Source organism: Nicotiana attenuata, unplaced genomic scaffold, assembly GCF_001879085.1.
Source record: "Nicotiana attenuata strain UT unplaced genomic scaffold, NIATTr2, whole genome shotgun sequence".
NCBI lineage: Eukaryota > Viridiplantae > Streptophyta > Magnoliopsida > Solanales > Solanaceae > Nicotiana > Nicotiana attenuata.
In genome coordinates, this window is record NW_017670802.1 from 365707 (window position 1) to 437795 (window position 72089).

The 72089-nt window shown below is 37.1% G+C and overlaps 3 protein-coding genes across 5 annotated transcripts; 2 read left to right on the forward strand and 1 right to left on the reverse strand.

The window, feature by feature from the left end:
• The first annotated feature begins 4853 nt into the window (after positions 1–4853).
• On the forward strand, positions 4854–26783 carry LOC109243454 (transportin MOS14). 3 transcript variants are annotated; one of them, XM_019410388.1, is made up of 27 exons: positions 4854–5231; positions 7160–7237; positions 7417–7479; positions 9270–9317; positions 9393–9539; positions 9755–9886; positions 12279–12319; positions 15618–15709; positions 16271–16398; positions 18137–18212; positions 18355–18475; positions 18549–18648; positions 18936–19017; positions 21125–21207; positions 22103–22222; positions 22318–22369; positions 23052–23207; positions 23713–23836; positions 23949–24030; positions 24104–24192; positions 24274–24348; positions 24440–24494; positions 24891–25010; positions 25093–25185; positions 25256–25401; positions 25819–25996; positions 26118–26783. In XM_019410388.1, the coding sequence occupies exons 1-27, from the start codon at positions 5109–5111 to the stop codon at positions 26394–26396; spliced, it is 2883 nt and encodes a 960-aa protein (XP_019265933.1). In that variant the 5' UTR covers positions 4854–5108; the 3' UTR covers positions 26397–26783. The 3 variants fall into 3 exon arrangements, with proteins under 3 accessions (XP_019265933.1, XP_019265934.1, XP_019265935.1); XM_019410389.1 differs by lacking the exons at positions 4854–5231; positions 7160–7237 and adding an exon at positions 7602–7863; XM_019410390.1 differs by lacking the exons at positions 4854–5231; positions 7160–7237 and adding an exon at positions 7605–7863.
• Positions 26784–28228: 1445 nt separating this feature from the next.
• LOC109243445 lies at positions 28229–28780 on the reverse strand. Its single transcript, XM_019410376.1, has one exon. The coding sequence runs from the start codon at positions 28778–28780 to the stop codon at positions 28229–28231; it is 552 nt and encodes a 183-aa protein (XP_019265921.1).
• A 26626-nt stretch (positions 28781–55406) lies between these two features.
• LOC109243455 (serine/threonine-protein kinase AtPK2/AtPK19-like) lies at positions 55407–58987 on the forward strand. The gene is made up of 6 exons (XM_019410392.1): positions 55407–56350; positions 57483–57565; positions 57653–57773; positions 57914–58087; positions 58279–58386; positions 58481–58987. Exons 1-6 carry the CDS (start codon positions 55760–55762, stop codon positions 58763–58765), a joined length of 1362 nt encoding a protein of 453 aa, XP_019265937.1. The 5' UTR covers positions 55407–55759; the 3' UTR covers positions 58766–58987.
• Positions 58988–72089: the final 13102 nt, after the last annotated feature.

The following is a 72089-nucleotide window of genomic DNA, read 5'->3' on the forward strand; positions in this document are numbered from 1 at the left end:
ATAACATGTACTTTTGGGGTGAGACTAGGGTGCTTAACATTATAAGAAGATTATTTATGAGTTATTTTAGTCGTATGATAGTCGTGTGTTATGTTTTGAAGTCAAGCGAGTTGTGGAACAAAAGTTGGAAAAGGTCATCACAGTTCCATTCATAAATGTGTTGAAACTTAGGTCAAATGTAGCTAAGCTTTTCTCCCAATATACTTAGAATTTTGGGATGATCTACCTACCAAATGAAGATCTACGAGTCTAGTTTCTAAAGCATTTAACCATTCATCAATACGACATCGGAGTAGAGAGATATTCCCATTTTTGCAAGACTGCACAATCAGCTCCCATGGGACCCACAAAGTCGGTGTAAAACTTCAGCTTGTATTTAAGTCAATTATATGTCGTTTTAACTCATTTTTCTCGTCCAAAATAGTTCCTCAACCCTCCTAAATGCTCTCCAAGGGTTCTTCCATGATTCTAGGGTGAAAACCTAAGATAAAAATATGAATCCAACGCTAGAAGTCCCCTGGTGCTTGCTAGATCGTAGTTCTTCATCTTGTGGCTATTTTAGAGGGTTCTTCAAAGGTAATTTACCTCATATTTCGTGTTGTTCCTTATTATTAAGCTAATAATAAGTCCCTCCTTCATATATATTAGAGTTTCAAGGCGAAATACAAGTGTTTACACACCAACTTGAACACAAAAGTTAATTCAAGAAGAGAATACAACTCCTATAGTGTTGTGGTATGATTGAGGGTTATTGTGAGCTACACCAGCTGGGGATTTCAAGTTTTATCTACTGCCTAAGGTAAGTAAATCATGTTCTGGTTGTGCTTAAGGTTAATCATGTGTTGGTGGAGTTGTTTGAGTGAAAATCTACAAGATAGTAATTGACATGGCATAAAAAATCGTTATCTTTTTCTGTGGGCTGTGTTGAGGCTATATATATGGTTTGTTGTGGCTTGAATTTTTTACCAACATTAAAGACTAAATTTTTTCTTTTGATTCTTATTGGAGGCTTGATGATTGTTTGGATGACGTATTATCGGTTGGGTCAATAGTCATATGTGCATATTGGGATCATCTCTTGTACACATGCATACACCTATACACGGTTATTTCTCTGTCCATGTGCATACATATGCTTATCTCTCCTTCATATGTATACATCCCTGCATATGACTCTCCTATATGGATATAGGTTATGGAACGAGGTTTCTGCCGTGCTGATTATGGTATTGATACTGATAAGGCACGAGGTCTTTGTTGAGCAGAGATGGTGATATAGTTATTGATTTGGCACGAGGTTTTTGTCGTGCACTAATTTTAATATTATTATGACACGAGGTATTTTTCATGCAGCGTGTGGATATGGATCTATTCCTCCTAGGGTCACCCTCTCATGTTTCTCTCTTAATGGCGTACATGCAGGTCGTGATAAACTGACGGGTTTCTGGTTGATTGTGATGTGGGATATAATGTGATGAGTTATTGGGCATAAAGGTGGAAGCTTGGCCACACAAGTAACCTTTTGTGCATATTTATGCATTTTACATGCTTTATACGTGCATATCATCTATATATGCCAGTTGAGGAATCTAATGTGACGTGTTATTGGGCATAAATGTGGAAGATTTGCTATTCAAGTGATTCTTTGTGCATATCCCTATATTTATATTTTTTATTCACGCATATCATTTACATATGCTAGTTGATGCATTTTACATATGTATGAGTCTTGTTAATGAGTTGTTGGATACTTGAAGAGTATCAGATTGATATAAAAAGAGACTTATTATCTTATATTAATATGTTGGATTCACGTAAAGTTTCATAAATACGGTACTAAGAAATGGATATGGAAGTGGATCATTATTATGTACAGACATTCTACATTCAAGTATGAGTGTTTAAGCACACATACTTGGTGCATGTCTCTTTTATATGTGGAGTTGGCGCAAGTCGTATTTGCTTGATCTGTTAAATGGCAAAGTTTTTTTTACAACCTTTACCCCATTTGCGTACCTTTACTATTGATATTCGTTATTCTGTATGCTTCTTTGTATTATATATGTTATTGAGCTGCACATGTTATATTATGTGAGTATCTTTTGACTTAAAAACCTCCTGAGTACATATGGTCGGTTGTACTTATACTACACTTTTGCATATTGCATGCAGATCTTGGAGCTGAGCTGCTGTAGATGACGAAGGATAGCATTTGAGTGTAACAGAAATCCGACTCAAGCTACCACTTTTTCATGGTAGTTTTATAATTCTTTTTATATAAATTTCAAACAGATATTGTATTTATTCTTCGTATCAGCTTTGTAGATCTAAATCTTAGTGGCTCATGACTTGTACTATTAGTCCTTGGGATAAATGTATGGATCTTCTGTCATTTTATTTGTTGATTATTAATAATTTCATTCGAGTTATGTTATTTTTTGTTTGACTTACCTAACATGTAGGGGTCAGATGCAATCACGACTAGATGGGATTTTGGATCGTGATAACTGCGTCTGACTAGGAAGAGAGCATTAGTTTATTGCCATTACAACTATGCTACAAGGAAGCTTGAGGGCTTGTTAATGCAGGCGACAAGAACCGATGAAGAGTGGAAAGCAATGCATTTTCTGGTAAGTGGAGATAGAGTGCCGACTATGGGGTCGGCTGAACCCAATAGCTTTTGACTCAAACTGTATTTGCCTTTAAAAACTAATTGAATACGTACAATTTATTAATGTAGAACCTAGTAACTTAAAAGCATTAGATCCTGAACACATAAACTTAAAATTTTAGTTATGTTTTTGGTCCCAAGCCCAAGGTAATTGTGTGTGTGTGTGGGGGGGGATGTGCCACGGTGAAACAAGGGAATGCAAGGCCAAATAAATCACTTTAAAAATAAAAAATAAACATGAACAATCATTAGGTTTAATTAGGTACCAATAGAAAGATAAGAACAATAATAGAACAATTGTAACTTATGAATTTGGATAAAAGAGTTAAAGCTTCTAATTTCCATTCTAAATTTAGACATTAGTTTCTTTTACAACAACAACAACCCATTAGAATCCCACAAGTGAGGTTTGGGGAGGGTAGTGTGTACGCAGACCTTACCCCTATCCCGAAGGGGTAGAGAGACACATTAGTTTCTTTTAATTTTTTTAAAAATAAAATATGTATAATTAGAGACTACACAAAAATGCTTATTAATTAAGCTTCTTATAATTAAAAATATTATGGCTAAAGAAACAATTATTTAACTCTTGAACTAGTAAAATTATGAAACAATTACGTCTCTTGTCACTTGGCCTAACAGCCCAACCGAAAAAGGCCCAGATTTGAAGCTCTTACCCGATTTGGCCCATGTTGTACATAACTTGAAAGAAACTTTTCAGCCTTTAGCCCATTATTAAAGACACACTTTTAGGGTTTTTATTATTTTCTTCTTTCTTCATTTCCAGCACACCAAATTCTCTCTCGCCGCCTCTCGCTTTTTTCTTTCTAACCCACATGGATCCCTATCCTCTCTTAACCTAGCCCCCGCTATTCCCCCTCCCCTACCCCCTACGCAGTTCTGCCATCAATGGCTCGAAGAAGGCTCGGGCTCCTACTCCGTCGTCCATGGTGGCAAGCAGAAGAATATTGAAGATTTATGAAAGAAAAATAAAAATACACACCATCTGAAAATAAATAGCTCTCAAACTTGATTTGCACAAAAAAATAACCACTAATTTTGGAAGATTTTTAAGTTTGAAATTCTGGTCATTATTATTATGACCTTGAAATCTCGAATCTGAAATTGGGTGTATCTTATCTGGATGTTGAATTCCAAATCGTTGGTGCAAAATTATTAACCTATTGACGAGTTGAATCATCCAATACCTTCTACTACAACTCGAGGCTTGAATAAAAAATCATAACTATGTAGCAGTTTGTATCAACACTGTATAATAGTGTATAATTGTGTATATGGATATACAAACACCTCTTATACACTATTATACATGTTAATACATTGTTTACAGTAAGTGTAGTGTTGGACATTCTATGTTTTCTAGTGGAAATATTGTATAAGTGGTTTTTATATACACTTATACAGTATTGTATAATTATGTATAAATATGTATATTTGTGTATAATGTTGTATAATTATATATTTTTTCAGTTTATAAGGATGTATATACATTGTCAGTGTATAAGAGGCCTCTACGGAAGTTTGATACTTCCTTCTCTTCTTCTTTTTCGTGTATGTGTTGTATGAAAAAGATCTTGTACGCGTGGAGGGATTCTACAATTCATTTATCAAGTTTTTATTTTTCTTTTATCCCGTTGGATTGCTTAAGCAATTGCACATAAAAGTGTGAACTTTTGCCTTCAGATAATATGTATTATTCAGGATTTTTGAGTTGCGTTGTGGCTGATTTGCATTTTTTAATCAAATGCTTAATAATCAAAGAAAATCAAGAGAATGAAAACAACTGGTTGTATAAAGAGGGAGCAATAACCGTAGTTGATTGTGTGAAATAAGTTATCTTTTGGGAATTAGCCTATTAGTTTTGGGCTGTACATTTGCAAAGTAGTATCCAGACTATTATGTTGCAATTCAGGTGTGTGAGTTGTACTTATGTAAAATTATTCCTAAAATTATCCTACAAATGGAATGGATAGAGTGCGGAAAAAAAACAAAAAAGAAGGTTCATATTATCGAAAAAAAAGGAAAAACAAAAAAAAAGAAAAAAGAAAAGGGCTAAACAAGTTTGTGTAACATTCTTAGCAATTAGCATTGGTAAAACACCACGACAACGACAAAAATAACATTTGACATATAAAAAAAATTCCTACATTTTTCCCTTGAATATTCAAAATCCAAAGTCATGTGAGGACCAGTACAAAACTATACCAGGATTTACTCTCTTTCAAAAAGTTGTTCCCCCTTTCGACCATCGAGCAGTCATTGTGAAATTTCATCGAACGGCTGGGCTACACATCTCTTCGGAGCTCTCTCCTTCACTGATACCATTCATAACCCCTCAACTGAAGCGCCAAATAAACCCTCCAAAACTCTATAAATAGTATTTTGGGGCAATTCTGTGGAGCTGAAGTGAAGAGCTATGGAGCTACAGAACACAGTAAAAGAAGCCCTAAATGCACTGTACCATCACCCAGACGATGCCGTCCGAATGCAAGCCGATCGATGGCTACAGGATTTTCAACGCACTATTGATGCTTGGCAGGTTTTGACACAACTTTCCCTAATAATTGTTGTTTCGATCTTTCTAAATTCAATCATATGGGCACTCATATTAAGCAAAGTGGGATTTGGGTTTTCCAGTTTTGAGTATGAGATGGCTGAGCTGATAAAAAAAATTCGATTTTTATTTAAGGGATAAGAACAAACCAAATTTTACTATCATTTCTGATCGACCTTAATAGAGGATTCATATAGCCGAATCCAACTAATCTGGGTTTGATGCATAGTTGATTGATTAGTTGATTTCTCGTTAGCTTGAGTTTTATTTGTATGGTTTTCAATTTGAATTATCAATAATTAGGTTTCTTTGGGTTGCTGCAAATGCTGTATATATTCAATAAGATACAGGAATTTAGAGTTCAATAAATTCTGGCTGGCACAGGAAATGTGAGGTGCATTTCCCAGCGGAGGCAAAAACCACTAGGTGATTCCTATCTTCCTAAGCCTTGGTGGACACATTTACCCGGTACCTATGCTGGCGGGAGATAACATGGTACCCGTTAGGATAGTCAAGGTGCCCGTAGGCTGACTCGGATGCCACCATCATCAGGAACAAAAGACGGAAATGGGAGGTGCAGTTCCAATGGTGATTGATGGTTTTTTAGGTGGGGTTATTGGTCTATAAGTAGTCCTTTTGAGCTCAACAGCATCTAAGCAAGCGCATATTCTTGTATATCAATGAGTTTCTGTGCGGCAATACTTTCATCTCTTATTAGGGTATTCAAATTGCAGTTTTTGGGCATACAAGGAGAATTGCATGTTCAATAGAAGGAGAACCTAGATACAGATTTAATCAGGGGAATTCATGCTTGCTTAAGAACTTATTTAAGAGTGTTTCAAGAGTACTTCAATGGTACTGAATTACTGTCATAATGATTGCAAATTTAATGGAATAATAAAGAAAGTGCAGGGCCATCATTGATATGCATGTGACACTCATCAATATGTCTGTATCACATGAGATGGCGTATTACAGGACAGTAAAAGTTGTCAGCAAATTATGTCCGAGTACTGCCACTTTCTTTCTTAGACAAATGGAGACCATCTGAGTCCAGTCCAATTCGCTTTATATTTGATTTAAGGAGCATAAATGCAACAACTTATAAGTATCTATCTCTGACTGCTGACTTAAATGTGACTTACTCTTTTGACCATGTAGAAAAAGCAAATAACTAGCCTATTGTTGCGATTAGCCTGCTTACTAGGAGAAAAGGTATGTCGAGCACATTAAGTGACAAAGGGATGTCGTTCTGTAAATCCCTTTTCATATGTATTAAAGTTTGACCATATCATCTAAAAGCTTAAGCTGTTAGAGAGAACACACTTTTATTTACTTAATTATCTCTTCAACACGGCCCCTCACGTGCAGGCTTCATTCATTTTTTTCATTGTCCAAGCACGAAAATTCATTTAATGGTGGCGGTGAGACTCAGACCTAGGACCTTTGCCTGCTCTGATACCATATTAAAGTGTGTGACCATCTCATCTAAAAGCTTAAGCTGTTAGAGAGAGCCAACTTTTGTTTACTTAATTATCTCTTCAACAAGATGCCTTCCTTTATGTTCATAAGATTTATATGTCCATACAGATGGATGTTTCTTTTACGCTGGCTTGCATAAGAGCGAAAAGGATATAGCTGAGTCATATAGCCGACCCAACTAGTTTTGGATTGGATGTAGTTGATTGATTGATTAATTTGATGTTCATGAAATTGAGGTACATGGTTGTTAGCATCTGTTTGTTTTAGCTCTCTCTCTCTCTCTCTCTCTCTCTCTCTCTGTCTCCCCTTTAACTTAATCCTTGTAACACTTGTAATTATCCGGCTAAAAATATGTCTTTTCTTTTGCACTTCCTTTTCTGTTACCATAGCATGGCGCTTGTCAGTCTACTGAGTTTCTTGTCTTTGATTAGGTGGCTGATAATCTGCTTCATGATGCATCTAGCAATCAAGAAACTTTAATATTCTGTTCTCAAACTCTCAGAAGCAAGGTAACCTTCATATTGAGCGTGTGTGGAAGTCTGTTCACTTTTTTTCAGTTTCTCTATGAAGTATTTAGTTATTTACAATTAAAAGCTACTGAAATGTTCTAATAAATGATATCAGTATCCATCACTGTCAGTATTTTCTAGCAGCAATTTAATAGGGGAATTTCCTATCTGATTGTTAGGTTCAAAGGGATTTTGAGGAACTACCTTCTGAAGCTTTTCGTCCACTGCGGGATTCTCTGAACGTGAGCGAGTTTTTATCATCTCTACATTATTAAAATTTACAACTTGACTTGTACAATATTTTTTTTACAACTTGGATGTTTGACTCATCTTTAGAATTTATCAGTTTTTTTCATATTGCCAGCAGATTGCTTACTTAGATTAACAACCACAAAATTGGAATCAAATATGTAGAGAACTGTTGCCTGCATGATGCTAGTAGGTGGGATTAAATTGATTCCTCGCCGACCTTCCTGGAGTATGAAACTGTCTGTTGGCTACTTTTGATGTAAGGCACACGTTAAGTAGTAGCAATATAAGGAAACAAGTCCTAGGGATGAATGCTTGTTATCTGTCTGATCGAAACTGGAAGTGTTTTATTCCTAGGCAGTGGTCTCTCAGACCAGGTATTGTCACACCCCTTTCATGTTCCTGCACAGAAAAGAAAGTGATTGGGAAATAATATATTGGATTTGCTCCATTATTATAAAAACTATTTGATGGCTGGCCTTCCAACCATTATAGGGAGGCATGGACCAATATCACCTAATATTAATGTAATTCTGTTTTTTTGGAAGCGAGTGAAGTATAATTTGCTGCATAATCTCAAATGTAGTTTTCTTGGTGTTGGTATCGTTTGATTATATCATTCATATGCTTTTCTTTGATAACTGATAAGTAAACTACATTTCTTTTCGGATCCCCTTTACAGAAGAGGTATACAAAAAAGCTCTCCTTTTTTAGAGTTTTTTTGTTTTGTTCAAATCTCTCTTTCAACTGTGTTGATAACTGAAGATGTCATGTATACTCCGCTTCAAAACTGGAAAAGTCATCTGCAAGTACAATATATTTTTCTCCCCCCCCCCCCCCCCCAGGTTTTCCACCTAATGACGTGCTGTGTAAAGCTCCAATCCTTTTGTTTGATGAAGTAATTAAAGTCTCGTTGATGAGAGCATCCAAAGGATGCAAAGCAGTACTTGTAAAGCTCCAATCTTCAAGGAATCACAATCAAAACAATACCATTATCTGAATCAGGAGACTTCATCTAAATGTACTTGAGAAATACTTCGAATGTTCAATATAGGGAATACTTGTAAACATTATTGGTATCCTAAATTGGGTTGACTTATATTTAAGAAGAGGACTATATTACACTCCATTCCAATTTATGTGACATAGTTTGACTCGATACGGAGGTTAAGAAAGAAATGAAGATTTTCGAAATTTGTGGTCTTAAACATGCCATAACATTTGTATGGCTAGAAGATTTTTGAAACTTGTGGTCTTAAACATTGCCATAATATTTGTACGCTATACAAGCTTCTCATTAAGGGTATGGGAATGTCAAGTTAAATTATTTCGAAATATAGAAATGTATCATTCTTTTCGACACATACTAATAAGGAAATAATGTCACTTAAATTGTAACAGAGGGAGCAACAAAATATGAATCAAAAGGGAAATAACTTTGGATCCTAAATTTTTACATTCCAGTTAATTGGTGGGTGTTTTGGTTAACAGCTCAAATGTGATCTTTTACATGTAACTATGGCTGAGTCCAAGGTTGAGTGAAAACTTTGCTCCAATGCTGTGGTGGCTCAGTTGCCCAGCTTGATAAAAGCAAACTGTTGGTAAATAATTTTATCTATCAAACTGTTGTAACTTGTATAAATAGTTACATAAGCTGCCGTCAGGTTTTGCTCTAATGTGCATAAACATACGTATTCTTTTTAAGTAGAAATTTGTATGTAGATTTGTCAAAAATGTTATATTTTCCTACTGACTATGAGTTTTGGTAATCCTCAAAATGCAGACCTTGTTGAAAACATTTCATAAGGGTACCCCAAAAGTTAGAACGCAGGTAACCTAAGAATTTTTGACAAACATAATATGTGATGTTTAATGAAAAGATTCTGTACTAAATGCTTTACTATAGATTAGTCTTGCAGTGGCTGCTTTGGCTGTTCATGTGCCTGCAGATGATTGGGGAGATGGTGGTATTATAAATTGGCTGAGGGACGAAATGAATTCTCATCCCGAGTTTATACCGAGTTTTCTGGAGCTGCTTAGAGTTTTGCCGGAGGTGCTAGTCTCACTGTTTTAATTTAAAGAAACAGTAAATACTTGGTGCTTACTATGCTTTTTATTTGTTGAAAAGGACTGGGACATTTTATTTGAATGTAAGATAATAAATGTTAGAGGTTGCAGATTTATGTCCTTGTTGTTGCATTTTGTGAGGAAAGTTTGCCTCTTTTATTTAAATGCTGAATAATATTGGTCAATCGTGTCTTCACACAGGAGGTATTTAACTACAAGATAGCTGCTCGTCCTGATAGGCGACGCCAGTTTGAAAAAGAACTTGCTTCTGCAATTGAGACTGCACTTAACATTTTGACTGCTTGTTTGAATATCAATGAACTTAAGGAGCAGGTGAGCTTTACTTTTGCCTTTTGTGCCTCTTGAATGGACGTTGGATATTTTGACTAATTCAAGTTGCTGATTGATAAAATCTCATGATATGAATTTCCAGCTTGATGAATATATGAATAGTTAAGATTGTTTGGCTTAGAGATTAGTTATGCAGGGATTAGTAATGCGAGTATTGTAAGGTATCGTAGTGCAAGGATTAGTAATACATGGATTATTTCTTGTTTGATGTATTAAAATTTAGTGTACAGCGTAAAATTTAAAATTTATGTTTATTTCTTAAACAAAATTAAAGTTTCTGTACTACCATGAGCATTATTTAATTGTTTAATCCACATGTTACCAATACTTGCACTCCTATTTACATTCTACCCCGCATATATAATACATAGATTCCCGCATAACTTAAGTGGGTATTATTTATGAGAAAAGGGAAAGTAGCAATCAATACATTGCTTTAATTTATGCTATTTTATGTGGAGATCAAATATCCTTATCAAACCAACTGAACAACCCCTTAATGATTCTCTCTCACCAAATGGTAGTTTTGCCGAGCCTAGAGCATGGATTCCATTTTGACTAGAATTTCTGTCATCTCCTTTTAATTTATGTGTCTAAATAACTAACTGAGCCTCAAGATGGCTTTACATGAAGTTGCAGCTAATTTTGGTCTGTGGATTTTGTGAATGAACTAAAACTATGGGGCTCTTTAGGTGTACCAACAATAGCCTTCATCACTTTCTGTGTAACTTTCTTTCTGCTCTTTCCCTAACTTACCTTTACATTCATGGTCATGCCAAACTAACATTGAGAAATCTTCTAATCAGTTTGTTGCACTTTATTTTTTTCTTGAGCTCACTAAGGTTGTTTGTTGGGGGTGTATAGTGAATATAGAAACATCATAATGGTGCTGAGGATCATTGAGACAACGCTCTGATTTGAGTTGAAAATGGTTAGGCAAAAAGAAAGAGGTAATAGAAGAGAGGGTTGAAGCAGGCTACTTGTTAGTTTATAATAACTATCCTCAAAATTGAGAGTACATGGGTATTTATAAACTGAGACATTTACGTTTGTGTCCTGTAACTGTCCTATCGTGAGTTATCTCATTTGAATATATGTTACTTGTGTAAATGGAGTTCTGCATCAATTATGCATTTTTATGTAGGATTAGTGGCTAGGTGTACAATTTCTGCATAAGTAACATCAAAATTTTTGAGGGTAAGTTGGAAAATTTATTAGTCTCAAGCATAGGTGTATTGTTTTGCTCACTTTCTACTGCAACAATGGCAGATGTAGATGATGTAGGTAGCATGCTTGACTTAGTTATTAACACAACTTTTTAATGTAAATATCCCAGTTGCCCTTATTTTAAAAAAATGAGGTAAATAGCCCAACATTCTCGTGTTGCTAGACATATTGAGTAATATTTTGAACCATTACTAAGCGAAAAAGAGAGCTCCTATTTATTCATTCTCATGTCACACCAAATGTTCATATGTAATTGCCCTACCCACGGTGATATTGTCCGCTTTGGGCCCTGGCCTGTACGGCTTTAAAACGCGTTACTAGGGTATGAGATTTGCTTCCTCATATACCTAGCATCTCTCTGTGTTTTGCCAATGCGGGATTTCTCTAGGTTGTTGCATACACCCCCCTCTTAGGGACGGAACATCATTCCTGAGGTTTGCTCCACCATCATCTCAAAGATGTGGGATTTTCCTAATTTCAATTTTCAAAAATTGAACGTTGAGGTTTGACCCATCATCGCTCAAGGTGGCACGCCAAGTGGCTTTCATACTATATGCAATAGCCCAACCCACTAGTTATATTGTCCCACTTTGGTCTAGGCTTGCACGGCTTTAGAACACGTCACTAGGGTATGAGCTTTGCTTCATTACTGTGTTACATGGACCCTTCATTGCTTGATATACTCGTGTTACAAGTGTAATATGAGTATGGATACTTCGTGCAGACTCTTCACAATAAAGTAAAATTCGCTAAACGACCTAGATCATTCTGTATGCATAGCACATCCCTCTTGGATACCTACCCGAGAAAGAGTCCTTGTAACATAGGTTCTCTACACAAGATATGGGTTCAGAACCTAGGTTGCTGCACATTACCTTGGAACTGACAGCACAGCTGCTAGTTTATATGGATATTTGTCCGATCACCAGATTCTCTTAGCTCTTTCTGTACACACTCTGACCAACTAATTAGTGGGTCAATGCTTTAGGAAATGAAAAATATTTTAAAGGGAAGCTGCATTGCCTACTATTTACTTTTCGTTTTTATTCATAGTTCTTCAAGGTGAAAAATTGACTCGCAGATAGACTTGTGATTGATTTGGTATCTTTTCCTTTGATTACTAATTGGTTTTCCAATTACATGACAGGTCCTTGAGGCGTTTGCTTCTTGGCTACGGTTAAGGCATAGGTACTATTAGGCTTCTCTGTGTCTCTTGGTATTCAAATGCTGAATCTAGATTTTGCTTTAGCACAAAACTGTAATCCTTGTTTGATGGTTCCTGTGAATTTGTTTTGCTCCCAATCTAAAGTTGCAGGTTTGGGAAATTGGATCCTGGATTTCATGGAAAGCTAGCACATGATGTGCTCTTAACACTTTATTTCTGAAACTTTATGATGTATCTTCTGGATGCAGAAGATATGACATTTTTATTGGAATTGTTATGCTGTAATTCATAAATATTTAACATTGTTCGTCTTCTTAATGATTGAAGCATCTTTAAGAGTTAGCATGCAGAGTGAGTGGGGTATGTATAATTATCAGTTAGAGAGACAAAAAAAGTGTCTACTATATTCAAACAAGTCAATTGCTGAATTATATAAAATCCCGCATCGGATTTACAAGGGCATCCAAGGGCGTTTATTAAAGTTTTGGGTTGGATGTTTTGCTCAAGTGGTATCAAAGCAAGTAGCTCGAGTAGGTAGAGGTTCTAAGAAAGTAGGTTGAGTAGGTAGAGGCCTAAGTCTGAGTCTCTTTGCTACTGATCTGCACAAAATACTTTCACGTGCTTGGTCTAAGGAAAGGAATATAGTTTGCACACGAGGTGGCAGTTGCAGACCTAAATAAATCATTTAAAATGGGTGTTTAAATACCAAAGAAAATAAATAAAAGTGTTCTCCCTCTAATAGTTTAAGCTTTTAGATGAGGTGGTTTACGTAGCCTTCATCAATAAAAGTGTTCTCCCTCTAATAGTTTAAGCTTTTAGATGAGGTGGTTTACGCAGCCTTCATAAAAAATTAGGTGGTTTACATAGTTCGAAATTAGTATAAGTGAATCAGCTAGTTTTTATTAAAAAAATGAATCAGCAAGTTTGACTATCATTCGTAGGATTACTTGATCATAAGTATGTTAGTCAAACTTGCTGATTCAATCAGGCGTAGTTGCAATATCTGAAGATTGGATGGAGAGTAGTGAATAGATTATGAAGGAATTGCCACTTTTGTGGTATATTTTTGTGAAGTCATGGTACGTTGTTGTGCTGGACTTTCTGTCAGCATGTTTAGAAGAGGAAGAAGTGGGCTAGTGGATTTAAAATTATGTCCAGCAAGTAAAAGTTTTGACTGGATTTATCGGTGAAGTTGGATTTTTAAGAGATTGTTCCTTCCCACTTTGAAGGCATGTAGGTGAAATCATGGGGATAGGAGTCAACCTTGCTCAGGCTATTGACCTAATCATTGACTAATGGAAGTTTTGGAGACCATTTAACACAAAGATTGGTTGAGACTTGAGTGTACTTTATTGTGAAAAATGTGATATGGATTACATGATTGTCTAACACCCATATTACCTATTGATAGTGCTGATCACTCTAGTTTCTGTATATAATCTGTGCAGTAACTGGTACATTTTCTTTTTTTGGGAAAATACATAAATTTCGCCTTAAACTTGTCTCAAAAACTTACTTACACACTTAAACTTTGCGGATAATTCTTTACCCCTATGCTTGTCTGAAGTGAGTCCAACACCCCCTTGAAAAGACGTAACCAATCTTGTGACAGGTTGTGTCTTACACGCGCCCCCCATGTCAGATGCCATGTAATTTTATCTTCTTTTCACTTACTTTTCGTTTTTTCACTCTTTTTTTACTTCATCTCTCACCCTTCTTCCCTCTCAAGTACCAACACCACCATCACTGTTTTCACGCTACCAGTCTACCACCAGTTCATTGTCATTTCTTATGAAGGGAATTTGACCAAATTTTGGCAAACAGTCAAAAGGTTTCAACCACAAAGGATGAAGCCTAATTTGGACCGTCCAATCAAAAACTTGTAATTCTGAGTCACAACCAAACCATGGCAGCCGCAGTGTAACCGATGCGATTTTTGAAGAGCTCCCCAATAATAAGCAGCATATCCATCTCACTCTCATCCTTTCCTACTTTTCAGGACCTATAACATTTATCTCATCATTTTTTATTAAAAACCAGCTCACCGAATAAATCAGTGCTGGCAAAAATCAGGCTTCTCGGGTTAGTTGCTAGCTATTTATGGGTCATGAGATCATTTTTGTGGATAAAAAATGGAGATTTGATGGTGATTCTGGGTGTGCTGAAAGCTGGATGGATCTGCATGGGTTGTTTAGATCGGTCAGATTTTGAGTTTTAGGTGGAGGGTTAATGGAGGTGGTGTTAATGTTGGTTATTTGTGGAGAGGAAGGAGGCATCGTTGCTTCTTTTCCAAATTACAGATTAAGAAAAACAATAATCAATTAAGGGACAGCGACCAATTGAAAAATGACACCTGTATAACTTAGTTATTTTTGAAGTTCCTTTTCTTCTCACGTGTGAGCAGGAAGGGTGAGGACACCTTCCCTGCCATGTCACCTCTTAGGGGGCTACTAGTTCCACTTTGAACGAGAATAAGGGGGTAAAGGAATGATCGCAAAGTTTAAGTGTGTAAGTGAGTTTTCGAGACAAGTTTAAGAGGTAATTTATGTATTTTCCCTTCTTTTTCTTTACTGGATAGTGTTGCGTTGAGCATTCTTGGATATCATATTGCAGGTTGCATGGGCTATGTTTAAAAGACATTCATACTATCATGATAATATCTGTTGTAGAGTTTGTGTAAACTCGAAGCTCCGAAGCACATGAAATCGACTACTATGCAGTTTAGTAGTACCAGTGTTATGCACTTATATGGCACACAATTTACACACAGAAATCACAGGACAAGGGCCCCCAGGGCCCAGCTCAAGTGGCAAAGGGTGGTGGATTTGTGTCTTAGGTCATAGGTTTAAGCCCCCACACCATGCAAAGCAAAGCTTGGTATTTAAGTGGAGAAGGGTAGAGGGGCGGCCCATTATCCACCGAGTTTCGAAGGCTGCGGTTGGTCCAAAGGATCGGCCCCAGACGGATTTCTCGGTCATCATAAAAAAAAAATTACAGGACAAGGATTCATGTCTCTAGCTAATTCCTTAGGTAGTATACGTATGTCCTATGAAAAGGAAGTCTTCTAATCTTACTCTACTTTTTGATGTATTAAAGTGCAATTATTAGATATACCAGGATTTTCTTGAAATAAGTCTCTTCTCTCCTCTTTTTCTTTTTTCTTTCTTCTTTCTGCATGTGTTAGATTCTCAATCAATTGCATACTCTTTTAGAACTGAACATTTAATTTGTTCATTCTGTAAATCTAGTGTGCATCAATTTTCTATTTTTTCTGAACATAAAAGAACATTGTTGCTTAATACAGCACTTCTTCTATTTCAGGGTACCTGCATCTGCCCTTTCTTCACACCCTTTAGTGCTTGCAGCTCTGTCAAGCTTGAATTCTGAAATATTGTCTGAGGCCTCAGTTAATGGTACTATGAATGTTATGAGTTAATGAACTTTCTTGTTGTAAGTTCATTATGATGATCTTGTGTTATTAGTGCATCAAACTACTATGCTATCCACATGTCTTAAGCTGTTCAAGGTAATCTATTGGGGGATCAGTACTTCAGTAGTTCCTATTCCCTGAAGTCCCTTCATGAAGCGAGTTGTCGCTATAATGGAAATAAATCTATCCTAAACCTATTCAAATGAAACTTAGATTATAGAAAATCTCAAATTGTTGAAAGAGAATGCAACTGAAGTTCAGAGGTAGTCACTGCTTAGTTGGATTAAGTTTAAACTAGGTCCACTATTTGTAAATCCATTCTTACTGATAAATGGTCTATTTGGCTGTTTCATGTTATAAACGTCAAGTTTTACTGTTGTGCAGTAGATTGATAAGACAAAATATATTTTGTTTCATCGCCTACTCCCTTGCTCTTTTGTACTTATTAGTGGCTTTCAGTTCTTCTGAATTTTATCGTGATTATGTGCTCGCTACACCATGTTTGATGGAATTCACTATGTTTTCCCTATACCATTTTTTGCAGTCATTTCTGAATTGATACACTACACAGCAGCAAGAAACTCTGGTGGAGTGTCGTCGCAGTTGCCCTTGATTCAAGTAATTGTTCCTCAAGTTATGAATCTGAAACCTCAGCTTAGAGATCCTTCAAAGGTATATACCTTGTGCATTGAACAGAGAAGTTCTGATTGGTTCATTCTTTTTCTTTTTCCCCAAAATTACGAGAAGTAATATTTAGGCATTTAGAAATTTGTTGACATTTTTTTGGGGAGGCATTCTTGATGAAAAGATGTTAACTGCAGAATATTATATGGTGATCAGACTGAAAACCAACATGTTACTTGTAGTCTTCTTTGCCTTTTGGTGTTAAGAAAATCTAAATACACTACCTTTAATACCCTGAATGACTGGGTCATTTTAAGGCTGGTATGTACAAATTTCCATTCCTTCCGGGGTCCCAATTTGGGGAATTCCCCAAAATCTTATTCTAGGCCTTTGTGTTCCCTGTAGAATGCTTTTTACCGGTTGAAACTAACCTTTCAAAAATTTTGTTAGCTCCCAATGTCGGCTATCTTATTCCTCCTATGCACTTGTTTTCTTTATTGTGTAGAATGTTATGAGCGTAACATACTTGCTCTACTGCTGATCGTTGGGCAGTTTACCATTATGCAGAACTGGTTGGTGGGTTCTCTAGTTGCAATTAGTTGAAAGTAAATTTAAATGATATTCTTGGGGCTACTTTTTTGTTTTGATAAGTCAAGATCAGTTATTTACATCACCCTAAGATGGTGTCAAAAACTATTTACAGACTGAATGGGTGGCTCAACCACCATTCTGTATTAAGTTATTCCTCTCATCTGATATTCTTTCTTTTCATTAAAGAATGTACAACTTTGAATCCAAAAAATACATGATGGTCTTTCATACTGCCTTGTTCTTTTGCCGATCCTTTGCGTCCCTCCACTAGTGATTGCCTCTGCCACCGTCATCAGCATCACCCAGGTTACATTGGACATAGCAATTTCCAGGTTCTATAACACAGTTGTAAACCTGCAATTTAGCAAGATACCGTTTGTATTTACCCTCCCTTACACAAACACGACCCTCCTGTTTCTTTCATTAAACTCGCATGTTGTACGTGCACCAAGTCAAGAAAGCTACCCTTTTAGGTGCCTCGGTATCTCACACCGCCACACCTTCCTTATTCCTCCAGACTTCCCTCCTAATCCATCATTTGCAAACTTCTATAATACAATTTCACCAGAAACTACTTTGCGCGCCTTTCCCTTTTCTCTACCATCCTATCTTCTCATCTCATAATGGCTACTAATATTCCTGTAAAGAAACCCTCACCCTCTCCCCTTTCCGAGTCTTTTATAACCATGTAAAAGTTATGTCCCATGTAATTCGGTGATGTTCCCACCTCAGATATTCAAATACTTAGGCATCTCTATTGATCACCACATTGTAAGCATGTGGAAATGCTTCCTACGGAGTAGTATCGCCACACCATCTCACTTCCAGAACTTAACTCTCAAGCCATAACCAACTGGTTATTCTATATATTTAAGGACAGTATTCTTTCCCTTTAGAATCCCCTTCCTCAAATTAACACCATAAGTATTCATTGCTATCCCCGAACACCATCCATTGTCTGCCAATCCATTTGTACGAAGTTCTTGGTAGTTTATGTCCTTGTGCTCTATTTTCACAATCTTCCATCCCGTTCTCCATCCTGATCAATTGGTTGAACGGGTTTGCATGACACGATTAGTTATGGAGCTTTAAGTAGTTGTTTGGTATTTTCTTTCTCTGTTTATGCTTTTCTGTGTGGAAATGGCTGTTTCCTTTAATCATCTGATCATCCTGTTGTTTGTTTCGTCACTTCCAGGATGAGGAGGATATTAAAGCCATTGCTCGTTTGTTTGCTGACATGGGCGATGCATATGTTGAATTGATTGCCACTGGTAGCTATCCTTTCTTTCTTAGTCCCTTCCACATGTAAATTTTCTTTTTCTTGGATTGCCCAAAGAAGATTGGCATGGATAATAAACCATATGTGATATTAGTTCTTAGTTATGTATAACCAAACATGACCACTTTATTCAGGTTCTGATGAATCAATGCTGATTGTACATGCATTACTTGAAGTTGCTTCACATCCCGAGTTCGATATTGCTTCTATGACATTTAACTTCTGGCACAATCTTCAGATGATTTTGACAGAAAGGTAAATGCTGTTTGACTTTTCAAATCAGTGGTTCTGCAAAATAAAGTTTGCATCTAAAATTTTACTTATTCAGGGAGTCGTATACATCTTCCGGCAATGAAACTTCCATTGAGGCAGAGAAAACTCGTAGGTTGCAGGTTTTCAGTTCATCATATGAATCACTCGTCTCCTTGGTGAGTCATTTTGGATTAGGAGCAGACAGTTTGGCTTAGACATACAAAGATTTATAGGGTTGCTTAATCAAAAGATTTATAGTGTTCAACTTATCATGCATGGCTTCATATCGATCTATTGTTATGTCAAGGGGCAAGAACTAATTTATTTTCTTCAGGGACGTGATTCCAGTGATTTATAATCACCTAGATTTTTACCCATGACCCCGCGTATAGCGGGAGCTTAGTGCACCGGGCTGCCCTTTTATACTACTTTTGAGTTTATGCTTGATTGTATTTATTTTCAGGTTACTTTCAGAGTTCAATATCCTCAGGATTTCTCTGATCTTTCTACGGAGGACCAGAAAGATTTCAAACAGACAAGATATGGTACCAATTACTCAATAGACCGTTCCCTAAACTTAATCTGGTTTTCTTAAAGATGTTTATCATTAATTTCATTTGCCGAGGCAAAATGTGATTATACAGAGGAGTATCTGATTAATCTATTACTAAATGCTTTGTTAGTTGTTTGTCTCTTGACACGTTGAAGCTTGCCTTTTGTAGTTTGTCATTTTGTAGATAGTATATGATACCTTGTCTTTTATGGTCTGTAACATTACTGTCAGAATCCTATTTGCACTAAGCAAACTCGAGTAGCAGAGTTTGATGTTTGCAGCATAACTTATACGATGTTTAATGTGCAACTTTTTTTTTTGTTGATAAAAGTAATAAATTTTAGTGATGTTTGGGCACAAAATCTCCCATACAAGAAGTGTATCAAAAAGTAGAAAACCTACAAAGATATGGTTTTCTACGGACGTCACCCAATCTTCTATACTTTGGGGAACTTCATGGGTATACCAAGAGGAAATAAGGGATAAGAGGCTACTCTGCAACCGTACAAAATTCATCTCTACCCCTTCAAAAGCTCTCATATTTCTTCGTAGTTTGCAGCATAAAAGCTCCGCATTACTAATTTGATCTCGCTTACCTAGTACAATGTTTGATTTATGGTATATAATTCTCCATCACTAATGCAATATTTTGGTTTGCATTATTGAACTCTACATTGCTAAAACTCGCATAACTCATATGCGAATCTATGTTTTACTTTTATGCACGTGTATCATGTGGAATAAGAATGCATGTACTAGCAATATCTGGATAGAAGTATCTAAGATAAAAATGCCCTAAAGTAGGAATCCTTGTATAACAATCCCTAAATTAAACCTTACATGACCAACCTGTAAACCAAACAGCTCCTTAGCGTTATTCTACCACGAGCTTATTCAGTTCTTATTTTGCATAAAAATTAGTCCAATTAACTATAACCCTCGAAAAATATGGGCAGCAGTTTTGGAATGAAGTAATTTTAATATCATTGCATTTTATGATCAAATATTCATTTAAATGTACTGTTCATGCATTATATGTGACCACACACTCTTCCATCCCCCTCATAGTATCTCCAAAAGAAATTGGTTAAATGTCTAATAAATTAACAATTATTGGCTGGGGTTTGGTTTCGCCATGCTTCATGGCCCAGAAGGCATATTTAGTTGATCGAGTTGGATTTTGGGAGCTTTTGGCAGTTTCTTATTAGGTGCCAGAAGACCTGCGGCCCTTTTCTATGATAAGATAAGGTAAAATTCATGTATTAAGTACCAAGGAGGTACTCCAAAAGTACAGGGATATACAGCCTATAAGAGAAACATCTCTCTCAGTTTACAGAGAATAAAAAAAAATTTAAAGTTTATGGAGAATCCAAAAAACTAGAGTACTGGGCCATATCTTCTACCATACTACTCTTACACCAAAAATATAAATTCTTCGAAGATCTGTTTTTAACATAAGAAATATGCTGTTTTTTCCCTTCAAAACATCTTTAATTAGGTATTAGAGGACCCTTCGCCCCTAAATGGAGAGGTAGTACCTGTTGCCTCTGTCTCGACAATGTTATCAAGATTCAGAACTAGCAAAGACTATTTCCTTCATTATCTTGAGCTTTATCGAATTATCTTGCATATGCCCCTCGCTGGTGTGATCACCATCCAGAAGTTCTCCGTTTTGCTTTATGCCTCGGTTGTTTTAAGGTAGGTGACAGAACTTTTTGGTTTGATTTATTCTTTGGCAATTCACATCTTGTTGGCTTTCTTTTCTGTAGAAAAAGAAGAATGCTTTTTATATTGGAGGACTGTAATGGTATAAGTGCATTGATAAGCTTCTAGTTGACTGGTTTTCTGTCTTGCTCCAGTAAGACATAGCATATTCTCAAGGAGCTAGTCTCTTGGCTCATTGATATGCATCAAGTGTCTAGCTCAATTTGTACCATCTATGCACCTTACCAGTTATTTCCTTGATGGCATTTTCTTTATTACCATGCTGTGGAATTTTGACCAATCATGAATGTGCAACAGCAATTGTGCTGAGAAGAAATGTAAGCTATTCTCTTTTGCACCATGCTAACTTACTCCGTGATGCTGCCTTGTGCCAGCTGTTGCAGATGTCTTGATTGATGGAGCATTGGTTTTAGGAGGTGAACCTACACTGAAAATTCTCTATATGAAGCTAGTTGAGGTGCGTGCTACTACTGCAATCCTGGAGAAATCATTCACTTTCTCAAATTAATGTACCAAAATCATTTGATTAATGTAAGCCACCAAAAAAATTGTGACAAAAATTTAGAGGACCCTTCTGGTAGAGTCAAGAGTAGGTTAATGCCGTTAACTTTGAAGTTTTCCTTTGGGGTTGTGGATGTGCTGACTATGTTAGTTTGCTTTGCTACATTAGTGAAATTGACTTATTTGTATTATTCTGGATAGTGTACAAAAAGAAATTTACTAAAAGGTGATGTCTACTTGCTGAGAGATTTCTTCTAGTTGAGGCCTGCCAAAGGATTGAGTCAGCTGTAGTGGTAATTATAATGCTGCTGCCTAAGTTTGTGGTTTGGCCTTTCTTATAGTTGGTGGTAATCCTGGCTTCCTTGTGTTGCCTCTCAGCTTATTTTAAACAAAATTTAGTGTATAAAAACAATTCATATTGACTCTTTTCTCTCACATAAGTACAAAATTTCTACCCAGCTGGTATATTTAAATTGGACAAATAACAACCAATTTACAATAGAACAGTTGAGCAATCAATTGTGCCCACATAAAGTTGTGTCGTGAAAGTCCTTATAAAAGAAAAGTTATGTCATGATAGCCTATAACTTAGCATATCGGATGTTCTATCTGCAAGTAAAACTTGAAAGCTTTATGTCCTAGGGTGTAGCGTTGATCATTCTACTCATTTGGAATTGTTATTTGATTTCTCCAAAGTTGAAAGTTATCTTAGATGCATTGTACATGCAGTTAGGTTTAAATTTTTGATAAAAAGTTCTCTTACAATTATTCTGTACAAAAAGTCCTTGTTATCAATATGCGGCCGTAGAATTGTATTTATTTTTAGATGTTAACTTTTGATGATTTTACAGGCTATCAATCACTGTGGAAAAGATCAGCATTCTGATTGGCGCCCTGCAGAGGCTGCCCTATATTGTATACGAGCTATATCAGATTATGTATCTGATACTGAAGCTGAAGTGATGCCACAGGTTTGAATGTTGATTGAAAGTTATGTCCATGCAAATTCGATCTACTTAAGACATTTTGTGTTAAATTGTTTCTTTACTACTTTATTAACTTGCAGATTATGTCTTTGCTTCCTAAGTTGCCTCATCAACCCCAACTACTCCAGACAGGTAATTTATTGTTTCCGTCCAAGTGAGAGGTTTCTTGAATCTCACATATTGGTAGGGTAGGGGGATCACATTGTTTCATTTTTTCTTTACATATGGGATTATTTTGATAAGATTTACCTATGGGATTATATCCAAACGAAAACAATCCAAACTAGAGGTTGGATTCTAGTTCATATTAGCACCAAAAGTGTTTTTTAGTCTCTCCTTACTTTCCACAACCACCCTACTCTTATACACCATTCTGCCTCCTAACTGCTACCTTCCGACTATTATTTTTTGTCATTTTTCTTTAAACTTCAAAGTTGTGCGAAGGGAAGTGGACTGTGAATAGGATACAGTGAGGAGATGATGTGATTGAATAATTCTTATGCCATATTTGGTCCAGTAATTAGGTGTAGAGTTCTAGTAAAATTTTATATGATTATTGTAATTAAATTGATAGACCTTATCAACAATAAGTAGATTGATAAAAGAGATATGACTAGGGTAAAAACCATTGTAGTGGGGGTAGGGGGAATGAATGGAGTTGGGGTATGGTCAGGGCAAATGGAAAAAAGAAGTTTTTGATCATTTAGCCAATCCGATTTTTAGTGCAATTATCTGCTAAATGCTCTCTTTCTACTGCTGGATAAGCTACTGATTTGACTATTCTCATTTGTACTTTTAATTTACTATCTTCCAGTCTGCTTAACAATTGGAGCTTATTCAAGATGGCTTAATGCTGCATCAAGTGGACTCTCATTCTTGCCCTCACTCATTGATATTCTTGTGAGTGGCATGAGTATGTGTGAAGATTCTGCAGCAGCTGCTGCTTTAGCTTTCAGACACATATGCAATGGTAAATGCTTCGTTCAGGTCCTCGTGTTTGTATTTAGCTATTTTAAGTGTTGCTTTTCCTAAATTCTGCCTTTTATCTAAAAATGTGTTTTAGTAAAAGAACTGTCTTTTTTTCTATACTCATTTTCTCCTTTATATCACTGGGTAGTTTTTATTTTTATACATATATATTTTTTAATGTTGTGCGTGTCTGTAACAGATCTCTAATATTTGGCAAATTGATGTAATTTTAAAACCCTACGGTTGGGTTCTTCCACAATTTATTTAATGCTTATAAGACTAGTTGGTGGATATTGATGTACCTCTTGTTTCAAATTTATTTCCAGTTTATCTGTGGTAGAATTTAAGGATATATCATTTTTTAGATTTTGTGAAATTGCATCTTGATTACTCAGTGCCTTTGAACAAATGACCTGGTGAATTTGCTCCTTCCCTGAGTTAACATTCTGGCCAGAGTTAATAGTTCTCTAGTTAAGCTTGTTTCGGAATTTTTATTGTCATTGTAGATTGCAAGAAGAAGCTTTGCGGGTCCTTAGATGGTCTGTTTCAAATTTATCAAACAGCAGTTATTGGGGAAGGCCCCTTCAAAGTTTCTGCCGAAGACTCGTTGCATCTGGTTGAAGCTTTAAGGTATTATCTATTTCTTAGAAGCTGATCCCTAAGTTAGACTCTTTATCTTGTTATACCCATAGTCTCACCACTCTCCCTGCAAAATAAACACACTAGTCCCCTACTTTTGCAGTATGGTTATTACAGAACTTCCTTCAGAACAAGCTAAAAAGGCCCTTGAAGCAGTATGCTTGCCATCTGTTGCTCCATTACAAGTTAGTCTCCTTTCTAAGATTTTCGGAATGACTTTAAAGTGTCAAAATACCAATAATTTGAGATTACTCTCAGGAGATGATCAATCAAGGTCCCCTGGTTTTGGGGCAAAAAACCGCTCGTGAATTAACTGTTCATTTTGATCGACTTGCAAATATATTTAGGTAAGAAGCATTTACCTTGTATCGTCTTTCATCTTGATTTTATTTGCATATTGTCAATTTTGGGACTGAAACCATTTGCAGATATGTAAATCACCCAGAAGCGGTTGCAGATGCAATTCAAAGACTTTGGCCTATTTTCAAAGCCATTTTTGATGTGTAAGAAAGTTGTTTGCTGTAAATATTATTTTTGGGATAATTCTTTGATTATAAGCTTGCCTGATTGTTGTGTCTGACAATATTCACATAGTCGTGCTTGGGACATGCGAACAATGGAGTCTCTTTGCCGGGCTTGCAAAAATGCTGTAAGTGCGCTTATCTATGCCATCTCCTGCCTAGGGGTTCAAGGAAAATATTTCTCAAGCCGCCTAATAATGGAAATGCTGTAGTGGCACATCTACTGTCACTATGTGCGGTTTTTCTTAGTCCTTTGAGTGCTTCTTGCTCGTCTCTTCCTTATTCTTGTGCCTCTTGACATCTAACATCAATGACTGATTACTTTCTGCTTTCAGTGAATTTTTGCTGAGATATGTTGCTTAATGTCATGACCTCAAACTGCGTTATGTTCTGTTGAATTATGATTGATATAACCCCTCCAGATTGATTAAAATGATCTGGTCTGAACTCTGACAAGTGGGACCTTGTCCAACAGCGAGCCAAATGGTATTACATTCCCTAACTCTGATGATTTCACCCATTAGGTACGAACTTCGAAGAGGCTCATGGGAGTTACGATTGGGGCGATGCTGGAGGAAATACAAGGACTATATGGACAACACCACCAACCCTGCTTCCTTTATCTCTCTAGTGAAGTCATTAAGGTATTTGAGTTCTGTTACATTGCAAAGTTTTAACCAAATTTGCAATCGCCATTTTGAGCAACAGTTGGAACGTCTGCTGCAGATATTTGGTTCCGATCCAACTTGTGCAAATTACTTGAAAGTTCTCATTGAGTCTCTCTTTAGCCATACAGCGTGTCTTCTTACAAAGATTCAGGTGCAGTCTGTTGCTTGATTTTGCATTTTATTGCTAGCTATATATGCTAATTCCGAAATTTGGGCTATAGGATTTCACTTCCCGTCCGGATATAGCAGATGATTGTTTTTTGCTGGCATCAAGATGTATTCGCTACTGTCCTCAACTACTTTTTCCATCTCCTGTGTTTCCATCATTGGTGGATTGTGCCATGGTAGGCATCACCGTGCAGCATAGGTAAAATCGTCTCTATTTGGAAGTTCTTGCCTATATACATCTGTTTGATGTAAAAAAGCTCTGGTTCAGATATGTAGAATGGGTGAAGATGTTGTATTCTGGATAGTACCATAAAATAACTGTGAGACTATGTGAAGCCATATGTCTTATGGTTGAATCTTCAGGGCCCCGATAGTTTCGGTCCTTCATGCATAGACGCTATTGTTGAGATATATACCTTCATAGGCAAAACTTTAACGTACCTTTATCATTTCATTAGGGGCAAAACTTTAATGTACCTTTATCATTTCATTAGGGGCTCTTGCGAAGACAACTAGGATTAGATTTCTTCTCCTACAGTAGTTTCATTATCCTTTTCATCTGGTATTTTACGAAGTTTTGATTGTTCTAACTATTGAAGCATTGACTGTATTGTAGGGAAGCTTCCAATTCAATATTGAATTTTTTGTCCGACATATTCGATCTTGCAAACTCTACCCAGGGAGAAAGTTGCCTATCCATAAGGGACAGTGTAATTATTCCTCGAGGACCCACTATCACCAGAATTTTGGTTGCTTGTCTAACTGGAGCCCTTCCCAGCTCACGACTAGAAACAGTAAGTACACATCCTTACCTTCTACAGAAGGCAGATGAGTTAAAAAGAAAGGTGTAGGATTCTTTTGTTGACAGTTATTTTTGTCATTCAGTTACTCCGAACTGAGCTGTTTCCTCTGTAGGTAACTTATGTTCTATTAGCATTGACCCGGGCATATGGATTGAAAGCCCTTGAGTGGGCAAAGGAATGTGTGTCCTTAATTCCATCAACAGCTGCTACAGAATTGGAGAGGACGAGATTTTTACAAGCTTTGTCAGATGCAGCCTCTGGAGCAAACATGAATAATCTGGTGGTCCCAATTGAAGAGCTTTCAGAGGTTTGCCGGCGTAATCGAACTGTTCAGGAAATAGTTCAAGGAGCTTTGAGGCCACTTGATCTGAACATAGTAGCTGTATCATAGGGGAGATGGTGCAGAAGGGCCTTTTTTTACCATTGCCCTTCTCTCAGGCGGTAGTTTTTCATGATTCTTTGGAGGCCTTATTTCATTGTTTGTCCATTATTGCGGCTTGCTTATTTATACGAGTTGATGCGGCAAAAGGGTGGTGTTGTATTAATGTAACAGTTCTCTTGGCTTGGCCTTCACTTTTGGCCCTTTTCGTTTTCTTGGGATTTTTTTCGAGGGAGAGGAGTTTCCAGTTTTGAGGTTTAATCCTGGAGTCCAAAGTATAAGCTTCTTGTATTTGGTGAGATTTTCCAGTTCAACAGTGTACAGAAAAAATGCATCAAACCATGTCACTTGTGCAGAATGAAATTTGCTTTCGATCCGTTCAATAGACTAGTTTCTGGACATGTACATTGCATGTGTATTCCATTTCGATCAATATACTTTAAAAAAAAATATGTATGTGATAAGTTGCACGAAATTTGAAGGGGGAAAATACAAGCTCAACCTTAATTGTTGAATGCAAAAAAATGATTAGATATCGTTCAAACTGCAAAGTTGAACAGATATATTTGTTAGTTGGGTTGATATATACGTACACACTCAAACCAACAGAAATATTATGTGACACTTCTACTAATCCATCGGTGTAGAAGGAATAAGTAGTATAAAAGAAAGAAAGAAAAAGGCCTTACGAGAGATACAGACGCAAAGCTTTTGGATGTATTTTACCTTCGTATATATAAGACGTCAAAATACAACGCCAAAGGAAAAAGTATCAAACTTGCCCTTCGAAAAAGTTATCCTTTTTATATATGATCATCCGAAAATAATAGTAACAAATAGGGAATTAAAATTTCAGCTACAAAGATTAAGAATCATATAATTAAATGAAAGACTCTATCATAGTAAAAAATCTTCATAAACAAAGACATTCAATTTACTTAAAAACAAATCAAGAAATGTTATCCAGATTAGACAAATAGTGAAAAACATAATCCAAACTTTCATGTATAAAAAAATGGTTGGAAAGAACGAAAGACGGAACAAAGGTATGCAATTAGCAAAACACAGCTAAAAGTAACAGGAAAGAAATAGTACCTGATTTGACAGAGAGCATAAAAGTAATTCTAAGGAAATGAAAGATTGTAATAGTCCAACTTTATCAAGGAGCTAAAAAGGTGCAGCAGTTATAACTTTATGATGATTTACTCGGTTAATTGTAATTGTCTTTACGGAATTGTCTTTTTATTTACTACACATTTATGATAAGGTAAATTTACTTTTTGATACAAAATTATTATAAGAATAGTGAATAAAAAAAGGACAAAAAATGCCACTCAACTTTTTATGGGCAATTTGATAATTCAAGTTTGACATTTAGAGGTTCCCACTTTTAGTATAATAGTCTCCACATGCGTTGCACGTATATTTTATATTACTTTTTTTAAAAAGACTAAAAATAGTTATATTTTATATTACTTTTTTTAAAAAGACTAAAAATAGTTAATGCATACATATTCAAAAAAATATTTTATTCCTTCACCAGTTCAAAAAAAATATTGTCTTTGATTAATCTACCTGGGACAAAGGCTGATTGACTTTTGTCCACAAGACTGTCCATCACCCCCTACATCCTAGTAGTAAGGTTTTTTGTAAATCAGCTTATATAGCATAGTGCAGCATGCTATTGGTCTGAATTCTGATATTCTTGTGGGGTTCTTAATCTTTAGGATTAATGTAATTGTTGTACAGTTTATAGCTTTGTATATATCTCCATCAATGAAGAACTGGAGGACAACTTCAGTAACTTTACTTCCAATCACACCCCAAGCTTTCTTGAAAAAGAGTTATTTAAATCCATCATATCCGGGAGCTTTATGATCATCAATACTCATAAGGGCATGAAATACTTCATCTTGAGTTACCTGTGATACTAGCTGTAGTTGTTGATGTCTATTGAGCACATTCCCACGTTTCATAACCTTAAGGTCTATTACTGGTAGCTGGGCAGCAGCACTCCCTAATAGTGTTTTATAGAAACTAGTCACTTCTGCAGCAATATCTTCTGGTTGTTGAATAATATCTCCTTTGGAATCAATAAGGCTTGTAATTCTGTTCTGAGCCTGTCTATTCCTCAAGCTAGCAAAGAAATAAGCATTGTTCTCATAACCTAGTTCTAGCCATTTGTTCCTAGATTTCTGCTTCAGAATACTTTCCTCCACTAGGCTCCATTTCTCTAGTTCAATCTTCACTTCTTCCTCTTCTTCAAACAGTAGATCTGGTTGAGTGTGATGGCCCCTTTGTGTTTGAATATATTGCAAATTCTGTCTATAGAGCTCGATCTTCTCCCCTATATTTCTGAATTCTGTATGATTTAGTTGTTTCAACTCTTTCTTCATTGTTTTAAGCTTCCACCATATGTCTTGCATGTGCTGTTTTTCTATAGTCTTGCACCAAGTATTAGCCACCACTTTTAGGAAGTCTGTGTGATCTGCAAGGCAATACAGGAATCTAAAAGGCTTTGGAAATACTACTAGATGTATGCTAAAAATAGACATGAGGAAGGCTTATGACTCAGCGGAATGGCCATATGTTGAGCAAATCCTACAATGCCTCCAGTTTCCAACAAAGTTTATCAGATGGATTATGTGCTGCATTTCAACTGTATCCTATTCAATTCTACTCAATGGAGAGCCACTGCCACCATTTCCAGCTAAGAAAGGTCTAAGGCAAGGAGATCCTCTCTCCCCCTTCTTATTTGTGCTTGCCATTGAATATTTCAGTAGAAGTTTGAAGGGTGTCTGTAAGGACAAAAGGTTCAAATTTCATCCAAGATGTAAGAAGCTGCAGATTATACAGCTTGGTTTTGTAGATTATCTTTTATTATTCTGCAAAGGTGAATTAGAGTCTGTCACTGATCTAATGCTTCTAAAAATTTTCACAGGTGTCTAGATTGATTGCCAATGTTGAGAAAAGTTCAGTGTACTTTGGTGGTGTTCAACAGGATATCCAACTGTTGATTTTACAGACTATCCAATTTGGCAAGGGTGAACTGTCTTTTAGATACTTAGGAATTCCCTTGAGTACAAAAAGGCTGTCTATTATTCAATGCAAACCTCTAATAGACAAGATGCTGGCTAGAATCAAATCATGGACCACTAGATACTTATCATATGCTGGAAGAATCCAGCTTGTGAAATTTGTGCTGTACTCTATTCAAGTCTATTGGTCACAGGTGTTTGTACTTCCAAAAAAGGTTGCTCATATGATAGAAGGTACCTGCAGAAGTTTTCTGTGGACCGGAGGAAGTGAACTTAGCAAGAAAGCACTGATTGCATGGGATAGGCTATGTCTTCCTAAAGCTGCTGGGGGTCTAAATATATTAGACATCTATGTATGGAACTGCGCTGCTATTGGCAAACTCATATGGAACATATGCAAGAAGAAAGATTATTTGTGGGTAAAATGGATCCACTCCTACAATACCAAGACAGGGGAAGTATGGGCTACTAAAACTACTCAAGCTTCATGGGTGGTACAGAAGATCATTAAAGCAAAAGCATGTTTGAACAGATAGGCTTCAATGAAACAGATGTAGCAGCTATGCCCAAGTACTCAATAAAGGACATATATGGAGCCTGTCGTGGGGAATTTCAGAAAGTTTCTTGGAGAAGATTGGTATGCAACAATGCTGGGCAACCTAAATGGACATTCATTTTATTCTTGGCTCTTCACAGAAGACTACAAACTAAGGAGAGGATTGCATGCTGGGCTAATTTAGATGATATGGAATGTGTGCTATGTGAACAGGAGAATGAAGATATCGACCATTTACTGTTTGAGTGTATATATGCCAAACAGGTGTGGTCAAAGCTCCTAGCTTGGAAAAGTATAAGAAGGGAAGCGTGGAACTAGCAGCACGAAGTGCAATGGGCTATAGAGAATGCTACTGGGAAGACTGCTCAACAGGAGGTATATAGGATGACACTAGCTGGTGGAGTATATCACTTATGGTAGGAAAGGAATTCAAGAATTTTCAAGGCTAACAGAAGATCTGCAAATCAAGTGATTAAGCAATTGATAAGAGAAATTCATGTTAGAGCTCGTAGAGTTAGAAGATTGGATAGATATATGAAAAATCTGAACTTTTATCCATAGGCAATAGAGTTGTGTAGATGAGACTGTGTAGAGATGATATGCAGTAAGTTTGGGACTTATGTCCAAACTGTTGCTTTCCAGTTTTAGTGATGGTTGTAACTGAAATTTTGATGAAATAATATATAATATAATTAGCAAAAAAAAAATATTTTATTAAATTATAAATTACAAATCTAAATATAGCAAAAGCTAGCATTCTTGTGTAACCTTAAGATCTTTTATGAATAAACTCAAAAGACATATTCTTTGATAAACTTTTTCTCTATTCTTCTAGTAATCATGCTTTCAATTATACTTTTGTATATTTCCTTTTTTGAATTCGACTGCTCCAAACTAATTTGGTCTCAAGTCAAAGCGACCAGAAATGAGGATTAGGCTTCTCTTCTGATTCTTCAAACAGTAATTTTGTCTCACCGCTTTATCCACGAAAGATAACTCATACTCAACATATGAGCCGAATTAACTGGAGAAAGAAGAATTAGAAACTAATACATAGACATTTCATTCTAGCGTTTCTTAGCCATTCTGCTACTCCAGTTTTTACAATTATTATAACAACCTTCCTAAAATTCATCTGTATTTGAAAATGCACAACACAAAGTTGCAAAAATTTATAAGATACTAAACCGGGAAAGTACTTTGAGCCATGTTAAAAGAATCATAAGAAATAAATTCTAATATTTCTCTAATGTCATGATATCCAAATATGAAGTTTTTGTATAACATCATTTTAGTGTGGAATTAAGCAAACTGCAGTTTTACGTACCAAAGATGCCTTACAAAATTCATAGTAATAATTTCTAATATGAGGAGGATAAAGTAATAAATAAAATAAATCATAATTATTATGAACATGGCACTCTAAGAGCAGCAAGTGTTAGAAATTCCGAGCAAATCATGTTTTACGATTTATAAATGCAATGCCTTACTTCACATCTCAAATTAATTATTTTTACCGTCAGTGAATAACTACACTTATATAAGAAAGGTAAACATAGTAAATTAAGAGTTCAGAGAGCAATAGTTGTTAAATTAATCTAACACACCAACAATCAATTAAATTATTATACCATGATGTCACAATGGATATAGTAATTTCTCAATAAATTAAATATTCACTTGAAAATAATACAAATGAGAAAAATGAATAAGTGTAAAGGATGAAAAATGTATCTAGCACATTAGAATCCAAGTCCTTTTTCATGTACTTGATCGGGGTATGGAGATTTTTTTCCTCAAGTGTTAGCAAAGTAAAATAACCCATAATCTTTTTTTCACGTCTTATAACATTTCTAATAAATTACCAACATAAATGCTCAATAACAATCAAAATTAAAGCAGTGAAGAAGATACCAATTCACTAAATACTCCATATTAAATAGCAGCAGCAACATATATTAATCTGATTTGAGGGATGGGATTTTGGGTCTTTTATTTTTCGAATATGGAGATTAGCTTCCCTTAACCGTATTAGACCCTTTCACAAATGAAAGGGTGCAACTCTTTAAGAAAAGTCACTTCTTAAAAATAATATAGTACCTTTTTCTTTTTATTTATTTTTTAAGTAGGATATTTAATTATTAAGGGCATATTTGTAATTCAACTTTTAATTGAGCTTCCCACTTTTATAATAATACTAGTCTTTATGTACGTGCCTTGCACGTATAACCCTAATTGAGAAGAGAAAAACGGGAAATAAAAAAAGCAACATAAGATATTAATAAATATTAGAAGTGTAGTGATAAAAGCGACTAATTCTTGTACAAAAAAAAGTTGATTTCTTATAGCTTATGAAGGTATCAAAGACGCAATTCTTTTAACTAATTTATGTCATGAATTTTTCGTTATGATTGTTACTTATTACTTATTTATATGAACAATTTGGGCAAGGAAGACTTTTGTTAACGTATGATAAGTTGGCAGATTGAATCTAGAAACTTAGCTTTCTAGTTTTGATTGTACTACAGGAAAGCCAAGAAGCTTTTGGCCTATGATATATCAACAATGTTAGCTTGTAGTTAATCTGTAAGTGATATCATTCATACTCTTATAGGAGTAATTAACTTACCACTATTCTTTTTTATTTTTTTTTTCGTTCTCGGTTCAAGTTCGGAAGATTCTATTGATTACCTAGAAGTTCTTTTCTTCTCTATTACCACGAAGCATAATAACTATTATCGAGTTCACACTTTTCTAATTCAAAATTACGAAGAAGTAAGGATAATTTTGAAATTTATTCACATTACTTGAGTTAAAATAATTTTTTAAATTTTTTGACAATCTCTAATGTAAATATGTGCCGTAAAAAATAATCCAATGTTCTAAATACAACATACGTCCCCCTCGACAAAAGAATACCTTAAAAATAATAATACAAATATTATTTAATAAAAAATAAATATCTATTATCTATAATAAGGCAAATATGAAAACGACAGATGCAAGAAACTTAAATTCATAAAGCCAATATTCTCAAAATGATATACACTTTCTTCAGGAATGTCATAAAATCATTTCCTTATATTATGCAGACATCCTATTTGTTTGGAAAGGTTCGGTAGATTTTCACATTCTATATGAATATTTTAATGTAATTTTTTCGTCCGTATTATTGGAACCATTTCATTATCATCTATGATCAATTTTTATTATGTAAAAAGAAAGATATTCATATAAACCCCTAGATCTTTATTTTTTACAATAAGATTTTACATTGAAAAATATTGTCATTTAATTATTTTTGTATTATTTAGGACTTTAAAATTAAAATAATTTTTAGCTATTAAGTATTTCCTTATTTAAATAGATAGTAACTTAATATTTAGAAACATAAAATATATTTTAACTTTAAATGTATATAATGAGTTAAGACTTTTAAGAGTAGTAATAATTTTCCACTTCGTTTAAAATGTCATAAATGTCAGTAATGTATAGTACTAATTTTCCTTTTATAGTAGCTTTGTAAAGATTTAAGACTCCTAAATCAAGTAAAACTATTTATCCCTTCTCCAAATATGACTCAAATTCCCACGCCGCAACTACAAAAAAGGAAAAGAACTAAACATATTTGTGGAAGAATACAGTTCCATAGTGTTGTCGAGAAGTAGGCGGTGAGGAGTAGAGTCCAAAACGATAGAGTCTGAAAAAGAATTTGACCCAAAATCGACTTTGTAGGTTCGGCGCATGTATAGTTTAAATGGAAAAGAAATTCACACCTAAATAATTATAATTATATCCTTAACGTTTACAAATATTTAAGGTCATAAAAGTCTATCAATATTTCGGGGATATTTTAGTCGTTCAACATTTAGACTAAATTATTTATGCTTTTATATAGACTAGTCTTATGGTACGCGCGTTGCGCGTGTAACCTATCTAAATGAGTATACAACTTTTAAAAATATATATATAAATGTTATTTTTGAATTAAAATAAATTTATAAATTTATTTCAACAAAGAATATTGATTCTGTATAGCTAATTCAATAAGGAATATCAATTTATACATTTCGCTCTCTATGTTTTCTTTTAGCTCTTTTAACTATTGCCTTAAATTACTTGTGAATGAATGTATCTAATTTATTTTCATTAGTTTCAATATATAAATTTATCTCAACTATATTTTACTTTTCGAATATTGTAATTGAACTTGTGATATAATATGTGTACAAATTTACAATATGTATTCAACTTATTCAAATAATTAACTTAAAGTACATTATAGTACTTATTACTTTAAATTAAAATACTACTATTGTAACGACCCGACCGGTCGTTTTGAGCTATAGCACTCCGCTCAGCAGCCTGAGGCCGTGAGCAGCTTCATTTCAGGTATTATGACTTGTGCGCGTGGTCGGAATTGAATTTCGGGAAGTCCAGAGTTGAATTGGAAAGAGAATTCTCATTTCGGAAGCTTAAAGTTGGAAGAATGAACTAGGATTGGAATTTTGAGTAAACGACCTCGGAATCGGGATCTGAAGGTTCCAGCAGGTTCGTATGATAATTTCGGACTTGGGCGTATGCCCGGACCGGGTTTTGGACAACCCGGGAGCGTTTTGGCGCCTATTGTGGAAGTTAGCATTTTTGAAGAAATTTCATAAGTTTGGCTTGAAGTGCATTTTAGTGTTATCAATGTCCGTTTGGGATTCCGAGTCTGTGAATAGCTCCGTATGGTGATTCTGGAGTTGGGAGCGCGATCAGAAGTGAATTCGGAGGTCCGTAGGTTATTTTGGAGTCATTTGGCTAAAGATAGAAATTTGAAGGTTTTGAGAAGTTTGACCGGAAGTTGACTTTTGATATCGGGGTCGGAATCCAATTCCGAAAGTTGGAGTAGGCCCGTAATGTCGAATATGACTTGTACGCAAAATTTGAGGTCAATCGGACGTGATTTGATAGGTTTAAACATCGGAATTAGAAGTTTGAATTTTTGAAGTTTATTGAGTTTGGATTGGAGGTCGATTCATGGTTTTAGCGTTGTTTGATGTGATTTGAGGCCTCGAGCGAGTCCGTAATGTGTTTTGGGATTGGTTGGTATGTTTGGTTGGGGTCACGGGGGCCTCGGACGGATTCCGGATGGTTAACGGATCGAAAATGGAAATTTTGGAAGGCTGAGGCTTGCTGGTGCTGCATAACCGCATCTGCGGTGTTGGATCGCAGATGCGGTACCGCAGATGTGGCAATTCAACCGCAGAAGCGGTTTTGGGCTAGAAGAGGAAGGACCGCAGATGCGGTCATATTTCCGCAGATGCGGGAAGCCGCACCTGCGGTAGAGGCATCGCACAAGCGGATTTTGCCAAGGGCTCGTGGGACCGCAGATGCGACAAGGTTCCGCAGAAGCGGGACCGGCATTCTGCGGGAAGGGGGAACGCAGAAGCGAAAATGGCAGCTAGTGGAGCCGCAGAAGCGGCTTGATGGTCCCAAAAAGCGGGACCGCGGAAGCGGAATTTCTTCCGCAGAAGCAGAATAACTGAGGGCAGAAGGATTTTAAGTCGGGATTTTGGCCATTTCTCTCATATTCTACGATGGCTTGGGCTGATTTTGGGAGAGCTCCACAGTGGGATTTTCGTCATCTTATGTTTAGGTAAGTTACTCCTACTCATTTCCAAGTTAATACAAGATTATGATCATGGAATTAGACATTAAAAATTGTGGAAAAATTGGGATTTTTGGAAGAAAACTAGAAACTGATAAATTGGATTTTTACCACGAATTTGAGCATGGAATTAAGAGTAAATTATATATTTAAGCTTAGTGAAGCTTACGGGTAGAGTATATTTCGGAGAAATTTCGGATTTCGGGCCGTGGGCCGAGGGCATTTTGGTCAACTTGTCGATCGGAGTTAGGAATTGCTATAAATTAGATTGTAACGAATATTTGGGCATATATTATGGATTTGCGTAACCATTGGCTAGCTTTGGAGCGTGGTGCATCAATTAGAGTCTTCGGAAGGCGTCGAATGCCGGTTATGGATCTTGGGGCGAGGGTGAGTCTCCTTTCTAACCTTGTAAGAGGGAATTGTCCCATTATGTGAAATAATTGATTATGTTGTCCTGTTTGCGGGGCTACATACGATGAGGTGACGAGAGTCCGTGCGTAGCTACTATTATGCCATTTGTCCGGGTAGTTAGGGCCCAAAAGCATGCTATACTTGGATTATTTATGAACCTATTGATGAGCTTGAATATCACTTAATTCACCTTTGGATTTGACGAAATGAATTTAAAAAAAAGAATAAAGCATTCATTTTGCCGTCGAAGTGTGTTAAAAAGAGAAATTGTATCTATAGGTGGCATAAGTTATTCCGATAAGTTCTTAATTGAAATAATTGAGGGTCATGTATCTCTATGTGTACCTGCGTCGCATTGCATCGATTCCAGAGCAGGGGTATTGTGATTTATTTATGGAAACAGGCCGAACCCGACGGCAGGGATTAAATAGATATCTATTAGGGCGCCGTCGACCCGGGCAGAAGTTGCGCACACAGTTTAGATTTCTGTTTGGATTTGGGCCGTGCCTCGTGTGTGATTCTGCAGCATGTTATTACATTTGTGCATGAGAATTTTTTAAATGGTGGAATTGTGGCACCCGTTTGTAGGCTTGATATTAATTTATAAGATAATAAAGAGTAAACCTTGGAAATCTTTGATTATTGTGTTGAAGGAGTTTACCTGTTTCTGGCTTCGTGAATTAGGACTGCTATATAAATCCATGATTTCCTCACATTTTTAGTATATTGTCAATTGACCTCTAGTAAGTGTCGAAGTTGACCATCTCGCCTCTACTTCTTCGAGATTAGACGGGATACTCATTGAGTACACGTTGATTACGTACTCATACTACACTTCTGTGCATTTTTGTTGCACAGGTATATTTATTTCTAGCAGCCCACTGGGCATAGCAGCACGGATGATTCGGGGACTAGGCGAGTTGCATTATTCGAGGCGGCCCGCAGCTAGTAAAGTCCCTTCCAGTAAATTGTATTTCTTTCTGTCCACTGTATTCCGGACGGATATTGTATTGTATTTTATTTCCTTATCAGTAGATGCTCATACACTTGTGACACTGGGTTCTGGGATGGTTTTTTAAATATTTTTGTATTGATTGCTAGTATGTAATTTGAATTGAAGCAGTTATCTTTTACTTATGAAATTTAAAGGAAAATATTGGTTTTCAAAATTGTTAAAATTGGATTTTAAATAAGTATTTGGTTGGCTTGCCTGACAGCGGTGTCCGGCGCCATCACGACCCTTAATGGATTTTGGGTCGTGACAACTATTACTATCAAAACGTAAGCACGTCGTATTAAACTTATTTATATATATATATATATATTTTCATACTCGACCTTGTATGTTGTAAGTTTGGTTTACATATTATTAGCAATCTTTAATTTTTGAAGACTTAAGATTAGATCTAAAATTTTATTATAGTAGATTTCTAACACGTTTATATACATTTTGTCTAATACACATAAGAAAAAGTCATAATTACTTTATGCAATTTATTTTAAGGAAAGGATTTATAAGTAAATTTTTATTTGGTTTTAAATTACTAAATTTAGGAGTTTTTATATATGTAGTTCGAATAAGGGAAGATTTATTGACCAACATTTAGTTGATTTTAACGTTTTAAATATTAGTAGAATAATTAAATTACAATTAACCAATATAAAATCTAATTTTAAAGGGTAAAAAAGGCGAACGAAATTTCACTAAGGGGCTTCGTGCTAGGATATGCATGATGCGCGGGTACCTTCTATCGATGCATATAAAATTATAAAAAATATAAACCCTTAAAAATAATATATAAGCTCTTGAATATGATAAATATTGAGCCTACTTAGTCAAAAAAAAATAGCGGATGGCATATCTAAGCATGACAACAACCAAGATAATCTTGAAAGTTCAGTGTATTAGGTGTCTCGTTCTTTTATATTAATTTCGTATCAAAATAGTCGTCTAGGTACCATGTATTCTTAGACAAGTTAACTACAAAGAGAAGAAGTTAGCGATAGATAAATTATGTAGTTAAATAATAAAATTCATCGCTAATCCTACATAGTGACAGAATTAGTTATATATTATAAAAAATCCTATTAGCTACAAGATGAATTTAGTAACTAATTCATGTTTTGTAAAGTTAAATTATGTAAAAAGAAACTTTCTTAGTAATAATATTAGTTTCTTTCTTACCAAAAAATAAAATTCCTTTTCCATCTATTTATTTTAGCATATGCATTGCGGTAATTTAGATATTTCTGTAATTTAAATTATGATAATTAATTTCTTATCACAAATTGATGATTACTATTTTTTCAACAATAATTAATATTTCAAAACCTAATGCCGTAGTAAATTTTAACGAATTTAACAACCAAGCTTCTAAAAAAATACTTATGATTTAAATTTTAAAAATAATAAATAAATCACGTGAAAAAAAAATAAAGGCAAAATTGGTCTTTATGATTAAACAAGGACAAAGAAAAAAAATATCCCACAAAAACGTGAAGTTTCCTTGTTAGAAACCAACAAAAAACTTTCCTCCTACTTTTTTGCATTCTTTTATTCTTAATATATTGTATCTTTATTAAGAAAAGATATCAAACACTAAATTATATTAGATTTTTTTTATTTAGAACTCCTAAATATAAGGAAATTTTTATGATTTTACAATTTTATACAATGTAAAATATATTTTTAAAGGGTAAAAAAGACGAACGACATTTCACTAAAGGCCTTCGTGCTTTTAATATAGTGTAGATATAGATATAGATATAAATATAGATATAGATTAATAGGATTAAATTTTGAGGTTCACAACTAAACACGTATTGATAAATTAGTGGTGGGCTCTTTGTTATAGGTAAACGCTGTGGTTCATATCTATTTTCGGCTTTATAGACCCAAAAAAGGAAAATCCATTTCTCTTGCATTTATGTGCACAGTGGTTCAATTTTCCTTATCTACTTCGGCTATTTATTATTCCCCTCCATTCCAAATTATTTGATGCTTTCTCGAACATTAATTATGTGAAATTTGATTAATATTTTAAAATATATTTTTATGATACTGATATGAAGAGAATAACAACTTGCACTTTCGCTATAATTTTTGAATATCTAAATGTTAATGTCATTGAATTGATTTAACTTAATATAATTTAGCTTCAAAAATTAAAAAAGGAAAAATGACTCTTATTTCGGGATGGAGACATTATTATTTATAAAACTAACTAAATCTTGTAGTATCAGCGTCAGTTAATACGAAGATAGCAACCGCATGAAAAGTCTGACTCAGAATTAAAGAATTTCCTCTTTGTAACTTTCTTTGGTCAACAATGAGCCGCCAATATTACTACTATTTCTTACTATCTATAGAACTCTTTCATCATAAATAGTGAATATTATGGTAGATTTTTTTAAGTATATTTTTTTAAAACAAATAAGATTAAATCCAAAAGTCAAAAAGAAGAAAATTATTATAAATAGATTTTTTTTTAAAGGTGAATGTCTATATTTTAGAGAGATTTTAAGGCTTGTTACTTGGTGACTAAGTCACTTTTCCCCTATAAATAGAGAAGTCTTATTCCATTGTAATTCATCTCATATCAATAAGAATTCTCTCTCTACTTTTCTCTGCAATACTCTTCTTCTTCATTTATTGTTTTATAACAAGTTATCAACACGAGACTCTAACCAATTGAGTAGAAGCTTTGGGATTGAGCATAATGATTGTCAATTGTTCCATGAACTTCCTTCATGATTAAATTCTGGATTTAAGGTATGTATTTTACCGTATATTTCTCTTTTATTCTATAATTTGATTTTAAATACAAGCAAAGAAAATAAAATGTTAATTATAACTCTAATGGAGTTAGTAAGAAATTATAACCACCCGAAGTGGTAAAATTTCTATGTCTTGCCATGATCAAAGTCATGTATGATCGTGAGCACAAGAAGTGGAAACCCGTCCCATTGAATTTGCTTCATTCTCATTCCCTTAAGAGAATGTGGTAGCAACATGTGTTAAGTCTGAAAGAAGATAAAATTATTACTGTGAAGGTATCAATGGATGTGGACATGGTAATGTGAACACGTGATTTTTGCCTCGCTTGAATTATTCCTATAGAATACATAAAATTAGGATTTTTCCTTTAATTATTTGATTTTTAGGATTTAATTGCATGATTTTGTGTTTATTTGCATTTTTGTGTGCATCTTTAGTTGGTATAATTCATAAAAAATACAAAAATATAGTACCTTTTGAATTTAGGACTCAAATTTATATTTTAGTTTTATTAGTTAATTAATATTACAAAAATAAGAGAAAATAACAAAAATAGTCATTTTGCATTTTTACTTAGTTTTCTTTTTAAATTAGGATTTAGTTAATTTTAGAAAAATTAATTCTAGAGTTAAATCAGGTCTTTGTTATCTTTAATTTTGTATTTAACAAAATCAAAAAAAAAAAAGGAAAAGGAAGAGAAAATGAAAAGAGAACTAAAAGAATTAAGTGTCTTAATAAAAATACCCAATTTTTGGGCCAGCCTAAACCAAAACCCATCAAATACCCGACCATCTGCCCCATACCCGGCCGAAAACCAACAATACCCAGTCCAGGGCACCCGCATAGCTCAAAACGATACCGTTTCGTCGTTATCAAATCTGAGCCGTCGAGGTGGGAAGATCCAACGGCTCAGAAGTCGGGTGTTACTAACATTTAAATGTCTGAACGCCCCCTACCCCCCCTCTCCTCGTCTCTCTCTCACCTCTCGAGACCAGTTCAACCCTGCCGCCTACCACCACAAACCGCCGGCCGGAAATCGCCTCCGCCGGCGACGATCATCCAAAGGCCACTAAATTTACACCACAAGCTCACCTCGACTCCCTCATCATGAATCTACCATCATTTTCCATCAACTCCCCCTAGAACTTCTCGAAAATCCCAAACCCTAGCCGCCGCCTATGATTCCTCCGCCGCGTCCGGCGGCGCCACCACCCAATCCCCACCAAATTAATACCCCGTTACCCTCATGATCTCCTCTTCCCTAATCTCCACTCAGTCATCCTTCGAATAACTCCGAAACCTCTCGAATCTTGGAATCAAGTTTAGCCCTAAAATTCTGGTTTTATACAACTGAAGCTCTTGGTGAAATTTTTGGTCCATTTTGAGGTTATTCATGTATTTTTGATAAGAGAATACATGTTTAATCTCAAATTGAGCCAAGATTGGAGAAATTTGACGGTTGTTTCTTTTCTTCCTCTGTTCAAATCATTTTAGGTATTTTCTTTTCTTCAATTGTTCTTTCTTTCTCTATTGTTCTGCTCCTTCTTCTCTTCTTTTTATTTTATTTGNTATGATTTTACAATTTTATACAATGTAAAATATATTTTTAAAGGGTAAAAAAGACGAACGACATTTCACTAAAGGCCTTCGTGCTTTTAATATAGTGTAGATATATAGATAGATAGATAGATAGATAGATATAGATATAGATATAGATATAGATTGATATTGATGATATATAATAATTATAATAATAATAATAATAATAATATATTTAATATGATGATGAATGCTGGGGAAAGGAATGTGACATTTCATATCTGCTCTCTTGTTCTCTTTCCCTGCCCCCCCCCCCCCCCCCCTCTCTCTCTCTCTCTCTTTAAATTAAGTTTTGAATTGTGGATAGTTATGGTTGTTCACCTGTTCTCTTTCGTTCCCTTTATACGGTATGTAATGCACATTGCGTTGATCATTAAATATTAATCTTTTAGAATACTTTTGTTGTAGACACATGATCACGCCGAACTGTAGTCCTAAAAAGGATAAGCGGTTGTTGCAAATATAATCCGGTTTACAAGTTCGGAGTCGAATCCCACAGAGAACTAAGACTTAGCTAAAGTTGTTCAATATCGCTAAAAAACACAAGTCCAAACAATTTTCTAATTATAAAGATTGCGATTCTTATTTTAAACTAATTGACTAGAAACTATTTAGAGCAGTAAAATTATTAACTAATGAGACTAAGAGTTGGAGAGAAGATTAAGGAGGTCTAGAGTTATGATTTTCCCAATTGCCGTAATTCTTCCCGCTAAGTGTTCTATAATTTCGCATATGTATTCTCTACCGATTGTGAGTAATTTGGGTGTTGTAGCTCTCTCTCGAGCAACTACCACAATTTACTAGACATATTCTCTCGAATTACGCTAGCTGGCACTAATTCACCGCTCGCTATGATCGCACCAAGATTTCGTTATCTCTAATCCCGCCTTTAAACCCTCCATATTGATCTCTCACATACGTTAGGAGTGATGTTGTTCAACAACTACCTAAATATGTATACTCTCTCGAGCAGTACCCACTAAATAGGCACAGTCAATTGATGGCCATTCAATCAATAACAACAAACATGTAGTTGAACAAATAGAGAAATCCAACGGCTTAATTATATGAAAACATAACAAGAATTCATCCTACAAAAGGTTACATCAAAACCCTAGATAACAAATTAGTTATTCATAATAGTATGCAAAACTACAATATTAGAATTCATAACCAATAATGGAAATAGAGGAAGAAAGAGGGAAACGTGAAGTTGAATCCTTCTCCTTCTTGCTCCTAGCGTGTTCTTGCCTCCCTAAAGTTTTCTCTTCTTCCAAAGTAGTGTCTCTCTCTAAAAATCACGTTTTAGGATGTATATATAGTGATTAGGGTTTGTATGGGCCGAATTTCCTTCTTCTATTTCGGGTTGGAAAATCTGATTTTTTTGCTCCGGTCCCGGTCTGGCAAAGTGACGTCGCTGCGCTGTCCGGGACTTTTCTGGTTTCTTTTGCTCCGGTACTGGTCTGGCCAAGTGAACATCGCTATGCTGCCCAGGACTTTTCTTTTCAGCTCTTTTTTCACCAATTTTTCTTCCATTTGATCCTTTTCCGCACAAGTTTATTCCTACACATAAGAAACATGTAATGAGCATATTTTTACTTCAAAAAATATGTGATCTCCCATAACTCATATAAGAAATAATATATAAACATACTCTAAACATTCAATTTTCATCATTTATCACCACCCCATACTTAAACTCTTGCTCGTCCTCGAGCAACTTAAAATTAAGCGTATGGGCAAGAAATACCTTTCAATACATACTAAAGCATCACACCTTTGACAATGGTTTATATCAACGCTTAGAGCCCAACATATGCACTCTTCATACCTTTCCTCAAGTTTTAAACTCATGCCAAGATCATTCAAAATATTCATGTGACTCTTTCTAACATCCTCGCCTCAAAACTTGACTCTAATACATTCCACACTATGACTCGCTCCTTGTGGCTACTCAAAAATCAATGTCTCTACCAATCCTTTGCAAATCATGTGCCCTCACCAACAAACCACAAAGAGAAATAGTCCACACTCAATATAAGTTCAAGTATATTTTAAGGACTCAAATATAGAAAGAATTCGCTCACTCTCACATATGCCACTCAAGTTAGTACCATAGGCTTGCCCGTATTCTAAGTCTCTACTAATTTAAGCTCGTAAAATCTAGGATCAAGTAGGACTTTATAGGTTGTAATGTAGGCTAAGGGATGGGTAGGATATATTTGAGAAAATAGTGACTAACCCTCCTAATACACTACATTTGCCATGAAAATAGTGACTAAGCACTTTAATACACTACACTTCACTTTTAAGCACCTTCTTGTCTTGACCAATTCGGTGTCTTGCCATGAAACCATACAGATTTTTCCCTTCTTCATTAAGCACATCAACATATAGATATTTACTAGCCCAGACAAAGATATGGAGATGTTATTCTTTTTTTTTTTTACTCTCCTTGATTTGGTATTTCTGGCTAGTACTTTTTTTTGTTTATACACAAGTGCACCTTGTCGTCCTTTCTATGGTTCCATTCAAAAGTTACACAATATCTTTCTTTGCTCTTCTAGCTACTTAAGTGCTTTCGGAGGTAAATTTCCAACAAGATTTAATTAAGAACAAAGGGAATTTGGCTTGTAATGTGGTTGCCAAAGAAAAGGTCTACAAGCTCAAAAAGGGGTGACTACGGATAATATCAGCACTGGTAGGCAAATAGACTAAATGGTCAATCAAAAAAGCCTACATCACTTCCCAAACTTACAAGACTTAATCAATTCGCTTTGATTCACACGGAGCAAGTTCTAGACTAGCAAGGATGGCACAAAGTACACCAGAATCTCACCTTACACAATGCACATAACTCACTCAGGCCGGCTCGAACCCGACTCTCAAGTTAAAGCAACAAGCCAGTCATCATAAAATTTAAGCACACTGAAATTAATCACAAGAGTCAAAAGATGAGTCTCGATGTCAAAAGAAAGCCACACATATTTTCAAGGCATGTACTTACAAAAATCATGAAGGAAGTACTTAGTGCAAATGCTCCACCTCTAAGATCTGATATAAAATATGTCAAAATGCATAGATACTTAAGTTCTCCCCATTCCATTATCAGTTCAAAAAGGGGGAAAAACGAAAATCCTTTTTTTTGTTTTGTTTTTGTTCTTTGGAATTTAAACCTTCAAGAAAACTATCTAGGAAGTCCATCGTCGGGAAAAGTCCAAAACTTTTTTGAAAATTCTACTTACAAGAAAAGAAAAGAAAAAAAAAACTACTACCCGGTTCAAAGACTCATCCCTTGAAAAAGAACCGTGGCCATAAGAAAAATCAAGAGGGATTATTTCTACCTATTGTTTTTCAACACACATAAAATAACACAACTAAAAATAGCATAGGAACACCCAAACAACCTCTTCACCCCACACTTAAAATTGTACATTGTCCCTAATGCATGCCCATAAATATAAGAGGGTAAAAGAAACTCCCTGATAGACCAAAGGCCGAAGCATTAGCAGCTCATGGGATACTCAGACTTCTCCCATACTTGATTCTATGTGCGGGCACCCCACACTTAGTTTTAACTATCTCACTTGCTTTTGCTTTCTTCCAATAGCCTTGCTTCCCATGCTCCTAGAGAAATAGAAAAACAACACTACAAAAGTAATAAGAAAAATGTAAAAAGTAAAAATAAAAGAAAGCAGTAAAGCTGGGTTGCCTCCCAACAAGCGCTTGATTTAACGTCGCGGCACGACGCGAATCACTTTTTGCCTCCACCTCGAGCTTATGAATTGAACCCCAAGTTTTGATTCACGTTTTCTACTATTCTCCAAGGGTGGTGGAACAAATCTAACTGCCCCGAGAAAATAATGTAGTATTCTACACTTCTTAACCCTTGCATGAGGTATGTAATTCTGACTTTCTGGCAAGAAGAATTCCAAAATATAGGCTCCTTGTTCCTCATTCCTTGACTCCTCAATTGTCTAGGATGACTCTATTTCCATATCATCATCCAAACACAATGTGGGGAAACACTTGAGTGTAGACTAATGTGCTCAACTACATGAACATTGGGACTGTCAACATCCTCAACACCCATGCACTAGAGTGAACTAAATATGTATCCTCAATGTCCTTGGTTGACTGTAGTATCTCTTCTACGACATTGATATCCTCAAAATCTAGTTCGATTGATTGTTGGTGTTCTACTCTGACCTCCTCCCTTAGCACCTCAATTTCTGCATCTAATACATGCTCATTTTGCCTACTATCCACAATATCAGCTGGTTGAGCATTAAATGCTTCAACTAATTAACTCACTTGTTCCTCCAGGTTAAGAATAGTTGCCTCTTTCCTTTGGATAGTATCCCCTAGCCTTTGTATCTGCAGTTGTTTCTCATTACTTCGTTCCATGAGGCACTTTAACATATCTTTAATCTCCTTTAGGTCAGCTTTCCTGGGTTCTTTGTTCCTATTAACTTCACCAGAAAAAGTAGAACCATCATAGTAAGGGGTTAGGGGAGGATAAGAAATATAAGCACAACCATGAAAGTGACCATCTTTACCACCACACATATCACACACATTCCACACATAAGATTGGGTTGGTGCACATAACTCGCTCTCGGAAATATTTTGATAATTTCGCCATGGGTGGTTTCCTCCACAATATGCATAAGAAGGATTAAAAGTAGAATTACCAACATTAAAACTCTCATAATTCCAAGATGTCATGTTTTTAAAATCAACAAGTAAAATAAAATAAACAAACCAAATACAAGAAAACAAAAATAAAAGTTTAAACTTGCAACCTAGCAATATGTACACCTACAGCTACACCGTTAGTTCCCCGGCAATGACGTCAAATTTGATCACGTCCAACTCTAGTCCTAAAAAGGATAAGCGGTCGCTGCAAATATAATCCAGTTTACAAGTCCAGAGTTGAATCCCACAGAGAACTAAGGCTTAGCTACAGTGTTCAGTATCGCTAAGAAACACAAGTCCAAATAATTTTCTAATTATAAAGATTGTGATTCTTATTTTAAACTAATTAACTAGAAACTATTAAAAGCATTAAAATTATTAACTAAGGAGCCTAAGAGTTGGAGACAAGATTAAGGAGGTCTAGAATTATGATTTCCCCAATTGCCGGAATCCTTCCCGCTAAGTGTTCTGTAATTTCGCCTATGTATTCTCTACCGATCGTGAGTACTTTGGGTGTTGTAGCTCACTCTCAAACAACTACCACAATTTACTAGACGTATTCTCTCGAACTACGCTAGCTGGAACTAATTCACCGCTCACTATCATCGCACCAAGGTTTTGTTATCTCTAATCCCGTATTTAAACCCTCCGTATTGATCTCTCACATACGTTAGGTGTGATGTTGTTCAACAACTACCTAAATATGTACTCTCTCGAGAGCAGTACACACTAAATAGGCACAGTCAATTAATGGCCATTCAATCAACAACAACAAATGCGTAGTTGAACAAGTAGAGAAATTCAATGGTTTAATTATATAAAAATATAACAAGAATTCATCCTACAAAAGGTTTCATCAAAACCCTACGTAACAAATTAGTTATTCATAATAGTACGAAAAACCACAATACTAGAATTCATAACCAATAATAAAAATAGAGGAAGAAAGAGGGAAAAACGTGAAGTTGAATCCTTCTCCTTCTTGCTCCTAGCGTGTTCTTGCCTCCTAAAGTCTTCTCTTCTTTCAAAGTAGTGCCTCTCCCTAAAAATCACGTTTTAGGATGTATTTATAGTGATTAGGGCTTGTATGGGCCGAATTTCCTTCTTCTATTTCGGGTTGGAAAATCTGCTTTTTTTTGCCCCGATCCCGGTAAGGCGAAGTGAACCTCGCTTCGCTGTCCGGGACTTTTCTGGTTTCTTTTGCTCCGGTCCTGGTCTGGTGAAGTGAACATCGCTTCGCTGCCCGGGACGTTTCTCTTTAGCTCTTTTTTCACCAATTTTTCTCCCATTTGATCATTTTTCGCACAAGTTTATTCCTACACATAAGAAACACGAATGAGCATATTTTCACTTCAAAAACCATGTGGTCTCCCATAACTCACATAAGAAAAAATATATAAACATACTCAAAAACATGTATTATTCATCATTTATCAACATATTACCCTCCCCAGACCCGACAGTGTGGGATAATATTGTGTATGTTGTTGTTGTTGTTGTAGAGGAGATTCCTCTTTTACGTGGAAGTTGCAATTTCTTGGGAAACTTACACAAATGTCCCAAATAATTCTCAACTTACCAACCTCTAGCCATTAGTCATAGACTTACCAAAACTAGCCAACAAAAATTAAAAAACCAAATAATAAGGTTCTTTCTCTCAAAGAATCACATGCAAAAATCACCTTCCATATTTTTAAGCGTGATTAGCAACATTAGATACAAGACGAAAAGGAAATTTCATGGACGGGGTAGCAAATAAGGTGATGAAATACAAAAATCTATATAATATTTCAAAAATCTAAACAAAAAAGGAACTTTTTCAATGGGTATAGTTGAAATTCATTGAAAATATATAGATAAGTCAATATACAAAATTTGAGGAAGATTGGAGGTGATTTGGACTGGTTTTGTATCAAAATTCGTAATTAAATCGAGTTCAAAAAAGTCTTCTGCGACACATGTATCAAACATGTATCACGCATGTATCACACACACAGGTATACATGGATATACATGTGATACACAGTTGATACATATGTGATACACAAATGATACACAGTGTGATACACATATCATTTTTTTTCATGTTCAGCTTTTACTTCGAATTTTCAATTCAAACCACCTCAAAACTTCACCAAATCATCCCAAAACTGATATTCAAGCTCCTTAAGTTGTGCCCAATCTATTCTAATAACACCCACTCAAAACAAAGCAAGAATTTGATATTTTTTGCTACAAATAGCTAATTGGCTAATTTGGCTAATATTAGTAATATTTTATCAATTGGCCAATTTTTGTAATGAGCTACTTATAAATGGACATAGCCGGTGATTTCCCATTTATTTACCCGCTTGGTTTCTCTGGCTTAAAGTTTTCGTGTCAAAAATAAAAGAAGAGATGGCCTAAAGAATGCCAAAGTCTTGGAGTCGAGGTGGGTAAATCCGTAACCCAATAAAATTAGTGATAATGAAAAAGGGCACCAAGTAATAAAATTAGTTATTCTCTTTATGCACGTGGTTTTCTTTCTCCTTTAACATGATAAACGAATTGATACCATATAACAATGCATTAATATAATTAATATTTTCTTTTGCCTTAAATTTAGTTTTGCAGTAGAAGCACAAAAACTTTAGCATTGTGTAGCTAAATTTAAAAATACCTACTTCCTATTTATTTTCTCTTTATAACCTCCCCCTCCATAACCTACATATCTTTTTCTTTTCCCTCTCACTTCCTCTCCTTATAGTTCTTCTATCTCTCTCTCCTCTTTCTCTCTCATGATTTAGCGAAAATCATTGCAAATTATGCAAAAAAATCAGCGGGATGAAAAGGTAAGAATGATCTCACACCAGAGAAAGTCAGAAGCAAAAACTAAGAGAAAAATGGGAAAAAAAATAGAGTTCAATTTTATTTTTCTTCTCTCTTTTTTTGTTGGATTGAATCGGTTGAAAACACCTAGACGAGTCTATATACAAAACTTGAGCAAGATTAGAAGTAATTTAAACTGGTTTCAGGTAAAAAAATCAGACCTAAAAATCCAACTGCGACATATGTATATCGCTTGTATATCGTGTACATCAGTGTATATGACACACAGACTTTTACGGACGTCTGTGTATATCAATTTGTATATCATGTATATTACACAAATTTTTTATGGATGCCAGTGTATATAGCATATAAACATTGTATCGTGTATATAACACAATTTTGATGGATATACACATATACAGTCTGTGTATATTACATTGTATATCGTGTATATAACACAAATTTTTATGAATATACACAAATACATATGATATACATGAGATATCACTGATGTACATGGAGATGTACACGGTATATAATGAGGGATACCTGTGTGGATTCATCTTAAAACTTAAGTTTTCAATCTGAAATATATTATACAAAGAAGAAATTTTTTTGATATACTTTTTAATATACACATTATTATTATTATGTCATGCACTGTGATATGCAAATAATATAATTATTACTGTGTTATGTATTTGGATATACAAATTAAAAGAACTAGAAAAATGATTTAGAAAAATTTGGAGGATTTTTCAGATACTATTGAAGGAAATGGAACCTTTGTGATGTCGAATATCTATTGCATGTGGTGAATTCGACCCGTTTAACACCGAAACTTCTAAATCAAAGTCATCATCTACATGAAGAGATGGAGATTTGACCACTGTAGATTTAAATTTTGATTTATTAGAGGTTGAATTTTTACCCATCTTTTAAATTGAGAAAAATGTTGATATGCTATGGGAAATTCAACAAAAGATTCTAGATGTAGAGAATTACCCAAGAAAAAGATTAAGATGAAACATAATAGAGTAATTATCGGAGAAGAAGAGAGAGATTTGGGGGATTGAAAAATGTGGAGTGAAATTAGGGGAAGAAAGAGAACTAGAGCGTTAAAGAGGGAAAGAGGGGAAAGTGTTGTACGGTTCTTTTGATTTTACATAAAAATAATTTTGGATATAAAATAATAATTAAATATAATAAAACCTTAATGTTGGGATATAGGGTGCCAATATCTAAAACTAGGACTTTTTTATACCAGTTCTCTTCCTAGGTTGTTATACCATGCCATTTTCTCGGGAATCTTCCGCTAAATAAATTCAAGACTTCCCAATAAGTTACTCCTTCCATTCACTTTTACTTGTCTACAATGAATTTTGCACGTCCCTTAAGAAAAAATAAATGAAGTGCATATTTTACATAATGCCCATAATAATGATAGTGGTATTTAGAGAAGAATTGGGAAATGATTTGTGAAATGAGTAATTACATGAAAAAAATATGGTATTTCTTGATTTGCTAAAAAATTGATAAGTAAAAGTAATAGTAATATATTTTTAGTATAGTAACAAGTAAAACGAATGACGGGAGTACTATCGTCAAGAAGTCGACGCTGGATGCTGATATAAGAATAATTAAAATATGCTTTTAATCTAAGCATGCACCCTCTTATTGATATATGCTTTTAATTGATTAATCTTAGCATACACTGTATGACCGTGCTCTCTACTCCACAAGGCGGAATAATTAAATAGAACACATCAGAAAATGTTGTTTTGATAAAAATATTACAATTATATAGTATACCTTGTACCAATTTCTTGCAAATAATACTCCAAACAAAGTCTAATGCCCCCTAGATTCTTCTCTCATTTCCACCATCTTGTCAACATTATCTGTTCATGGCTAATTCAGATATTGAGGCTTCTAGTACTGGTTATTCTTGTTGTGTACAGTTCGTATATACTGAGACAGGGAAACTGCAAGTACAGGGAAATCTTAGATAAGAAAAGCTCTGAGTTTGTGTACAGGAGGAGACGCTTGATTGTGCAATTTGCTTATTAGAATTCGAGAATGGAGATAAAGGAAGGAAGTTGGGAAGTTGCAGTCATATGTTCCTCGACGAGTGCTTGGAAAAATGGCTGATACATGGCAAGGGACAAGCAACTTGCCCGCTTTGCCGGTGTATACGGTCGAAACCGGGTTCGCCTATTGTGTGACCAATCGAGACTGAAACGTGACAGATTAAAGCTCGATCTCGGGTTATATCGAAACGAGGTGCGAAATTGCATCGTTGAGCTCGTGACCCCGGGACCGAACAAGATCGAGACCAAACAAGACCGAGGAAAAATTGCCGAGCCAAATAACAGAAGGCTGAAATATCCGCGATCGGTTGGAGATCACGGCGGAAATCTCGGCACATATCAAAGAGAGGCCGCTTAATTAGCAAATCATGAGATTTTTTACCTTATATAGAATTTTATCTAGAGTAGGACACCCCTACTATATAAAGGGGGTCTGATCATTTGTAACACACATTGTAATACGCAGCACAAAGCAATATACTGTTATTTCTAGCCCTTATCATCTTGTTATTCTGTTCTTACATCAGTTGAGGCATTTCTTGGTTCAAGGGTTATCGAACTCGAAGGCCAAGGCTGTTCAATTTGTGTGGTTTGCATTTATTCTATTATTATCAATTTCAATATTAGTCTGTTTCCTTAATTTGTACCAAGTTATATCACATATCATTAAAATCGCGTATAAATTCAATTGTTATCCGATTTTGAGGGCAAACAGTTTGGCGCCCATCGTGGGGCTAAAGATAATAGTAGTTACTTGGTACATATTTTCATAACACACACTATTTTACACTTGTTCTTTGAAGTATCTTTGATTCCATGACTAAAATATCAAACTCTCAGTCGGCACCCCTTCACGTTGACAATGATTTCGGCCACCACGGCGAGAATGATAACATAGCACCAGGGAACGATGTACCCCCGATCGATCTCGATGGAGTTCCTGCTATAGATCCAATTGATGTCACCTCACATGCAACGCAAATTTGGCCATAGATCTCGAGAGCAACGTCCGTAGGGATGTTTAATCAGCCGCTCAAAGCACACATGGTGGCAAAGAGGGCGGGATCAGCCTGGGGGTGATCTTCGAAATGTTGCAGGCTCAACATGCATCGATAGCCCAGCTCAAAAACTAGAATCACCCATCGAACAGGATCGAGCCCGAGCCGTCCCAGGAAGTTATCCACGGGGTCGAAACAGCTTCAAGGAAATCGAACGAGAAAGAATCGGGGACCGGTCCTGCAATCATGAAGATGCTCGAAGAATTGATAAGACGAATTGAGTCGGGGAAAAAGAAGATCGAGGCAAACGACAAGAAGGTGGAAACTTACAACTCTAGGGTCGATCAAATCCCGGGGGCATCGCCAATATTGAAGGGTCTGGATTCCAAAAAGTTCATGCAAAAATCTTTCGCCCCGAGCGCGTCTCCCCAGCCGATCCCCAAGAAGTTCCGCATGCCCGAGATTCCTAAATATAATGGAACGACCGATCCGAACGAGCATGTCACCTCTTACACTTGTGCTATCAAAGGAAATGAACTAGAGGATGATGAGATTGAACCTGTCTTGCTAAAGAAATTCGGAGAGGCCCTGTCAAAGGGAGTTATGATATGGTACCACAATTTACCACCTAATTCTATTGACTCATTTGCTATGCTTGCAGATTCTTTCGTATAGGCACACGCCGGGGCCATCAAGGTTGAAACCAGAAAATCGGACCTTTTCAAGGTAAGGCAGAAGGACAACGAAATGCTCAGAGAATTCGTGTCTCGATTCCAAATGGAACGGATGGACCTACCACCGATCGTTGATGATTGGGCTGTTCAAGCTTTCACCCAAGGACTCAATGTTCAAAGCTCGATGGCTTTGCAGCAGTTGAAGCAGAATTTGATAGAGTACCCGGATGTTACTTGGGCCGATGTGCATAATCGATATCAATCGAAGATCAAGGTCGAAGACGATCAACATGGGGCTCCTTCCCGGTCCATTTATCCTATCAGACCCGTCGATAGAATTAAGAAGGATATTGACCGAGGACCGAGGTTGAACAGAGATCGATACCAGCCATATAATGGAGATCGTCGAAGCAACGGATCTGGGCGAAATCCTGTACGAAATGAAAGGAGGAGTGATCGAGGCCAGACCTCTCGAGGGCTCATGAGCAAGAACGACTTCGACAGGTGAAGAAGCACCACAATTATCAAAATACAACTTTAATGTTGATGCAGCCGCCATCGTATCGGCTATCGGATGCATCAAAGATACCAAATGGCCTTGACCTTTACGAACCGATCCAGCCCAAAGAGTTCCCAACCAAATGTGAAAATATCATCGCACTCATGGCCCCAAAACGGAAGATTGTCGACAATTGAGAGAAGAAGTAGCCCGGTTATTCAACAACGGGCATCTTCGGGAGTTTCTGAGCGACCGAGTCGAGAATCATTTTAGAAACGGGGATTCCAATAAACAAAATGAGCAAGAAGAACTTCAACACGTCATTCATATGATATCAGAGGGGTTGATGTTCCTTAAGGTCCGATGTTAAAGCGCACCAAAGTATCAATCACGAGGGAGAAAAGAGTCGATATTACATACCAGAAGGAACTTTATCTTTCAACGACGAGGATGCAGAAGGAATCATGCAGCCCCATAATGATGCACTGATAATATCCACACTCATGAATAAATCTTCCAGGTAGCTCGGCCAACATCATTCGATTGAGGGTCGTAGAACAACTCGGCCTACAGGATCAAATCGTGCCTGCAACTCGAGTGCTAATCGGATTCAACATGGCTTGTGAAACTACTAAGGGAGAAATAACGTTACCGGTAAACGCAACTTGGAATCATCCAGGAGACCAAGTTTTATGTGATTGAAGGGGACATGAGGTATAACGCGCTGTTCGGGAGACCGTGGATCCACAACTTGAGGGTTGTGCCCTCAACCCTTCACCAGGTGTTAAGGGATCGGGCCATTCGCCTCGGCAGTTTTATGGAACACTCTTATGGGATCGAGTCATTCGCCTCGTCAGACTCGTGCATTATATTCGATGGGGAGTCAGCGTACATATATGTCTTCCTGACTCGAGTTTTGACATTTTATCTATCATTGGTCGTATATATGTATTCCATTCGAGGTAGTATTCGGTATTTGAGGATCTCGTATTTACTCTTCTGTTGAGGATCGTATTATACACATATATCTGTTCTTGTTGCTCTTACTTCCTATGCTTCACACCTATCTTCTTTTATAGTACTTTGATTATGGACCACTAGTAAGTGTCGATGTCGATCCCTCGTCACTGCTTCTTCGAGGTTAGGCTAGATATTTACCGGGCACGTGTTAATTTACGTACTGATACTACACTTTTACACTAATTGCGCAGGTACTGAAACAGGTACATTCAGTGGTCATTTAGGCACGTAGGCGCAACTGCAGAGGAGACTTTGTGGCGAGGTAAATTCCATGTTACGATCCGCAGGATATGGAGTCTCCGTTCTATTCATTTACTATATTTTCTCTAGTTTGCATTCCAGACAGTTATTGTAGTAGTATTGTATTTTCTAGTAGATGCTTATGCACTTGTGACACCGGGTTTTGAGAATTTAGAATATTATTCTTGGTTACATTTCTGTTGTGACATTCGATCTTATATTTTGATCATATGCTATCCTTGAAGATAATATCAGTATTATACTATGAAATAGAACGATTCCGCTTATTTATTTCATCACTTGTTATAACATATGTTATGAACTATCAGTCGGTATATTGATTAATTATAGGCTTGCCTAACGGTAGCGTTGGGCGCCATCACGGCCTATGATGACAATTGAGTCGTGACAACATTATTCGAAAAAGTAAGTTGTCAAAAGTTATATTTACACAACTTCTTAATGGACAAAATCTAAACTATGGCTTAAAAAAGGCACATAGCTAAAAAAATATTTCTAATCATCCTGAGTCATCAATTTGGCCAATCGTATTTTTTTTATTATCGAAAGTAATTTTTTTTTAAAGTTAAGCTATTTGGTCAAATTTTTAGAAGGAAAAAAAGTACTTTTCAATTGAAGTAGAAATTGTTTTTGTGAGCCTGAAAATAGTAATTTCTCCTTAAAAGTATATTTTTGAGAAATTTGATTAAATGCTAATTTCTGCTCAAAATTACTTTTCTATCAAATATAAATGTTTTTTTACCAAAAGTATTTTTAATATAAGCTAATTTTAAAAGTTGGGCCAAATAATTAAGTTGCAATCAATAGTATAATACCAGCAGGTAGCAAGTGACCCAAAAAAACAAAAGTGGAAGGCGAGGCGAGGTTAGTTCAAGCATGTCGTACGCGCGTCAGCACAACTTGCGTTTCCAATAACTTCCTTTAAACATTCATTGGATTTCACTTCTCAGTTCCCACTTGTCTCTCTCTCTCTCTCTCTCTCTCTCTCTCTCTCTCTACTTTTATCTTCTTCTGTTCATGTTCTATGTTCATGCATCAATAATTTGCAAATCAACCCACTTCTCCCTTTTCTCATCAATCAGCCACCTTAATTTCTTCTGATAAATTAAAGCCACTGTTTTGTCCCATAAACTCATCTTCAAACAAACAACCTTTTCACTTTCTTCCTTCTTTTTCCCATAATTAGTCGCAGATCCCTCCCAGATGTAGCCCTTTTCTTTCTTTAGCCTGCCCTGAGTTCATTCTCAGCTGGCTTGATAAAAGGATTTCAAGAATTAATTCAAAATATGGCCTTTGCAACTCAACAGAAAAAGGCCCTTCATTCTATGCTAGCAAGTAAACTCACCCACCTCAAAATCCCAGATTCCTCTTCTACTGATCCAGACTTTGATTTCTCTGAAGTTTTTGGTCCTCATACTTCTTCATCTCCTTCATCATCATCTTCTAATTTTCTAACAGACCCACAAATCATTCACAGTAGGTCCCACTCTTTTGTGGGTCCCTCTCCAAGATTCACTCTCTCATCAAAGACTCTACCTTTACACCAAGAAGTTGATTCTGAGGGTGAAAATGATAGTGATAAAGTTGATACTCATAATCTTGAAATTAGTGGAGATAATAAGGTAGTTAGGAAAATAGGGCCAGGGGATTTTGAGATGTTGAGGATGATAGGAAAAGGTTCTTTTGGGAAGGTTTTTCAGGTGAAGATGAAGGGTTATGGTGATGATGGTGATGATGATGATGGGATTTATGCTATGAAAGTGATGAGGAAAGACACAATTATAAAGAATAATCATGTGGATTATATGAGGGCTGAGAGGGATATTCTCACCAAAGTTGAGCACCCTTTTATTGTTCAGCTTAGATACTCTTTTCAGGTAATACTTGTAGCTTATACTGGACTTGCTCATGTTGTTTATTCTGTTTCGAATTGGTGGGTATATTAATTACAGTTAGAGAACTTTTGTTACTACTGTTATTTATATATATTTAACTTATTCGTTACTTTTATTTTTATTTGGTATGATGATGACGTGAGCTTAAGTGGAGAAGTGAGGATTCATCTAGCCGATCCCACCTTGCTTAGGATTGTGGCATAGTTGTTGTTGTTGGTGGTGTTGGGTATATTAATTAGACTTTATAGATAAATAGTTAGGGATATCTTGGTGAGAATGGTGTATCCACATTAAGGGAGTTAGCTAAGTGTTATTCCAGCCATCAATCTGAATTGATGTTACTGGTTCTTTTTTCTTAATGTGCAAGAACAAGATGATCTTATGAATTAGGGATTATTTGGTTCTGAATTAGAAGCTGAAATTAGGCCTATGTTTTTGTTCTTTCATTAATTTTCTGTTAAGGAGGTATTTTAAAGGCGACCGCTTTTACTTTTGCCTCTCTCTGTGGGAAAGTCTTTACAAAGAAAGAGGAAACTCTTTTGGTATCCGTTTGATTTCTAATGTCACCCATGCCTTCTTCTTATGCTGGGACAAAAGGAGCAAGTTTTGAGCTTTATTAGTAGTTAGCATTATTAATTTCTAGTGAAATTGATTTCAAGTGGAATTACTGTTCTTTTTGTCTACAATCTAGTCAGTTCATTGAGTATTTGATGCGATCTTTTAGCAGATTTGTTTAGGCAATTTCAGAGTGAAGCTCATTTTCTCTGTTGAATTTCTGTTGCGATTTTCTTCTGTTTTAGTTTCCAAGTATTCTTTGTCTTTGACGCAGATTTTTTCTTCGCTCGAAGACTTATTTGGACAATTTTAACGTGAAGTTCACTAACTTTCTTGAAGTTCTGTTGTTGTAATATTCTTCTGTTTAGTTTCCATATTTCTCGATGTTTATACAGATTTTGTCTTTCCTTCGTATACTCATGATATTGCTATTGATCTTTGAAATCACTAAACAATGTTTGTTGATGCCTTTACAGTCTCAGACCAAACTTTCTTTCCCTATGATGTGGTTTTTATACAATGTCTTTCCTTAAGTCTTTTATTTTGGAATATGCTGCAGACAAAGTCTAAGCTGTACTTGATTTTGGATTTTATAAATGGAGGACATCTTTTCTATCATCTATACAGACAAGGGATTTTCAGGTACCCTTGTGTATGTCTTATTCCCTAACGAGTCATGATATTGCGTTCAGCTCTTTCTAACTCAGCTCTTGGGTGTGTTTTGGGTAGTGAGGACCAGGCAAGGATTTATACTGCTGAGATAGTTTCTGCTGTTTCACATCTTCACCAGAGAGGGATCGTGCACCGAGACCTCAAACCTGAAAATATTCTCATGGATGGTGATGGACATGTAACGGCCTTGCCTACTGTACTCTACTGCTGGAACATGGCTGATGCATGAAAGAAAAAAGAAGAAAAATATATTATTTTTCCTTTGAACTTTGCAGTTGATTTTGCCCTCTTCTTAAGCATCTCTCATTTTCCACCCAGGTCATGCTGACAGATTTTGGACTGGCAAAAGAGATTGACGAATCAAGCAGATCAAATTCGATGTGTGGAACCACGGAATACATGGCTCCAGAGATTTTACAGTCAAAGGGCCACAATAAAGATGCTGACTGGTGGAGCGTTGGGATACTTCTGTATGAGATGCTGACTGGTCAGGTAATCTAAGTATTTGCAGTGCAACATTAGAACACTAGAATCATGCAGTTTTGTAACAATGCAAAAAACATAGACAGTTCATTGGACATTTTATGGAGCTTATTGTTATGAAATGTACTATTTATTGCATTATGTTTCAGAAAGATTTTTGTGGGCTCTATTGGAACACTTTTGACTCTCCTTTCTTTCAGCCGCCATTCACACATTCAAATAGAAAGAAGCTTCAGGAAAAGATAATCAACGAGAAAGTGAAACTTCTACCACGTCTGACCGGTGAAGCTCACTCTCTGCTCAAAGGAGTATGTACAAACTTTCAATTGACTGCTTGCTCTGACTTTCTTAGAAAAATGCTTGTAATTCAACTGAATGACAACTTCCACTTTTTTCCTTTAGTTGTTGCAAAAGGACCCATCAAAAAGGTTAGGCAGTGGACCAAGAGGAGGGGATGAGATCAAAAGTCACAAGTGGTTCCGGTCAATCAATTGGAAAAAATTAGATGCCAGAGAACTACAGCCTAAGTTCAAACCTGATGTAATTGGCAGAGCTTGCACCGCCAATTTTGACAAATGTTGGACTACGATGCCACCAGATGACTCACCAGCAAATACTCCGACAGCAGGCGAACACTTTCAAGGTTACACTTATGTAGCACCAAATCCTTGGCTCTCCTCTAGTTGATTAAGACTGTATCCTGACAAAATTTCGGCCTCCTTTTGTTTGCTAGTGTAAGCTCATTCTTTGTTACAGAGAGGATCATGAGAAATATATGGATTAGATTGTATCTTGATAAAAGCAGACTCTTTTAACTCTTTTGTTTACTATTGTAAGCTCATTCTTCTTAGGGACAAGATGTGAGAAATAAACACATCTGTCTTTTTCGCATAGCTCTTGTGTTTTATATGTTTCCTCTCAAGCCTATTTGATTCTGCTCTCGCGAAATTGTATTTTCTTGAAAAAATGTTTACTGCAAGTAAAAGAGAGTGTAAGAATGTGTTCACAGACCAGCTTTTCCACCACAATCATGTTGCACCATTGTAGGATCACAGGATGGAGGATGGTAATTGCCGAGTCTGATCAAAAAAGGATAGAGGATGGTAGCTATGATCTACACTCTAAAATAGTATCTCTAGTTACCGGGTGTAGGGGATTGTACTTTGTTTCCTTGTCAAAAAGTATCTCTAATTTACCAAGTTAACTGGACATCAACTTGCCTAAATTTTCACTTGAGGCATTGAGAGAGTACATGTGAAGGCAATCTTAAAACAAGAATCTTTGATATTCAATTTCATGGTTGATATTCAGTGAACGTGGAACTTTAGCTGCCAATATTCCAGACAGCATGGCTCATTAGTTGTTCTCACTTATGTGATGATTTGCTACATTTCAATTTCAAATTGGTATGAACATTTATCAAAGTTGTTCACTATTCAAGATCTCCAAATGACTAATGTATGATTCATTACAAATGTGTATACTGGATATCTGAAAAGAGAGGATATACAAGACCTTGTGGCATACTAGAGCACAAAACTGCTAGTGAATTCTGCCACATGAATTTTGCCATTTGGTTCACAACTGAATATAGAAGCAAATTGAGGTTAGTGTTGGTGCACTAGTGAAGTGTAAAAGTGTATAAGCCTTTAGGGGATGAGTTTGATTTGTGGTTTTTTATTTCCTCCGTGTCTATTTCCTTTTATTGGAGATATGTCTGTGGGAGGATCTACTTGATTCATTTACATGGTTGCACAATCTTATTCAGTATTAGTTGAGAAATATAGAAGGTGTATTCCCAACTACTAGTTTTAGGAACTGGTGCGACATCAAATGATGCAACTGGAAAAGTTGCAGTCAATCTTGTGATGAGTAAAGTAGTGCTCTTTTGAACTATGTTAGGACATAACTCTAGTCATGTATATATGAATAGAAGAGTGCCACTCTTATGATCTTGGAAGTGTTAAAATCTGTAATTCATAAGAAATTCTGAAGATGGCTTTTTCTTTTATTTCTTCTGCTTAATATCTGATACTTTCTCTCTGCACCTTGCTGGTTGCTGATTCCGCTCACTATTTCACTATCTGAAATTCTGAGGTTGTACTTGAAAAGTTTATTCAACCGAAGAACTGTACACATGCATGTATAAGCATCAGTATATCTTGCTTCATAACTAATTCTGCCATACCAGTGAATTAACTAGAGATGTTTGTAGATACACTAAGCTCGAAGGTTATGCTGTTTATCTCGGCAATTAAGTGTTAATTGCTTAGGATGTGACAGTTGTTTTTGTATCAATAGTATTGAGTTGTCTCCAATTAGTGAGACGTTTAATGGCATCTCTCCATAAAGGAATGAAAAATGACATGGTCGTGAAAAGAAGAACTGTGGTAGATAAGGAATATCATATAACCATGAGAAGTACAAGTTTTGTCAATGTATAAGTTAGGTCTGCTCTCCTGAAAAAGCTGGCTTCTGGAAACTTCTAAGAGGCACACCTGTGATGTGTGAATAAGATGATTTTCAGTGCATAGTCCTTATCTAAGATATTTTGGAAAAAGTTGCATAAAGGTTGGAATCAGTTGATGAGCACTGGTGACTACTTAATGTGAACTTAAACAAGTTATAGCTTCATATGGTATATGAAAAGTAGAAAGGCATCTTATTCTACTTACTTTTAAATGGATAACTAGTTGTGCTCATAATCACCAGAGGGTGTTGTTGTTGTGTGTGTTTGGGGGGGGGGGGGTCGCTAAGACCTCGTTAATCACGTGGATAGCTATATTATTTCTTAAATTTTCCAAATTTATCTTAATATGCAAATTGAGCAGAATTCCACTTTAGTTGGAATTGCTTTGAGAACTACCCTCTCATCCAAAGTTTAATATATTTGCTTATAGACTGGTGAGCAGCATAGATTCCCTTATTCTTCTGAGTTCCATTTGGAAAACTAGAAAATTAGTGAAAATATCTTAATTAATTGCATAGAAAGAGAAGGATCTAGCCACTAATAAAGCTACTGTTAGGATTGGTGCAACTTAAGGGAGATTCCAGTCATTTTTTATAACACAAATGAGAATCAGCTGAGGTTCTTTACCTTTATACTTGTATATATATATCCATAGGTTTTGGCTTGTTATGCAATAACATTATCTATCTGTTCTTGAAAGCATCTGGCAGTTAGAATCTGTAGCATTATTTGCCATGAACAACAAAAGCAGAAGCAACAAGTCCCTCTGTGAGAAGTCAATAAAGATGGTGACAAATGTGATCAGGCTATCATCATTATCCATTGCCAGGATGAGCCTTGGAATTTCCGTGCAACCAGAAGCCGTGAAAACGCCTGTAACAGGACCTGCAACATTCGTCAAAGGCTCAACAACAGCACAATTTCCTGAGAGCTTAAGGTCACAGGAACCATTAAACATCAAGAAGCCGATTGCCTACTTGATTGAGCCAGTCAAAAGTGATAAATCCATGCATCATGTAATTCACGAGAAGAACGGTGTAGATGGGAGGGCATCCGATTATATAAGAAAAGTGCATGAGAAGAATCGCCATGATTCAAACGAGGCCATGAGTTTTTCTGCATTCATAATTCCACCTCCACCGCGTTTCATGTAGTCATGTTTGTACTGTCAGCTATGTGTATTTCCGTCTTCTACTATCTTAAGCAGGTGATGGATCATAACTTTTCTTCATCTATGTTGGATAATATACTTTGCTTCTCTTGAGAACAAGCTTATGATTAGTGTCATAGCAATGAAGAATCTTCCTCTTTTGTCCCTTTATCTATTAAAGGCTTGCCTGCATCTTGCACTCTACCATTGTTCCTTTATTGCTTGGCGTCCATTGATCATCTGTCTGCCATATATCAATCAATCCAAATCAATTGGAGTTGGTTATATGAATCTAGTTAGAATTGGTTAAATAAGTTGTCTTTTAGGTGAATTAAGGTTTCTCAAAAAGTAAGATTATCTAAATCTTGGACTAGTTATCATAGGCGGATCTAGGATTTTAATTTTATGGGTTCAAGATTTCGATTTCAACCAATGAATTCATCACCTTGTTTGAGTTATAGGTTCATTCGCAAAATTTTCAGCAATTTTAGTGAATTTTATATAGAAAACCACAGTCTAGGATAAAAGTTACTCATGACTAAATTAAACTCATAACTAAACTGTTGGATCCGCCCTGCAAATGGAGTTATTATAAAAGTTTAAGGGGTAAAAGATTTGTGGGTTGTGACATTTGTGTTGTTAATTATAAAAGCTTTTCACTAAGTATAAAATAGGAAAAATAAAAAGTTTAAAGTTGAATTATTTTTAATTATAAAAATGTATCATTCTTTTTGGAACAGACTAATAAAGAAAGTGTGTCATCTAAATTAAAACGTAGGGAGCAGAACATAGCCAAACTATGTCAACTGACCTTCGTCATATATGACCATCTTCAATGTTATCCAATCTTTTACCCAATCTTAACATTTACATTACTGCCATATTCATCATAAGGATTTTTTGAACCTAATTGATAAAATATTATTGGTCACCATTCTACAGGACATGCCTTTGCTTTCATCCTTCTTATAGGATTAAACTTGCGGTGCATGTTTCTATCTTACTTCTCCTCTTTATCCTAAAATACTTCTTACCTATGTTGCGCGGATTCTCCAAAATATAACCGCACCCGTATTGGATTCTTAAAAAATACACTATATTTGGAGGATCCGATACGTATCCTGCCATATTTTCGGAGAGTCCGAGCAACATAGCTTCTTACAAATGATCTATAAATCCAACTTCCGATTGCTAGTTTTGTCATCTCAAAATAGAACTGTCTGGCATATATGGAAGAAAAGATGTCAATAAAAGGGAGATGGATTGAGAAAATATTCCAGAAGAGCAGCAACATAAGTTGAAACTGATGTTTCCTGCTATTAATTAAGGCTTTGTTAATAATTTCCTTATGAATGAACAAATAATTAGAGAGAAGAAATAGTAAAGAGAGAAAAGAAAAATCCATATCTCTCTCAAGTGTAAAGAGAATATTGTTGAGCAAAAGAGGAATATCTTTCTCCTCACCAATCCTCAGCTTATCTGTGGGCCTCAAATAAGGATAGAGAACTTATTGCGTGTAAACGTCACAATCTGTTATTCACCCCTTGTGGATGGATATGTTTTCCACAGTAAAAGCATACACTTTCTATTTTTATTTTTGATTGTTTACCCTCAAAATCGGATAACAATTGAATTTGTAAGTGGTTTTAAGGATACATGAATTAAATTGATTCAAAACGATAAATTAAATTACAATTTAAATAAAGTATGATAAAGTAGATTAAAACCGCACAACTTGAATAGTTATAGCCTTGGCAAGTCGGTCACACTTGAATTGGATGCAATACAAACGATATCAAAATACAGAAGAACGGTAGCATACAGAAAGAAAGTAATGTTATACTACTTTGGGATGCGTGTTACAATGTGTTTTACAAGTAATCATACCCCGTTTATATAGTAGGGAGTCCTACTTTAGATGCAACTCTATAAAAGGCAAAAATCTCCCGATTTGCTGATTTGTCGGTTCCTTATTGATACACGCCGAGATTCCCGCCGTAATATCCGACTGGGCACGGATATTTTGGCCTTCTGTTATTTCGGTCTTCTGTTGGTTATACTGACAATGTTTCCTCGAGCTCTTTCGGGGACAGGGTCGATTCCGGGATCATAGACTTAATATTCTCTGGTTCGATAGGACTCGGGGTCGATCTTCAATCCCTCATGTTCCGAGCCCGATCAGTCATGTAGTAGACGAGCCCGATTTCGATTGTATACAGATAGTCCCCTCGTTTTTCGGAGAGTTAACGACGAGAAACGATATGAGCTTCCGATTCTCACCTTGATACTTTGCGTCAGAAACGACAAAATGAACGAAATGTCTCGTTAGTCAAGTTTTAATGGCATTAAATGCTTGTCAGTTGCTGGTCGGCCACTCCTAGATTTGAACCGTCGTTTGAAAATTATAAATACCCCCTTCCTTATCCATTCAAACTTTACCTCCAAACTTCCTACCCATTGCTTCTTAGAAATTTCTCTATTTCTAGCACTTATACTCTGATTTCATGAGATCCTTTGTGAATAATCTGTTGGTCTCCACCCCAAATTATTAAGCGTACTACTCTAACTTCCTCTTCTTCTTTTTTCCTCCATCTATAAAAGAAATGGCGAACTTCGAAAATAGTTCCCCAAAAAGAAACTCCTTCTACGTCGCGGCCGGCCGGTGAAAAATCAGCGGCGGAACCTCCTCTGAGCACGTTCATTCCTGGCAGGTGTTCGGTAGCCGCTGATTTTAAGGTTGAAAAAACTTCACCTGTACCGGGCCGGTGTGAGAAGGTCTCAAGGTCCATCTGCTCGATCACTGAAGAAATTCTCCCTACGGTCAAAAAGGATTGTAACTGGGTCGGTAAAGACGTGGTGGTTCCCGGGCCCGATGAACGTATCACTACCCACGTCGAGGGGTACTTTAAGTATTTACACTTATCCCTTTACGTTGGGCCCGTTGGACCCGATAATCATTGACTTTTGCAAAAGGTACGAGGTGTGCCTGGCCATATCCACCCTTCATTCTGGAGGATCTTCATCCTTCTCCGGTTCTTTGTGAGCAAGATCGGCAGATGCTCGTTCGCCGTTGACCACCTTATCCGCCTATACAATCCCCGAATCTTTCGGGGGGGAGGGACTGATCAAACTCGCGCGCGGGGATAGTAGAGCTCCGTTCTCGAGCATTGATGAAGATCGGGATCGAGGCTAGCTAGGTCGTTTTGTCTGAGTGAGGACCTCAGACCTTATCCTAGCAGAGTGCATGCAGTTCCCCGAGAAGTGGAACACCAAACGTAAGTAAAATTTCTTTTTTCCAAAATTTTACTCTCCTTTCCTTCTTTCTTATCAGTGCTTGGTAGTGGTGCAGCTGTTGCTCGGGTCCCGAATGCGGTCCCTTGACTCAAGGAGTGGGTTGAGGGCATTGTATCACAGAAGCCATATTTCGAGTGCGCATGGCGCAAACTTTCGAAGGGCCAGTGGGATGCTTGTTCTCACGGTGAGGCATCCTTTCCCGAGTGAGTAATATTTGGGTCTTTTTTTGTGTACTGGGTTCTCATCTGTTTCATTTTCCTTTGCAGGTTTATCCAAGGATGTCATGATGAGGCCTTCATCCGGTGATGAGGATGACCACGCCGAGTCCCCTGCTCCGAGACAGGGTGATGAGAAGAAAAGAAAGAGGGCTCCGAGTTCTCCGAGCTCAGAGAAGAAGAAAACAAAAAAAAGTTGGTGCGCAAGCCCAAAGAAGGTACAAACGCTCGAGCTCCACCTTTGGATTCACTCCCTCGATTGAGGGATGAATCCGAAGAAGAAGAACAAGAAGCCTCTAAACTGGTGGCCCGTGTGCGGTCGCAGTTCGAGGGACGAGGGGCTTTCAAAATAGAGCGAGGTGAGGCCGATCTACCTCGAGCTAGAGAGGCCGACGAGGAGGTCGTGGTTGGGGCCAATGTGGGGTCCGTGGTCGAGGCCAATATGGAGGCCGTGGTAGAGGCCTACCGGGATAAGGGTAGTGCCTCGAAGAATGTACTCGGTATTATAGACATCGCCGAGTCGCCTTCGTTCACTGAGTCTATGATCAACGAGGCTCAGGCAGTGAAACCTCGCCCTAAAGAGGGGGCCCATAGAGCAAACAAACCCTTCCGCGGCTTTTTTGATGGCGTGGATTCTACCGCCACAGAGGACGTCACCAGATTGGGTGACTTAGAGGTGCCGAGGAAAATTCCATCTTCGGGAACAAGCGGGCCTTCCTCAAGCCCGAAATTAATCAACCGGTTCCCAGCTCCAAGCGTGGATCCTGACAGGAAGCGATCGATCATTATCTCGATTCCGGAGGATGCCCGAGTCCTTTCTGCCCTCGTAGGTGTGGCCAGTTACCTTTGGTGCTTGGTGACCGTGGAGGACCAAGCCAAGATGAATGAGGTGGAAGCGCCCTGCCTGTTCAATAAAGCTCAACAGGCGTTAAACCGGGTAACTTCGGATACCTCTTGATAATTTCTAGTTTGTACTTAGATCAATTTGTAGATGATCATAACTTCTTTATCTGTGTTTGTAGGCCTCAGTACTTCATCACGAGACTTTTCTCCGATATCGGGAATATCTAAACCAGTATGAGGCCGAGATTTGAGGGCTCACTGAAAAGAGAGATGCGTACAAACTTCTCAGCGAGCAAAGTGAAGGGGAGGCTAAGAGCCTCCGAGCTGAGCTAGAGGTGGCTCGGAATGAGCATGCCGACCTGGTCGAGTAGGTAAGAAGAGTATTTGAGCTTAGTGACGATGAGTAAGATACAGTGGCAAACGGTCCAAACCCGCAGGTCCAACAGAAGATTGATCAGATCGAGCAGCTCCAGGCAGAGGTGGATGCGGTAAAGACCGAGGCCGAAGAATGGAAAAGTAACATGGACCGCTTGGCCTCGGAAAAGGAGACTGCCCGGACACAATTGTCTTCGGCTGAGGTCCAGCTTCGAACTGTAAAGGAAAGGGCCTTGGTTCAAGCCAAAAAGATTGAGGAGCTCCAGTCTAAGGTGAGTTCGGCCGTCTCCCATCAAGAAAATCTGGCCAAGGAGCTTGAAACGTCCAAGTTGGAGGCCAAGGTGGTAAAAATTGACGCCGATGAGATGGTAGCCATTTATAAGGCCGATGCCGAGGTGGCTCAAGTTCAAGCAAAGGATATCATCGAGCATGCAAAGCTGCAATATCGAAGGGAAGCCCTCGAGGAAATTAATGCTCGGGCTTTTAACTTATCGGCTGAGATTGAGAGTGCCAAGGAGCTCGAAGCTGAGGCCAAAAAATTGGCCTAGCCCGAAGATGATGAAGATTCTGAAGATTTGGGCGAGTCCGAGGGTGGAGGAGACCCCGAAGGTGATGATGCGGCCCTCGGCGAAGACTAGGCCACTTAGGCTCTTTTTAGATATTTTTGTTTTTTGTTTTTTGCATTACCCTTTTGTTGAGGCGTTTGGCCTTTGTAAAGATTTACATCGGGGCTGTTTGGCCCTTATACACATATTTTTGATACGTGTATAAGGCTTTTTCCCTTCAACAACTTCTGAATTTTCCCTTTGCTTTATTAGTTATATTTGTAAAGATTGAAATGCCTTAGCATGAAATAGTTAGGTTACGTTCGGAGGTTCGAACAAACCTTTCCTTAAACATTATTTTGTTTTAAAGCATCGTGGGGGTTCGGTGTGACCGGAAATATTTTCCCCAAAGTACTTAGACTTTTTCAAATTATAGTTTGTCGAGGGTAGCCTTTAGAACCGGTTAAGAAATTTTAAGGCCTTGTTCTTTTTGTTACGGGTCTCGGACATCTCCTAGACATTTTAATATGGCCGTAACCTTTTTAATTTGGGTGTTGCCCAGTGGGCTTGTTATCCCGATTTATCTGGGCTTGCCTAAGATAACAGGCCTCGAGTGGGGATGGCCGTAGCCTTTAAAGTTCGGGCGTTGTCTAATAGGTCTTATGCTCTCGGGCTTTGACAGCCTGGGCCATCCGAGTTTATCTTTCGACGGCAGTCCCCGAGTGGAAGTGACCGATCGAATTTTGATTAAGGTGGCCCTTGGGCTCGATACCTTTAGGGGATCGGATGTAGGAAATGTTCCTTGAAGAAAGATTTTTTTTAAAGAACCAGATGTTTATCCGTAATGAAGAGACTTCTTTTTATTCTTGTGCATAATAGTTACATATGTTTAGACGCTTTGTGCCAGGGTTCGAGCAGTCTATGCGGGCACGGTTCATTTGACCATTTGGCCCTTAAAATAAATCCTATCTATCGAGACCCTTCAATCACGAAGTTTCTTTCCTTGCTAAATTCGATATCCGAGGGTAATGCCCCCCAGTATTCAAGGTTGATCATAGAGAGAAGCCTCGAATACTGTTGATGCGATCTTTGACATCGATTCACGAACGGCCTTCTATTCTAAGCTAGCACGATCCACTGTTGCCTCGTTAAAAACCTTGCCGAAAAGCCCATTTGGGAAAAAACTGGTTCAAGGGAAAAAGAGTGCAACGGGTGCTTTCAGACCTAAAATCTGTACCGCTTCTTGTTGGTTACCTGCTAGTGTTAGTTCAAAAATAAGTAGAAAGGAATGAATGGGGTCGTACCTTAGCAGTAGTATTGCTTCAAGTGAGTTATGTTCCAATTACTCGGTAGCCGTTCACCGTTTATTGCCCCGAGTTTGCATAATCCTTTTCCAGTGATCTCGAGAATTTGGTACAGTCCTTCCCAGTTTGCCCCCAATTTCCCTTCGTTCGGGTTTTGGGTGTTCAGTGTGACCTTCCTTAGTACTAAGTCCCGATATTGAAGTGTCGAAGGTTGGACCTTCGATTGTAGTATCTCTCGATCTGCTGCTTTTTTGGGTGGCCAACCGGACAAGGGAGGCTTCTCGCCTTTCAGCTAATAGTTCCAGGCTCGTACTTATGGACTCGCCATTTGATTCTTTGGTTGCGTATCGGAACCTGAAACTTGGTTCTCCGACTTCGACCGATATTAAAGGTTCGGCGCCGTAAACCAGCGAGAATGGGGTGGCCCCGGTACTGGACTTCGAGGTCGTACGGTATGCCCATAGGACTTCGGGCAGGATTTCCTTCCATTTTTCTTTGGCATCGGTTAACCTCTTTTTGAGGTTTTGGAGTATGGTTTTGTTGGTCGATTCTGCCTGTCTGTTCCCACTAGGGTGATAGGGTGTTGATAGGATCCTTTTGATCTTATGGTCTTTGAGAAACTTGGTCACTTTACTGCCGATGAATTGTTTCCCATTATCGCACATGATCTCGACTGGCATTCCAAACTGGCATATTATGTGGTCCCAAATGAAGTCGATGACTTCCTTCTCCCTGAACTTCTCGTATGCCTAGGCTTCAACCCACTTAGAAAAATAGTCAGTGATAAACAATATGAATTGAGCCTTACCAGGTGTCCATGGAAGGGGGCCAACGATATCCATTCCCCACTTTATGAACGGCCATGGTGACAAAACCGAATGCAGCAGCTCCCCGGGTTGGTGAATCATCGGAGCATGTCTTTGGCATTCATTCTTCTAGGTACCTTTGCATTCGTTCTTCTCTGACCTCGAATGTCTCATTAACTTGGTTCACCATGAGGAGGGAGTCGCCCTTAGCTTCGATCACCTCCACCCCCAATATTTTGGGTATTTCGAGACCTGCAATCATGCCTCATATTCGGCCTCGTTGTTAGTCAATTTCACAGTTCTAACAAATTGTCTAACTACATTGCCTGTGGGTGGATTTAATACGATGCCAAGTCTGGACCCTTTTGTGTTCAAGGCGTCGTCCATAAAGAGGGTCCAGATTCCCAAAGACGTCCCCGAGTTTACCAATAACTCTCTTTTGACCTCGGGTATTAGGGCCGGCGTAAAGTCGGCCAATCTGTCAAAATTTGAGATTTAATGGCTGTCCGGGGTCGATACTCGATATCGTACCCGCTTATTTCCACGGCCCAATTGGCCAATCGTCCTGTGAGTTTCGGGTTTATGCATTTTATTTTGTAATGGGTAATTAGTCACAACACATATAGGATGGCACTAAGAATATGGTTTCAACTTCCCAGAGGCGTCAACAAAGCGAGCGCCAATTTCTCTAGGTGAGGGTACCTAGTTTCGGCCTCACCTAGAGTCCTGCTAACATAGTAAATTGGAAATTGAGTACCTTGCTCTTCCCGAACTAGGACTCTACTTACCACTATCTCCGATACTTCCAAGTACAGGTGTAGTTGTTCGTCTGCCCTCGGCGTGTGAAGTAGTGGTGGGCTCGATAGATAGTGCTTGAGTTCCTCCAAGGCCCGTTGGCATTCCGGGGTCCATGAGAAGTTTTTCTTCTTCTTCGGTAGCGATAAAAATTGGTGGCTTTTATCGGAGGACCTCGAGATGAATCGCCCCAGGGCGACAATACGCCCGGTTAATCTTTTCACGACCTTCACGTTGTCCACCATCGTGATATCCTCGATGGATTTGATCTTGTCGTGGTTGATCTCGATTACCCAGTTGGATACCATAAGCACGAGGAATTTACCTGATCCGACTCCAAACACACATTTCTCCGTGTTTAGCTTCATATTTTGCTTCTTTAATATGCTAAAGGTTTCCTGCAAATGCTTTAAATGGTCCTGTGCTCGCAGGGACTTAACCAACATATCGTCACTGTAAAATTCCATTGATTTCCCTATTTGTTCTTCGAACATCCGGTTTACTAGGCGTTGATAAATGGCACCGGCATTTTTTAATCCGAATGGCATCACGTTATAGCAGTATGTGCCGTACTTAGTGATGAAGGAGGTTTTTTCCTGATCATCCGGGTTCATCCGTATTTGGTTGTACCCGGAATAGGCATCGAGAAAACTGAGGATCTCGTGGCCGGCGTGGCATCGGTCATGCGATCGATGTTGGGCGAAAGGGAAAGATTCCTTGGGACATGACTTATTCAAATCCTTATAGTCTACACACACTGTTAATTTGTTTCCTTTTTTAGGGACTACCACTACGTTTGCTAACCACTCCAGGTACTTAATCTCCCGAATGGATCCTATTTTAAGGAGTTTAGATACCTCGTCCTTGATGAAAGCATGTTTGTTCTTGGACTGGGGTCTCCTCTTCTGCTTGACCGGGTGGAATTTTGGGTCCAGGCTTATCTTGTGAGTGGTAATCTCTGGTGGGATCCCTGTCATATGAAGATGGGACCAAGCGAAACAATCTATGTTAGCTATAAGAAATTGAATGAGTTTTTTCTTGAGCTCGGGAATTAACCCGTGCCCAGGTATACCTTCCGATCGTGTAGATGTTCAACCAATATGACCTGCTCCAACTCCTCGACCGTTGATTTATTGGCGTCGGAATCACCGGGGACTACAAAAGATGGGAACCCCGTAATCATCGTCTTCATCAGTCCCCTTTTTATTCGATTGGATCGTGGCCGGTGTTAGTGATTGCTATTTAGCCTCTTGCTTTGTACCCGAACTTGGTTCTTTTGACATTACGAGTGTTGATATCGGAATCACCTCTTCGACCGAAAAAATTTCCTTTGTAGCTGGTTGTTCTCCGTAGATTGTTTTAATCCCTCCTAGCGTTGGAAATTTTAGCACTTGGTGAAGAGTCGAGCGCACTTCCCTCATGTTGTGGATCCACAGCCTCCCGAACAGGGTGTTGTACCTCATGTCTCCTACAATCACATAAATATTGGCCTCCTGGATGGTCCCGACGGCATTCACCGATAATGTTATCTCTCCCTTAGTTGTTTCACATGCCAAGTTGAATCCGTTTAGATCTCGGACTGCAGGCACGATTTGATCTTGTCGGCCGAGCTGTTCTACGACCCTCGATCGGATGATATTGGCCGAGCTACCTCGATCAATTAACACACGCTTAACTCGATATTTATTTATGAGTATAGATATTACCAGTGCATCATTGTAGGGCTGCACCCCTTCCGTGTCCTCGTCGTTGAAAGATAAACTTCTTTTTGGTATGAAATCTCGAGTCCGTTTTTCCCTTGTGATGGATACTTTGGTGCATTTTAACATCAACCCTTGAGGAAAATCGACCCTACCGATGACAATGTTAATGATGAGTTGAGGTTCTTCTCGTTCGGTCTGTTTATTAGAATCCCTATTTCTGAAATGATTGTTGGCTCGGTCGCTCAGGAATTCTCGAAGATGCGCGTTGTTGAATAATCGGGCTACCTCCTCCCTCAGCTGTCGGCAATCCTTTGTTCTGTAGCCGTGAGTGCCATGATATTTGCACATCTGGTTGGGATCCCTTTGGGCTGGGTCAGATTGTAGAGGTCGAGGCCATTTGGTGTCCTTGATGCTTCCGATAGTTGATACGATGGCAACATCATCAACATTTAAGTTATATTCCGATAACCTTGGCGCTTCTTTAGGCCCGATAGGCCTGTTGAAACCGTTC

Coding starts and splice junctions, on each gene's coding strand:
- LOC109243454 (XM_019410388.1), top strand. CDS start 5,109: ATGGAGCTACAGAACACAGTAAAAGAAGCCCTAAATGCACTGTACCAT. Junction 23,837..23,948: donor CATCTGGTTGAAGCTTTAAG/GTATTATCTATT, acceptor CTACTTTTGCAG/TATGGTTATTACAGAACTTC. Junction 24,349..24,439: donor TTCAAAGCCATTTTTGATGT/GTAAGAAAGTTG, acceptor ATATTCACATAG/TCGTGCTTGGGACATGCGAA.
- LOC109243445 (XM_019410376.1), bottom strand. CDS start 28,780: ATGAAGAAAGAGTTGAAACAACTAAATCATACAGAATTCAGAAATATA.
- LOC109243455 (XM_019410392.1), top strand. CDS start 55,760: ATGGCCTTTGCAACTCAACAGAAAAAGGCCCTTCATTCTATGCTAGCA. Junction 56,351..57,482: donor AGCTTAGATACTCTTTTCAG/GTAATACTTGTA, acceptor AATATGCTGCAG/ACAAAGTCTAAGCTGTACTT. Junction 57,774..57,913: donor TCATGGATGGTGATGGACAT/GTAACGGCCTTG, acceptor TTTTCCACCCAG/GTCATGCTGACAGATTTTGG.